Here is a 60,948-nt window from a genome sequence, read left to right on the forward strand (position 1 = left end):
CAAATCACTAACAGCTCATCAACTAAACAAAATTTTTACTACAAAAATTAGAAAAAGATCCTGCTGCCTTAACAATCACCCTGTTAAACTTCAGAAACACATCCAGGCAAATCAGCCCAGGAAGAAGACTGCAAATCTTCTTAATTAGAATTTGTTATGTAGCTACATGCATGAAAAAGCAGTCCTGCATTTCAGGAAAACATGTTAGAAGACTTCTAAATCTTGCAAGCAAAACCAGGAGTTAACTTGTCCTCAGCTCCACAGCTAGAGAAAGCAGGAAAGATTCTTCCTCTCTACTAACAAAATGGACAATAGCAATAGTATATAATACCCAAATGATTCAGGATGGTTAAGAGGGAAGTGAAGATTGACAGATTTGACCCCTGAGTTCCTTAGATGCAAGAGAAAAGGCAAATTCAGGTAATGGTACTCAAATGTATTGTCACATCAGAGGATGGTTCTTTTTACGTGAAATAAAGACAAGCCAGCAGCCTCAGTCACAAGATAATGATGAAGTACCACATTAACAAAAGCTGCTTTGCTCTCCTACAGAAGCAAACAAAAAATAGTTGTGTGAGTAAACAACTTAATTAAGGCATTTTTAAATGTAGATTTAACACTGCAACCTTTCCCAGACAGCCATGAGTCTGATCTGGCAAAGACAATAAAAACACAGCATACCCATGAGTTAATTGGGGCTTCACACCACCTTATGTGTTCTGCCTGTGCCCCCACGCTTAAGATTTTTCTTTTTGGGAGGAGGCATCAGCTCCATTACATATAACAGACACACAGTCATGTCTCATAAACCAGTTCTTTCTAACGTGGATGTGAGGTTCATGTCAGGACTTTCTGACACCTCAATCAGTGGTGCTCTTCATTTTTGCATTCTGGCTGGAGGAGGAAAGCAGAGTTTGCAATATTATCAGGACCCATTAGAAACAGGGTCTAAGTGATTTCTCTCTAATTTACTAGAGGAGGTGTCTGGGGGAGAGCTGCGGTCACCAAAGTTTCAGCAGCTGTAGGAAAATACCAGCACAAGAATGAGTAAATAAAAATACCCAGGATGAGGGCACAAACTGAAATGCAGGAAGTTTCATTTGAATATGAGGAGAAATTTCTTTATTTGGAGTGGGACAGAGCTGCCCAGAGAAGTTGTGGGGGCTTCTCTGGTGATATTCAAAACCCACTCAAATGGGTTCCTGTGTAACCTGCTGTAGAAGAACCTGCTTTAGCAGAGGACTTGGTCTTGATGGTTTTCAGAGGTCCCTTCTAACACCTGCTTTCCTCTGATTCTGTGATACTTACCACATCTACAGTAGATGTGGAAGCAGGAAAGCTTAATGCCACCAGAGGAATGGGTTTCTGGTCCAGTGTCTCAACAGGAAGAGCAGGAGAAAGGATCAACACTTAAACCAAAGGCAGCTGATATTGCATTCTCTGAGAGTGGGCACTCAGAACCAACAAGCCAGGCTTTGCTGACCTTTCATGAACCTCTCTTACAATCACAAGACAATGCTCTGCTTCCACATATTGCAGGATCCACAGTCCTTCAGGAGCAGCGGTTAAGCCCTAGGAAATACTGACAGGGAAGCAGGGGAGTGCCTTTGCTTCAGAGCCCTCCCATGTCCCAGTGCAAACCTCCCCCATTCCCTGCTGCACCTTCACCTCCTGCACGGACCCTTGCACGTGCCTGAATCCTCCAGTTCAGGAGAGAGAGGCCTCTGCAAGGTTCTGTCCAGGGAAACCAGATCACTGGATTAGCCTTTAAAGGGATGAAATCAGGAATCACTTTCACAGTAGGGCAGTGCACCAGAGCAGCTAAGCACAGCAGATCCCTGGCTGGTGCCCTGCTCAAGCTGCCTCAGCAGTCTGGGGAGAGCAGGGTGACCAAGCAATGCCCTGCACTGCTCATGGTGTCTGCCAAAAGACTTTTTCTCATGAAAACCTTCTTGTTTAGCACAAACCACATGCCATGCCTCAGGAGGGAGGCTACACAGCAAGTTAGCTGTGGAGCCTGCTCATTTTCCCTGGCATAAACCCAGATGTTTTCATAACAAATTGCATCAGAACACAAATTGCTTTGGTTTAACCTCTTTGGCTTATTACACATCCCAGGCTAAAAGAATGATGATTAAACAGTATTCCCAAGCACTGCTTTAATTAAGCAGCATCACTAGGTCATTTATGCTACACAGGAGCTCCTGATATTGTTGCAGCCTTTAGTTTTAATTCCTTTAATTCAAAGTTGTGCTGAGAAAATGCACTTTCCTCTACTTTGGTCACCACTTCAATGACTCACCAGATACTCATTTTCAATGCTAGGAAAAGGGCATGCATTTCAACTAAAGTAATGTTTATTAGAAGCAAATTACCAAACATTTAGAGAAGCTTTATGCAGAACTCATTGTGAGAGCCTTTCATGGCAATTATTGTATTCAAAAGACTGTTGAAAGTGAAGGGAGACGACCCATCTTTGTTGATCAGCATCGACTCCGATTTATTGATCAAATCAGCCACTCTTTATAATAGTGTTAATTAACTTCATGCATATTGCAAAATCCGAGCTCACGATAGATTACAGAGAAAACTCTAACCCCTCCTTTTGTTTACAATACCCGTGGTTGTTTATTGAAACCAAAATTAGTGTTCTCACTGTGATATGAAAAGTTCTCAAAACCTTCATATCTGTTCCCAGAGCAGCCAAGGACTGTCGTGAGAAGACTGTCTGAGAATCCTGCTGTTTATAAAAAAGGTGCCTGAGAACCTAGTTATTTACAAAATCAAGCCTGGAAACTGCTGCTTTACAGCTGCCTTTTACTTTCCCATCAGCTGTATACCTTCATGGCCTCTTTCTTTAGGCCATGCTTGAACCAGGCTCTCCACAAAAGACAATAGCCAAAAGGTATTTTAAATGGACAGATAAGTTACTACCTGATCTGGCAGCAGAGGTCCTTAAAGCTCAGAAAAGTCACAAAACCATTAAGCGTTTTTGCCTTTGCTCATCACTGAGGATTTTGAAAGCAAAACAGAAATTATTACACACTTCAGGTATATAGGGCATCGCTTTAATTTGCCCAAGACCAATATCAGGAACAAACCCAGGATGCTGGAGCTTGGGAAAAAGTGAACTTACCAGAACAAGAATCCAGGTAGAACCTAGAGGAAGCTGTCCATTTCTCCCTAGTACCCCTTCACAGAGCCCAAACCTCCCCATCACCTGGACCTGGGTGATTACCAAGGGTTGCCCAGGCTGTCTTCTTGCCCCAGCTCTCCAACCAGGGACACAGCGGAATCCTTCAGCTGCACAGACTCTTTGCTGCCAAGTATTTTTAGCTGCACAACCCACCCAACTCCTCCCATTTGGTGAATGATGACCTCTCAGGCACGGCACACACATCAGCCTGAAGGCAGAAAGCCACGAGACCATAACTGGCCCTTTGAGTCAGACCTGATCAAATGATGCTCCTGAGACTATTGCCCTCACTTCACAGGCACTTCAGTAGGTAATAGTTTACCTACCACTTCACAAAATGACAAGTTTTATCTGCAATTTCTAACAGTGTGACATAATAGAAAAAGAATATAATCAAGACTGAAAAATAGTAGCTTTAAAGAAAGCACTAACAATTCTCAGCCCTGGAAAAGCTGCATGGAGCTTTTTAGCCATAATTGCACCAGGAGAAAATACCACCTCTCCTGGCTTGCTTGGTGTTTGTGCCTCAGGGGGACCACATTTTCCTGCAGACATGGTGGAAGAGAGAAAAATGAAGCTGCAGGTCTGCTTAAGGAAAGGAACAGATTGGCAGCAATGAAATACATTCAGCACAAGCCATGAGACTCCTCCTGCTGTTTGCCAGGCTCCCAGAGAGTCAGCAGGTCAAGTGGGAATGCAGAGCAGCTCTCCCCTGCCCTTGGAGCTGGCACTTGTCTGCAGACACAGCACTGCACAGCCACCTTCAGGGGACAGTGAAAGAGCCACGTGTGCACTGAGCTGGAGCCTCAGCACACTGTCCTCAAGGGGCTGGGTTTGTTGGATTGTTTCCCTAACAGGTGGTAGCTGTCTGTGTGCAGAGAGAGGGGAGAAAAGTCAACAGCATCAGTTGTTGTACACCTCTTGAAAGGCCATACCACCTTTTGTCAGCTGAAGGGCAGATTGAGACCCTCCACTTGCTCTTTTAACATCTCTTTACCTGACAAACATCCTCAGTTGGGGACAAGGGAAAAGCAAACAGCTAGAGATGTTGCATCACAGATATTTCAAATTAAGTATGGCTTGAGACACTTACCAATGGGAGAGTTACATGGCACAGAGCAGTCTACCTTGACAAAGACTAAGATATTACTTCCTGTTGTGTAAGTCATTAGCATAATCTACACAAGCTGCAATGGAGAGTTCCTTTCAGTGTTTCTCAAAAGGTGGTTTACACTTCCCTGCTAATAATTTATGGTAATTAGGAAACTAATTAGAAAAAAGTTACTTTTTTGTTATTTTTGTTACAATCCATTTATTTCAGAATTTTATTTTATATTGATAATACATTACATAATTCTGTCAGGCTACTGAGTTCAGGGCACACAGATTAAATTTCAAGTATCATGTTGCTGATATTGCAGAGCCTGACTCTTGTGAGGTATGACCAGAGTGAAAGCAAAATACATCTATTACAAGCACTGCGTGAAAATGCCCTTTATGAACTGGTTTTTAAAATGTTTTTTTAAAACTGTGATTTGCCATATCTTTCTACAACAAAAGTTTAAACAGCAGTCTCACTGCCAACAAGAGATATGTGTTTACATCCCCATTGTTCCAGAATAAAACATCTCTGTCTCCTCAAAATACAAACTTAGAATCCAAACTTTTCATAAAAGATGCCAGAGATTATGTAGCAGAAAGGAAGGCCAGAGTAGAGCAGAGGTCATCCCAGTAGAAGAGATGAAAGTCCTCATTTGTGTACAGTTGTTTTGCATGCAGTGAACCAGCTAAGGGGAAATTTAGACTGTGCACTGAGAGCAGGGACACAGGATGGAGAACAAAAGATGAAAAAGTATGCCAGTGGTTTGATGGAATGATGGACAACACCACTTGTCCTCCATGCTGACTTACAACATGGCAAGAGTTCATGGAAGTTAGGAAGTTAGGATTAGGAAACAAAGACCATAAAAGGAAGATTCCAGAAATCAACAAAATTCCTTTTATCTCCAGAAAGGGCACAGAGGCATGACAGGACAAACAGACTAAAAGAAGTTACAGTGCCTACTCCCTGCAGGGCAGTCAGAGCCATGAAGTTCGGCCCAGGTTAAAGGCAATTTAGGTAAGAATGTTGGAACTTCCATAGACATAAAATCTAGGAACTTTCATGTATTCTCTTTAAGGAAATATTTCATCCCATTCCAGATTTCTTAGAAGAAAAAAAATCAGCACTGTGCATGTGAAGTCAGAGGTGATAAAATTCAGGACATTCAATATCTCAAAGTGGGAAAAAATAAAGAAGAAGAAAATAGGCTTGACATGTTAAGAGCAATATGATAAAAATCTTGACTATTTCTTTAGAAATAGTATTTGATAGAGTTTGAACTAGAATATATAAGAAAAATAGGTAAAACACAACAAGATAGAAGAGGCATAAATAGTCTTTTCTTACCAGAGGAAACTATTTTTTTCTAAAACATTTCCCTTATTCTAGGTCTCATCCATCATCTGCTTGACATAGCAACAAAATATATTTAAATTGTGAAATTCCACCAATTCTAAGAGAAATTAGAATATAATAGAGAAAGAACTAGATGCCACCTGAGAACTGAAATTTTGAAGTGTGACATTCAGACACACAACAGAAGGTACAATTTATGCCCTTCCTGTAAAAGGACTTCACCAAAGACATCCCAGATGGATTTTAGTTTTTCATCAGTACTCTCTTACCCACAGACACGTGGATAGGAGAGGACCAGCTCCTTTCAAGTGCACCAGCTGGGGAAGCCAGATAAAGTGATTCTTTGTAAATGCATTGTAATCTTTGCAAATCTCCAAAGATGGAGATAGCCTGTGATCTTCTAGCAGAAAAAAAAAAGAAAAAAAAAAGCTGTTGCCTGATCCCCACACTGACAGACTCATAATCCAAAGCTGCATTTTAGCCACCTACACCTGACAGAACAGACTTGTTTTGCACCCTTCCTTACCACATGAAAATTGCCTAGAGAATGATGACCTTTAAGCCCACAATTTATCATGCTTTCTTCCTATAAAATAGTCTGATATTGTAGCAGTTCTGTGATTTCCAAATCAATAGGTTTTAACTGTCATTGCTACAATCACCTGTCCAGTTTCTTTGCCCATTCTTGGCAGAGCTGGATACATGTAGTTTTTTAAAAATGCTTAATGAACAACACTGAAAAATTTATTTTCATCTTGACAGTTTGTCTCTGCACAGAGTCCAGACTCAGCAAACTGAAGAGCCTTGGAAAAATTATATTATGAATATGGTTAGAAAGGCACCAAAAATGACTCTTGAAAATCTTCTTTTTCCCTTTTACTTTCACACAGAGGGAAAATATTGTGCACTTCTGGGAAAATCCGTGAGATTATGAAGTTTTTATATATATATATATATATATATATATATATATATATATATATATATATATATATATATATATATATATATATAGTTTCTGTCCACTTTTATATGAAGAGGGATTGTCTTTTTTCTTTTTCCCAGTTTTGCCTCAAATTAAAATTACTTTTCCATAGTACATCTGTACTATGTACATAGTACAAGTTATCTTGGACATAACCAAGAAAGAGAAACAAAACACTGCAAAACATCAGTTATTCCTTTTTTTTTTTTTTTAATTGACTAGGCTCCTTACTATACAGTAATTTAGGTTAAAAGCATCAGTAAGGCCAAGGGGCAGGCCATGAAAAATATTCTTAAGCAAAGGATACTGGCAGTTTTTAGCACAGCTTGTGTTCACCAATGTCTCATGCATCTCAGAACCAGCTGTGCCAATGAAATATGCACACCACAAGGTAAAAGGAGTTCTGAGGTAACTCCCTAAATGCAGCACCTAACATTTGCAAGACAGTTTGTTGCTTTCTGTGGTATTAAAATGATGATCCTCTCAGCCATTAATAAATCTTAACAGCAGTTCAGACATTTTTAGTAATCACTTTGGAGTCTAAGAGGAAGCAAATACAATTAATAACATACCTGGTCATCACAAGAGCACGAGCTCTCTTCTCAGCTCTGACAACATGTGGCTCTAAGAAGACAATTCCCAACTATTCTGCAGAAGCTGTCAAAGGGAAAAGCAAAAACTTTTGTATAGAGGTGAGTCAACCAATTTCCCCCTGAGTCCTTGTCACTGCATGCACTTACTGCATAAAACCTGCATGCCATATTCCTGACAAGGTATAGACCCAGGAGCTCAGAGTGTTAGAAATGAGTGACCATCTTCATTTCCTCACACAGGTCCACAAAGGTATTTTTGAAGCTCAGATGAGATACTGAAAAGAGGTGTTAGGTAGTATGGTACACCCAGGGCCTGGGCAACCCAACTCCTGCTCAGTGCTAGTTCATTTCCAGCAGAGTATTTCACTGGCCAAGAGCAAAATCTGGCCTTAAGATCTCAACCAGCTTGTGGGAATAATAAACATTCAGTAAGCACATGACTAAAAGCATTTTCCTGCCTTAGTTCTAGGTGTCAGTACCTCATCATGCATCCCTCCTACATAGAATTGTTACAGGTTTAAATTCTTTTCACAGTTGCTGTCTTGAAAACTCAAATTGTTTTCCTCTTCAGATTTCAGACCAAGACCAAAGTTCAAAGAAAGTCATTTAACCAGAAAAGTAAAAGAAATCTCAAATTAAACTTAAAAGTCAGTTTATCTAAAGATTTCAAATATTCTGTTACTTTAATTAAACTCCAGGAAAATAAAGGAAAATTAAACTCCATTTATTATTGGAGGAAACATAAGAATGAAATCAAAAGCTAGGGAAACAGTGAATTTCTCTCAGAGAAGACTGATTACCCTAATTTGGAGGATGGTGACTATGTCTCCTCGCTTCGGGAGCAAGTTAGTCATCTGGTCCATGGCAGCTCATCTCCAGCTGTCTCTAAATCTTCACATCACCAGAGGGAACAAAGGAAGCTGCTGGCACACATTTCTCTTCCTGACACGGTGCTCTCCCCACACCGTCATCACACAGCCTTGAAGCACCCAATATGCACCATGGCATCTGCCTGCCTGCCTGCAGCAGGCCAGGTTTTGGGAGAAAGAGGCTGAGCAAGGAAAGTGTGTAATGCAAACAGATGAATAGTAAAAACAACACTCAGTAGCAAAAGCTAGCACTAGGCATGTGAGACAAAAAACAGATTCAGTAGAAAGTTTTATCAATTAATTAAAATTCAACCAAAACTTTTGGTTGATTTTCCTGATTCCAAAGGTTAAAAGCTCAACAGCTCTGTCCTCCTTTCTCTCTCAGGACCATGGATGAAGGCCTTTCACTGCCAACAAGTGGGATGGGAGATGAAGAACCCACATACAGAAATTGCTCTGCAGCTCCCTGCTATGTCAAAATTCCCCAGGACCTGTAGGACACCATGAGCAGTCTGACTCCTGCAGAAATCTCAGCTCTGGCAACTTCAGTCCAAATTACTGCTGCACAACAATAAGTCCTCCATAACATCCACCCCTGCAGGTTTCCAGGCTTCTTAAGGTACAATTGTTGGCAGGAATTCACTCAGATCCAAGCTTTGAGCCACCTGAATGTTACCATTGGCAGCTGGAAACCTCAGAGCTAGCAGGCTTCCAGGTTTCACAGGCACCAGGACATCAATAACATACAGGGATGTAAGTGAAACTTCAGAACCATTGCTTTAATTAGAGAGCTGTTGGACACAAGGTGGTAACTAAATGTCAGTGAATGCCAGGTATCACACAGCTTAAAAACACACCACATGATGAAGAAGTAAATTATGCACAGGATAATACTAGCAAAGCAGGAGAGGAGAATTTATTTTTATAATACATGAAAATAATACTCAGATGTTTTAGGTCAAGCCCTGTAAGCAATTTTGTTTCACATTACGAGCGACTTGGTTATTTCTAGCTCCTCCAGAAGAAATGAAGAGGTTTCCAGTGGTAGTATTCATCATGTTTACTTCTACAATTCAATCCAGATCTCCTTACCCAGCAGTGCTTTAGTGTTCCCTTTGGAAAAGGAAACCTTTTGGTTTTGAAGGTGGGGAGACATTGCTTTCTCATTAATGCCACGCCACAGTTCTTGGACCCAACACTACAGCTGTAACCATAGGACCAAACTTTTAGAGCAGTCTTAGGCCTTGCTTTCATTGTCAAGTGTGACATGAGAAGCTGCTTTGTAGAGCAAGACACTTGGTGCTAATTCAGCATTCACTCTGCATGCATTTCTAAAGGCCATGCTTCAAACAAAGTCTTACATGGTGCAGCAGCCTGAACGCTTGCCACGTAGCCAAGACACACAGGATGTACAGCGTGATGCACACCGTGCAAGATGTGCATCCTGAGACTCAGCTTGATTGGAGAAGAACCCCATTCATGGGCTGACACCACCACGCAAGAGATTCATTCCAAGAGCATTTAACTGACCCAAGGTAAGAATGGCAGTGTAGGTGCACCCCTGTTCTCCCAGCTGCTTCCCACACCACCTGTGTCCCCCAGCACTGTGGGAATATGCAAAGCTAAGATCTACTCATATAAACTGACTTTAGTTGGAGTGAGGGTTAATTCTTTCTAGTCTTGTGATACTGACTACAATATCAAGGCCTTTGCCTTCTATATGCAAAAGTAAGCAACAGTCATTAAGCTACACAATCCAATTTTAATTAAGCAGACAAGAAATCATCAACCTGCAGTCCTCCAACTCTCTTCTCTCTCCATTGCAACAGTGGTCAAATTTTAATTACATATGATGAAAATCCAGGCTGGATAAGGAAGAGTTTTTCCAATTAGTCTTTTCACTTGATGACAAAGTACTCAAAGCTTCCTCAGAGACTTGCACCTTAAATGACTACTGACAAGATTATGTTCACTTTTTTTTTAATTCTAATAATGAATCACAAGAATATTAACTGCTTGGTATTGCAAGTGCCTGGAGCAGGCTTCTATCTATGCAACAAAACTGCTCTCATATGCCAAGCCAAGATCAGCTTAAGTTTATTGATTACATATTTTATACTGAACACAAAACACAGAAAATATTGATAGCCAAATTATCTGGCTTAATATAAAAGAAATACAATGGATTTTGGAATGAAACCAGAACCCTAACATTTACAAGTATTTTCAATAACCAAAAACTCCATGAAATTACAATTTCAGCAGCTAGTAGTGCACATTAAAAAAAAACAAACACACCCTCAACTTGATCTCTGATCTACAGCCTTAACCACTGGTGTTATACAGCTGGACTTATAATCTTGAGGGTGTGTTTTCACTGATGGAGGAGTGATTGTTTTCTTTTCCTCTTCTCATTTCCAGATTTTTTAATGTAGTTTCCAACAAAAAACTACCCCACCCTCCCAAAAAAGCCCTACCCATACCTTTGCTTTTATATACAATTTCAACACTCTTTTGAGACTTGGTATATGTTTTAGTACTGATAATCAATATTTCTCAGGCTATTGCACTTTCTGTGAAACACTAAGTCAAAGCCTTACTAATTTGTCTGAGACATAAGGGGACAACTTACTTTTCTTGGAAAGTGACAACACTGATAAGCCATTAAAAGAAATGAACAGTTTTTCTAGGCTAATTATAATATCCATTATGGAACGGATATCCTTTAATAAATGTCTTTATTATGAGAATAAATACATAAAACAAATGCAATATATTAGCCACATTTCTTCATATACATTCAGAATAGAACAAGAAGCTAATAGGCATAATCAGCAGACCTAGTTAAACAAATTTTTAGTAAGCCAACAACACTAGAGGAAAGTTGGAATGTTTATGCACCCGTAGAAGACAAAGAGCATGTGATTTCAGAATTTCCTTTGTATTCATTTAAAGAGAAACACACTGTAGTTGTGAGCACAAACTGCATGCACTGATGGAGGTGCTTAGCTCCGTGCAGTGGCCGTCTGAGGTTGTTCTGACTGCAACTGCTTCCCAAGGTATTCCCTGAAATACAACAAAAAAATTAGATTGAGAAATGTTCTGGAGAGTGGGGACTGCATCAGTGGTGGGAATTACAAAGTTTATAAAGAAGAACGAGCTTTAAGTTTAGAATTAATCCCTCAAATAATGTCAACTGGAGGAACAATGAGCACACCAAGCATCCATCATCTGCCCTATGAAAATAAAACACAAACCAAACATAACCAAGCTGTCTAGAAAAGGAAAAAGCCTAATGGGAACATTTAGAAGCCCTGACAACTGACACAGAACACCCATAAAGCAGATAAATTTTGCTTGTTAAATACATATTATAGAAGCTATGGCAAAACATTTGAAAGTATCCCTTTCCACAACCCAGCTGCAGGAGCACATGTAACACAAAGGACATACTGGCAATACAACAGGCAAGCAAACAGACACTGACTCAAAAACTACATATTCAAGTCGAGAAAAATAAAAGATAATCAATCCAGGCCCTCTGTATACCAACATCTTCTTTGAAGTGTTCTCCTCACGTGCACTTTGAAGCGCATTAAGCCACTTACTTTCTATCTCTCCTCTCAACACTGGAACATCTCCCAGATTACTGGCACTTGCCCTGAGCAACAGTGTCTAAATTCCATGGAAAAATACTGCACAGTTCTTATGAATGTTACAGTCCTTCACTTTCTCTTGTGAAAGCAGATCAACACTTCACAAAAAAGAACCACAAAAAAAGCTGAAAGCAGTCCTTAATAATAGTACCTGGGTTGCTGCTTGTCACAGAAAACACAATGATTGTACCACTGTATCAAGTGAAAGAGAGGCTTCAGGACTCGTGAAATGTAGGCGTTCTTTTTCTACTGCTGATCATACACTTAGTACTGCGCTTTCTCACTACACAGATATTTCAACCTACACAGGTTAAGCACTAGAAGCATCTCAGAGGGATGGTGTTCAGAAAGAAGCCTCAAAAAATAACTCAAGAGTATGTGCTTTTGCTTTATTAAAAAATAAATTTCAAAGATCAGGGTTTTTGCACATTTCAAAAACTAGTTTTCAGCTTAGTATCCTGTTGAATAGTTGTCCCTTATGCATTGCAATTGAAGTACAGCACTCCAACTGCACCACCCAACACCACTTTTCTTAGTTTTAACATTAAGCATCCAGAAAAGCAAAAGTTCCTATAAAACATTAACTTCAAATACTTCTAGCAAAGAAAATAACACATAATTTGTATGCAGAACCATATGTTATGGTTTAGCACCTTCATTTACAGCTCCATCAGGTGTTGCTGTAAAATCACAGTATTTTAATGTTTGGGCTCCACTTAATAGATACAACCCCTGCTTGTAACAGACAGGTTATCACCCTCAAAGCAGAGGCTCCTGCTGGCAAAGAAGGAAATGAGCTGCTCTCTTGTGGTTTTGCAGAACTCAAAATTGTACCAGCAAAACAAAATTTAACCATCATCCAAAAACACAGACAGCAGCTATGGAAGAGCTTCCACACTCACCAAACCTCTTTCTGCTCCCTCTATGTTTTTGGTTGCCTTTTTTTTTCATTTGTTTCAATGCCTATATGCATGTACTGATTCTAGCATTTCTTCTCTGACATCCAGCCCTGAAACCAATTGACACTTGCTGCATACATGGCTCTGCTCATCATATTACAAACCCACAAAAATATTTACTCTTAAAGCACAGATGAACCATATTGAATGTAAATATTTAATAATCAGCAGACAGCTACAACTATTGCAAAGCTTACACTGCTTCAGATGCATGGCCAAGGCTTTCTAAAAACCCCACTAGAGTGCAGTGCAGTCAGCAAAAATCTCCAAGGCAGCAGAGCAGTAGCACATTTTGTAGGTACTTAGTGCCTTCACACACACATTCAACTTCTACAATAAGTAGAACAGTATCTTCCCTACAAAACTTTTTAGGTGTAAGGTTTAAGTCCAGGGTCAAGGAAAAGCTCTCATCCCATTTCCCCATACAGAATGAGTACTTGCAGTTACATCTCTACATTGTCATGCTGCAAACCCAAGTGAAAATCCCACAGTGTTCCTACCCCATCACTTCTTTAGCCACCACACAGGGCCACTGAAATGCAAAACCCTTGCATTACAAGCTGTTAGAAGGATCACTTAACCAAACAGAAAATTATCACTTCCATTTGAGGGTCACTGGTTAACCCAGGACAAGTTATTATTGCATGGTCTAGATTAGATGAACATGGATTCATAGAATGGTTTGGGTAGGAAAGGACCTTAAAGATCATCTGATTCCAAACCCTCTGCCATGGGCAGGGACACCTTCCACCACACCAGGCTGCTGAGAGCCCCCTCCAACCTGGCCTTGAATACTCCACAGGATGGGGCATCCACAGCTTCTCTGGGGAACCTCTTCCAGTGTCTCACCACCCTCACAGGAAATAATTCTTTCTGATATCTAATCTAATTCAGCCCTGTTTTATTTTGCAGCCACCATCCCTTGGCCTTGTGAGAAGCCCCTCTCCAGCCTTCCTGCACGCCTCCTTTAGGTACTGTACAGGTGCTCTAACATCTCCCCAGAGATGTCTCTTGTCCAGGCTTAACAACCCCAACTCAGATCTTCTCCTCCAAGCACAGGTATTCCATGCCTCTAAATCATCCTCACAGGTCTCCTCTGGACTTGCTCCAAAATGGTCCAAAAGTAGGACCCTGTTCTCCCTCTGCTATAACACATATTAAAATAATAAGAAGATTCAAATATATTTTATAAATACTGGTATTTCATCCTATTAGGAGGTTCAGAAGAACTATAAGCTCCAAATTTCACTCCTAAGTTGGACGTAAGTGTCCATCCCCATGCTATTACAAATTAAGGGTCTAAGACTTTATCCTGCACTGATACTTAGTTAAATCTTAAGAGGAAAAACTGGGATTTTAAAATTACTATTTACCTCACAAAATTAAAGTCACCTGTAAGAATGCAAGCATTCAACACATTGCACTATAAGAGCAGGTATGATCAAAGGATGGATCTTGTCATAAGATAACAAATCAGTTAATAAAATAATCAAAATAGCATCTGAGATTTGTGATGCAGCCTACAATGGAAAGTAATGAGGTAGGTATTAGGTTTACATTTTTTAATTGCAAGCTAAAAGTCAAGAATTGGACCACTACAAGATATTTTAAACCATTTTTCCTCACATTGTAACAGAAAAGCCTTTATAAAAAAGTCAGTTTTAGCCATCTTCTTATTTCCTTCAAAATAAAACTGTCCTTATTAAAAGCAGATGATGCTAGTGCAAACAAGTTTGCATTTGCACATAATAGCATTCAAACATGAAACAACTGATTCACTATAAATTTAAAAGAACAAAAAATATTACCTCTGCACTGCAGAAAAGCTCCAAACATGCAACTGTAGTATTCAAGACTACAGTACACTTTTGAGACTAGCTATACAATCTTCCATTTCTCAATTAAAGCTCAGACCAACAAGACTTGAAACACCACACACTTTCACTTCCCTGGCCACCCAAAAGTCTGACAGTGAAGCATAAGTAATTTCCATTTGCAAATTTATCTTTTCATTCTTACTAGAACAACCAAGTGAGATTCCTTCCACAGTAGAAATTCCCCCTTTTTGAGGCCTCTGTTTAGAAGCACATTTTCTGCTGTTCCCAAAGTGCTTCTTCCAAGAAAAAGAAGCTTACAGGTGAATACAAGAATTCAGTTAATCTCAAGTTCTTATTCTTCCTTTTGTTTAATTTAATCAGTTTTTGTTTCTCATGAGAGCCACTGACACCTTGAAGCAGAGATATACTTAAATGTCATAATTGAAACAAATACTTAAAGTTTATTTATGAAAAGGCACACAGAACTGATGCAACATGTAAATTCAGTGAACATGGAATAAGAAGATTGCAAACTGGAACAAGACACCACCTACAAATTTTATACTAAATATACCATATACTAAAAGATCATTTTCAAGAACAATCTATGATAGAAGGGTATGATAAGACACAGACTAAAAGATCATTGTCAAACAACAAACAATCTGTGATAGAAGAGCATGACAAGACACACACAACAGATCCCTAGGGGCCATGTGTTAAAATAAACAAGCCTTGAAGTTTAAATAGTACTACTTTCAGTGTTATACTCCAAATTCAAGTGCAGTCAGATTTACCTGTCCTTTAAAGGACACTGAAAATTAATGGGCAAAGGAAGAAAAGGAGACAAAGCACATAATAAAGGAAGGATTACATTTTCATATTTTCTCTTTTCTTACATTTAACTCTTGCATCCTGGTTATTAAAGAAGTTATCAAAAATATTTGATAGTCTCAAATATCTGCAATCTCTAGCTTGGTTTAGCAAACTGAGGTTCCCAAGAGACAGAATGCCTTTCTTTGACAAAAAGCAAAATAAAAATATTGATTTTATTTTTCTCTACCTAAACATAAACCTAGAGTCCCATACTTTTGAAAATAAAATTGAAAAGTTAGTTCTAAAGAAATCCTTCAAAAAGTCTGCCACTTGACTCAATAAACTCAAAAGGCAGTGCCAACATATACTGTTTACAGAAAAATCATAAAAATATGACTAATAGTTAAACAAACAAGTTCACAGGACAGGCAGCAGATAAAATAGTTTGAACAAATTGATCAGTCTTGCCAGCCCTATGTTGCATTTCTGCTAGAGGTCTAATAACCTGGAGAGAAGTTATTAGACTAGAAAGAAATGGACCAGTTTTACTAATTTATTGTAATAATTTTTTTTACAAGTAAGTATTTGAATTACAAGTAGGTATTTGAATTACACAATTGATGTACTCCCAACTCTAAGCAGGCTAAAGTAACCCATGAAAACATTGTCTTGTAAGTGTTACACTGCACAGATTAACTATCCCTGGAACCTCTGAGCAGTACACATGAAGTGGCAACACCACCACAAGGTTGCAACCATCTGTCCAGTCTCCACCTAATGCAGTGTGAGACAGAGCTGGAACATCCACCCTGTAACCCACTCCAGCTGTGTAGGCCTGTATCTCACAAGGCAGTCAGGCTATTCTGGTGAGACAGCACTTTTTGTTCATTTAACTCCCAAGTGAATTGCAGTGAATTGCTTTCTACAAACCAGCTCCCTTGAACATGGTTACTGCAGTGTCACATTAACACTGGTGGGGGCTGGGGAAAGGCAAGTGGAGCTCCACAGGGGCCACCACAGGTGCATCTGCCTCCCCACAGAGTCACAGTCACAGAAGGCAGGAAATAAAATAAAGAAGCCAGGCCCAAATCAAACCTGAAGTGATCTTAATATTTGGTTCCTGATATGTAATATTAACCTGTCTTACTGCTGGATCCAAATTTATAATGCTGCACATTTTTATATATCTTTTCTATATATAGTATAGAAGAAAAAAAATACGTATATGCACATTACATGCTCCTCAGTATCATCTTCTTCACAAAAGTTAACAGGAAGAGAACAACTGTAAAAGTAGTAAAGTAACAAACTGAGACATCTTCCTAGAGAGCTGGGCTGGGAAGACTGCCAAAGTTGGAGTGCTACCACTGGAGAACTGCTGTTGTGTTGTCTTTTGTCATTTGTTTACTGAACACAATTTTCTTCTTTGACTCAGTGGATTTATGCATTATGAAATAGTCCAATTTAAAAATGGTATTAAAGAATATAAAATGTGTTTATTATACCGATGCCTGCTATGAGTGGTTTTGAAGCTAAGTCATCACAAACCAACAAAAAACCAACAAAACAAACCTACACAGCAGAATCAAAGTCACTTTGACCAAACAGCTTGGTCCTCCAACAAACTGAAGATTTTTATAAATTATCTTTTTCAGTGGAACCATGGTGATTTTCACCCTGTATCTTCTTGACCTATTATTGTGGCTGTGGATCTCAAGAGAGAAAAGATACTGCAAACATCTCTGCAATTCTCAATACTTAGTTTAACAGATTCCACTTCATACAAACAAATAGAACAAAAGCCAGCTGTTGAGATAAACAAAATCTAGGACATTGTTTCTGTTTAATTATTCACAGTAAAGAGATGCTCAACATTCTGATGTGCACATAAAACTAAACAGCTTGAATGGTTGTACAGAAGGATTATGAACATTACATGAAAGGGGCTTTGTGTTTCCAAATGGAGCCCTTTCTTCAGCTGAATGCAGTAATATTAATAGACAATCTACAGATTATCATGATTACTGAAAATATTACTCATAGCATGGTTCAAAGCCCTCCTTACAACATCAAATGCAGCATTAATGTGAGTCTTCAAACTGAGACACTACAAGAACCTTCTTTCCTCTCAGCAGTTTCCCTCGTTTTGTCCAATCTTAGGAAGAGTTATTCTAGACTTCCAGTTCACAACTTCACATACAAGCTATGAAGAGACAGCAGATCAATGAGCTCTTATAACAAAGCTATGACTTAAGCATTTGATTTTAAAAGAAAATAAACTGTGAAATCCAATTCAATGTGTGTCTTTCCATTAGGGAGAAAAAGCACCAGCCATTTTTCACTTATAAGATATGCTATGAACTAACACACAGAGCCATTCCGTGAATTTAAAAGACCCACTTGACTTAAACTTGCAACATGGTTTGAAAAGTTTTATATTTAAACATAAGGTTTAGTTACCACAAAGAATTTTTTTGCTTACAGTACTTGAGAGGTTTTTATGTAAGAATGACCAACATCAATAGTGTTTCACTGAATTTTCCTATCAGGAAATCAAATTTTTAAAGAACACTAATCAGAAGTATTAAATTACCAAAAAGTTACTACTTTGGTGACATGTTTTTCAGCATAATGCATGAAAATGAGCAATTTCTTTGAAAAAAGAAAACGCAAACTCAGAAGAACATCTGATATCTTCCATGCTAACATGAGCTCTAGAAATATTAAAAAGTGTTTCTGCAAAGAGTAGGGATCTTATGACAGAAAACATGAGCACAGTGTGAATCCCAGAGAGCATATGCCCAATAAAAAAACCACAGCCTCTACACCTACATGGGATGAAGTTTTACAAGAATACACATTTATGTGCAAATAAAAAGATGGAACACTCCACTAGATATCAAGTGTGCCTGCAATTAACTGGATTTTTGCTTGTCTCATTCTAGCTAGGAACTGTTCTCTTAAAAAAGATTCTTTTTTATCAGAGACACTATCTTGTCAAACTTTTCATTTAGTTAACTTCTGTTAACTACTGAAAAGGAATTGTAGCGATAATGAAGGCTAAGAACCAGGAGAAATAAATATAATGGAAGTCATTATCCTGTAAGTACTGTTTCCCAGATTTAAGCCTACTACTCTATTAAGCATTCCACACTTCAGTGTTGGGATAGAGGAAAAAATAAGGAGTGACCGTGGGTGTAAACTTCGTGGCTGCCAGGTAGAAACCACTACACCCTGCAATTGTCACTCCCAAATGCAGGCATTGTACAGAAGCTATCTGTAGAGTAACAGCTTCTAAATACAGCATATTGCAAATCCTAGGCAGTTTCAGATTTTTTACCGTCTCCCTGCAGAATCCCTCATTTTAAAAGATGGGAGAGCAAGTAATTTCCCTGGGCTGTGCATTTAGAAAACCATGTATGAACCTGCTGCATATTCAAAGCTTGCCCAATTTGTTGCTTCATTCAGTATGCCCTTTATGAATTCTGCTTCCACACCATACTTGATCATGCTCAAGTGACACATCCTAACTCCCACTGTTTAGCACCTGCCAACATACTCATACTCCTCATGTCAGTATCAAGGAGGAGGTCAGGAGCCCCACGCCCAGGCTGATGAATGACCGAGAGGAGCCTGTGTTGGAGCAGGGTCCTGACAAGGATCTGCAGATCCGTGGAGAGAGAAGCCCATACTGGAGCAGGTTTGCTGGCAGGACTTGTGACCCTGTGGAGGGACACATGCTGGAGCAGCCTGTTCTTGAAGGACTGCACCCCGCAGAAGAGTGACCCACGCTGCAGTAGTTTGGGGAGGGCTCTTGCCATGGGATGGACTCATGTTGGAGAACTTCATGGAGAACTATCTCCCATGGCAGGGCCCCATTATGGAGCAGGGAAAGTATTCCTCTCTCTAACCAGTGGGACAAAACAATGTGTGACAATCTGGCCATTGCCCCCATTCTGTCTACCTGTAGCCCTAGGAGAGGAGGCAGAGCTTGGAAGGAGGGAGGGGTGGAGAGAAGGTGCTTTTAAGGTGATATTTACTTCTCACTATCTTGCTCTGGTTTTTTGTTAGTAATAAATTCAATTCATTATCCCTAATTTGAGCCTGTTTTGCCTGTGACAGTATTTGGTGAGTGGTATCTCCCCAAATTCCTTATCTCAGCTCAGGAATCCTTTGTTGTATTTTCTCTCCCCTGTCCAGCCATGGAGGAGAGCAATAACAGCAGCTTTGGTGGGTGCATGCACCCAGGGTCAACCAACTACACAGGTTCCTAATATCAGCTTGGGGTGCCATGACTAACACAATTCAAGTCAGATTGAAACTCAGGATTAATTCCCATGTACAGGCAGTAAGTGATGATAAAGATAATTTTGCTCCTCGCTTCATCAAGTGCATGATCATTTAACATGCAAATGTAACTGGAATATTTCACTTGAACTTATCTCATCTGAAAAGCTGACAGCAGTTACTGTTTTTGCCAATGTAGCTTCACCATTTAAGAGAATGCCTGACAGTCTGATTTCCCCCCATTAATCCCTGACTTAAAAACCCCTAAGGGAAAGCCAGTTGAGCAGCCTGTAATGAACTACTCAAATTACTTAGGAGTTAATTGTCTCTAAGTTAAGCTAACAGTCAAATGATACAGCTGTGTTTTAGGCAGAATGCTACTTCAGCTGCCCCATGGCATTCCCTCAATTCAAGTACCACAAGTTTTCCTTTGTTAGCTCCAGGCACAGCACTTGCATCAAGCCTTATTGTGGCAGAGCAAAGCTTTATTTTCTAACCTTTCTCTCACTTAACCTTCAGGAAAACCTGACTACCTCTGTCACACGTGTCACAGACAGATACGCCAAATTGTTCTGTACCAGTTAAACTCAAGGAAAAAAACAGAATTGCTTTGAGTGAAATAACTGTGATTCCAGAATAAGTGGAAGCAAGAGGAAAAATGTTTATTGTTTCCCCAGGTCTGAAGAACAAGGGAAACAAAACCTTGAAGTTGCTGAATAACAAATCTTATGACAATGCAAAGCTTAGTAAGTAGGCACTTGAATCACAGTGTGTGGCAGTCAGGGGACTCAGCTTGTGTGGTGAGACGAGACAGCAATGAAACAGAAGAGCTCCCAACACTCATCAAAAGCCAGATCTACACAAAAAAATATCTAGCTTCCCACATACAAACAGTGTGTCATTTCCTTCACTTAAGCTGTAAGTCCATGCCAGGGGGAACACTACTTGAGCAAATAAGAGCCAAGGACAGTATGTCCCAGAGGCTTGTTCCACTATGAATTAAACAAGAAAACATTCCCTACAAAGATGACAATGTGAATCTGCAAGTGGCACTAACTTAGACAGATTCTTTTTACTGACATCTCTGAAGATCTGAAACTAGGTACTTTTGCAATCTTCCCCTCAGTCTCAAGTCTAAAGGTTCACAAACTGTGAAAAGTAGGCACATGTTCATGCTATTAAAAACCCAAAACAAATCTAGAAGACCAGATGTGATGTTTTTACAAGCAGTAGTCTCTCACTGAAAGTGAGAAAAAGCCAGGCTTGGCATTCAGGAAAATTTTTCCTACCACTGAGGTTTGTGCTGGAGAAAGACTAAAGGTCTTCCTACCAGATTTTCAAGACATCAGAACACATGAAATAAAGCCCATCCCTACTGCAGAAGGCAGTGTCAGTAACTAAACTTTCCATGCTGTAATTTCTATTTAGGAGCAACTGGTTTGTAATACTCGGAATGTTTCAAATGTATCAGAACAGCACAGTGAGAAAAGAAATGTATTAAACTGGGAAGCAGTGTAGAGCATAATATACAATAATGACCAAAAATTAGATTGAACATGACCATATGTTTAGACTCCATCTCCACACTCAAAATTTTCATGTGATTTATCGAAGTACTCATTACAGGTGGAGAGTATTAGCTGGAATTTTCATAGTAGGGTATTTAAACACATGTTTCTCTTTTATAGAATGTTCCCACAGCATCCAAGAGAGGGAGTAGGATAAAATAAATATAACATGTCTGAGAGTTAAAACCTTAAAACTTATATTCTTCAGAAGAAGGGGAGAAAATTAGCTTTGTTTGACTTATGATACACTGCAGAGAGAGACAATGGGAGCTTTTTGTCAACTTAGCCAGCCTGTCACAGCAAGGAGGTGACTTAACCTGTCAGAAGGTGCTTAACAGTCCATGCTCCCCTACCACTTTAACACTGCTAGTGTCATCCCTACTCAGCCTTTCAAAAAGTTCAAATTCTATAATAGGTGAGAAAATTGACAGATGTTATAGATACATCCAAGCACTAAGCTTTTCAGAAATAAAAGGTTGTTTAAATCCAAAATTAAATTAGTTTTTTGTATTTCAACACTTATGTTCCAATATACTCAGATGTATTGCTGTATTTTATCTAGCTTTAGGCAATGCCAGACTGAAAATATGAGCTCTGGTGCACTCATAATTAATAACCAGATTAAAAGCTCCTCATTAGTATTTTTAACTCTCCATGCTTTATGCTTAGCATACCTAATTAGTTTGGCAACTTACATAAAGTTGCTTCATGAACACTGTTTTTCAGAGCTTCAGCCCCTCAATGCTTTCCTACAAAGGTTCTGTGTGCTGTTGGAAAGGCAGCCTCACACACCAGCAAGCTCTGTGGCAGAACTTGAGAGCTATTAGAGAACACTCAATCAGCCAATAAACTTCTGCTACTCCACACACAGCTCCAATAATTCTAGAATCATTACAAAATATCCTGAAAAGAACCACGAGAACCATTGAGTCCAGTTCCTGGCCCTGCACAGGGCCAGCCCAAGAGTGAACGCATGTGTGTGAGAGCATTGTCCAAACACACTAAACTCTGGTGCTGTGACCACTTCCCTTGGGAGCCTGTTCCAATGCCCAATCACCCTCTGAATGAAGAACCTTTTCCTAATACCCAACCTAGGCTAAGATACATTGTTCAAGTGAATTACTTGTGTGACAGTCAACCATGTAAGGAAGCTGTTCAAATCAACTATCTCCAAAACACACAGAAAACCTAAGTTTTTACCATAAGCATCATAGTAATCTGCTGTTTAAAAACTGCTGTATTAACACATAAAAATGTTATTTCTCCCCTAAAAGAAATCTACTGTTTTGCATCCTGTCTCCACAACAAAGATTTCTCATGGTTATTAGTATGTAAACAATCTTCACATACCAGTTGTGAACCATCAGCTTCTGCACAGCCAGCAGTGCATTGTAACGAACTTGCTGGTCTTCGTGATGCATGTGGTTCATGACCAGCTGCTTACCACCAAGCTGTTCAATCACTCTGAAAAACAGGAGAGGAGCAAGTTTTTTCACATTACTTTCAATTCTGGGTAGCTATCCTATCCCACCACTTCTCATTCAAGGCATTAAGAGGTTAAGTCTAAATTATATAATATTTACTTCATTATAATTATTTATTTGCCAAGATACACATCCCACCTGATGTGTTACAAATACATATTATCTTCTTTAATAAGATAATATTCTATATTTTTTTTTTTAAAAAAAGATTTTTTAAGAATTCACAACAGAGAGTGTTTATACTGGACTCCTGTTTGCAACTTTGAAATAAATAATCTAGAAAAGACCCCTTTTCAGAAAGGGTTATTTATTTTACACAGCTCTGGAAAAGGGTTTGCAGGGTACAGAATTATGAATTATTAGGTAGGAGAGGTAGTGCCCTCCACCCCATAAATGAATGGCAATCAGGTCACTCAATTTTTTGCAAGAATAAAACCTCAATCTCTTCTGAATTGTCTAATACAGAAGAATATTTGTAATCACACCAAGACCTATTAAATCACCCACCTCATACATATAGTGCTTTTTGAGATTCAAGCTGTACTAGAGCCACAGCTACTGCTGCACAAGATGCAGAACTGGCTGTTAAGGTTCCATTCCCAGAAAAAAGGATATGCTTCAGCTGCATCTTTCACTACACACTTCACCACCACAGTCAGCCTTTTAACAGTTATACCAAATCCCCTATGAAATACTGATGAAACCTTGTATTGCATGCCATGAATATATTATTTCTTAATAAAACTGGTAGAAGGCAACACACTTAAAACCTGAAAAAAGTATCACTATCCAGATGACTTCACATGCAGCATTTCAGTCTGTCATAACAGTAAGCATGGAGAGAATTTGCAAGGAATAGATAAGCTGATTTACTCACTAACTTGCATATGGTTTTTTACAGCAGTTCTCTCACTTAGCAGTTAAACATGCTGTCCTGTGAGGACACCATCATTTGCTTTAGAGGCCTAACCTGATATTGCTCTGCCATTTAAAGCTTGCATTAGCTATCTGCATGTAGTACTGCTCTTTTCATGGCCAGATTAATGCATTGCTGCTGCACAAAAAAATGCATTTTTGCAAACAACAGAGCAGGTATGAAGACATAGCATGGAGATGAAAGAGAATTTTCAATTTCATTTTCTACCTCAGTCAAACCTATTCTTAAGACCACAGGGAATATTATTTCCCAAAAATATTCAAACATTTGTTCCATAAAGCAGGAATGGATTCAGACAAGTGCAATTGTTTCAAGCTGGAAAATCCTTGCCAAGAATTCAATAAGTTATTAGTAATGTAACAGATTCAAAAAAACCTTTCTGCCTGCCTTATGCAGCCTCACCTTTATAATAAGTTAAATATAAAACCACTGCACACAAAGGCAAGAGTATGAAACATAAATAATAATTTTTTCTTTATTAAAGGACTGACTTAGGCCACTGGATGTTCAGAAGTCAAAGGATGTGAAAAAGGCATTAAACTCAAAAGCTTCCTTGTGATAGAGGTATGCAAAAACCAAAATGAAAGGTTAAAAGCCTATAATCACAAATGGTAATAGGCTTTTTCAGATGACAATACATCACTGAAATTATGGCTGAGAACATGAGGAGTTGAAGAACAGTATTATCATTCTTGCATAATGCTGCCTACAGGTACAGATCACTTCCCAGCCATGGGTTTAACCCAAAGGTCTAAACAGTGAAGAAGGTTCACAGTGAATCATGTTCCTTCAAGTTCCAAACATGCCCAAAACACTACATTTAGTTTCCCCTCTCCTCAAGTGCTGCTTATTTTACAGAAGTAATAGAGACCAGTGGAAGAGTTATATGTGCACATCTTCTGCAGTGACTGCTCCCCATAACATCACTGCACTAAGCCAAAACAGTGTCATTTCAAAAAAGTCTCTGGATGCTGAAGATTCAGGTTTTAACATGACCCATTTAGAGGGAGAAAGAAGACATGGCAGATAAAGACGAATGCAATTTAGACTGTTACAGCAGAAAACAAATATAAAATCCACACTACTTATCTGAAAGCCCAGGTGAAAAAGGGAATGCAAGTTTTTTTTCTGAATCCTGAGCTAAGGAAGAGAATGGCTCCAGGTGTCCATCTCTTATACATGTAAAACACAAAGCCCATGTTCATAACATTCAAGAAATTCTAAGTGTTGATTGTACATAACAATAACCTGTAGGCCACATGGAAGCTGTGCTGGCAATCTGCATATTTTTAGTGTCAGGAAGCAACAGTGCTAAACTTTACTTCTGCTGTTACACTCTCAGAAAATGCATCTTTGTGAGCCTCATGAGAAGCCCACAGTGCTACTGTCTCAACAATTTCATCCAAAAAGTTTAATTTTAAAAGCAACTTAAAATTATTTAAGCATTGGAGAACAGCCATGAAAAAACACAGTATCTTGTTAACAAACATTTCTTTTGCCAGACAAAGGAAAAGATTAGCCAGAACTGCAGGTCTAGGTCTCCACTGTACCCAGCAGGTGAAGTCAAGGAGTTTTAGTATCCAGTTTATCTCTGCAATCCTCAAAGGCTAAAGGATGATCCAGTTAGGAGTTTACAATAAACACTTAACAGAAACAAAAGTATTTAGGACACCTGAATTCTTCTACTCTTCTAAACAAAGGAGCTGTATCCATTCTTAGAGTGAGTCATGCAATGAGAGAGTGAAATACCAATCACATGCGGGAGCACTACACAACTATGTACCAAAAAAACATAAGGAATGGATTATTATGCTGGAATAGACACATAATACATAGGTATTTTAAGCTTTTAGTTAGTTCCAAAATTGCTGAAGTCATATTTGGTAGGAATACACTGGATTACAAATGAAATTCTTTAAAAGTTTGTTCAACGGGACAGAAAGTTAAATAAGCCAAGTCTGTAGACAGAAAGCAGCTAAAGTATTAGAATTTGAGATAAGAATGTGGGTTAGAACAGTATCTAGGACACTTTTTATTTGCTGATGACCACTTCTTTTGAAGACTGGCACATTGCTGAATAGGCTTAACAGCCTGGGAGCTAAGTGGAGCTGCAGTCCTAACAGCTATACATTTTCCCAACCACAGACAGAAGGGTACAGGTCCTGTTTATCCACTCTGATTTCATAGCTTTGGTCCAGCAACCACATGGCCATACTAGTCCACACATTCAAGTAAATGCACGCTAACTGTTCATCCATAAATATGAATAATAAAATAATTTCATACAAAGAGCAGGTCAAAGCAAGAACAGCTGACCAAAGGGATATTCTATACCATGTGGCAACATGCTCAGCACATAAAACTGGGAGGAGGAGGAAGATGGGAACTATTCAAAGTGATGGTGTTTGTGTTTCCAAGTACCCATTATTCATGATGAAGAAACACCTGCTTCCCTGGGAGGGCTGAACATCTGCCTGCTCATGGGAAGCAGTGTATTAATTCCCTATTTTGCTTTACCTATTAAATTGTCTTTATCTCAACCCACTATTTTTTTCACTCTTAATTTGTTTCTCTTACCCCATCCTACTGTAGAGAATGGTTATATGGACCCTGAATTGACATCAATTTAATCCTGTGCAGAAACCAGGAACAGACTGCTTCTTTGCTACAAAAATTAAGTCACATGTGCCTCTGTGTAAGTGATGAGCCAAAGGCTTCTTTCTGCTTCACTGGTGTCTATCTTAGAAGTGCAATTACTCAGTAAACATCTTCCCTCACAGGTTTTTAAAACAGGAAAACATAGCAATGTCCATGTGCATTTCAACAGGAATTTGAGTTTATAATGAACATGAAAGCTTTCACAAAAATGAATTATTTGTCTAGCTAAAACATGCTTAAATGGAAGAGTGAAAACTGAATCTGTGGATCACTGAAATTACACCACCAATTATTTGTGGAAAAATATTTCTCTGTAGTCTTAAGTCACAAAACAGTCTTTAGCTGGAATAGTCCATGTCTACCCCACGTCCAGTAATTACAGTCCAATTAGTCATAGAGAGGAAAAATTATATGTTGAATAATCTCTTGATAGTTCCTCCAATTTCTTCTGGTGCCTGGCTTCTGGTTTAGTCTAAACATTGTATTCAATACTTTAATCATTGCTTCCCTTTACAGTTTAGAGACACTGAAATCTATTAAGTCAAAGATCCAGTTTGCAGTTTCTCGTCTGATCTAGTATGTGCTTCCTCATCTTTCCAATAAATAAAACTTAAGCATAACCTGCATCCATTTGTACCATATTTTAATGGTACAATATATTTAATAAGCAGAAAATGCCACAGGCAGAGTACACACTCCAGCTGCCTTCTAGGATAACAGCATTCTGGCATTTTCCTACCGTTTCCCACGGGGATAGTGGCGTACATATTCTCCCACATCATGAGCAGCTACAGCCAGCACCTGCGGATCATCAGAGACCTCCAGAAGTTTTGTCAGGATCCTAGGAAAGAATGTGAAACAATGAAGTCCCACGTTTTAGGTTGGTTTTTATTTTTTTGTTTTGGTTTTCTTATTTGTTGATGGGTTTTTAATCAGTGATAACTTAAAAAAGCCCATAAGCATAAAAATGCTTTACAAGTCACCCAAACAGTAAAGCTAGAACTTTTTCCAAACAAAGCAGTTGTACTTAACAAAACTGGGAACCTGTCCTAATTAACAAAATTATTTTAAGTATTCACTATAGTCAGTTTAGTGAACTACATACACAAATACCTATAACCAAGGATTACAAAATCTCTCCTTTTTTTTTTACTTTGGCTCTAAGACCAACAGTTTTGAATTCTAAATAAGCTTCATTAGAAAGCAGTTCTTTCCTAACTCAAAGACTGAGATGAGAGCTATGCTCCTTGCAAATTACTCCAGTGCCACGTTATTTTCATAGTATGCATAGAAACACAGAGGTGTAAGAAGCATAAAACAGCTTCTGGACTCTTAACACTGTCTAAGTTTTTTAATTAAGAAGTTAAACCACCTTTAGTGAAAAACAGCTACAAGTAACACTGCTCTCTAGCCAGTAATGAGAAGGGAGGAAAATAACACAGATTATGAAGGTGAGATACAGCTGAAAAGGTTAAACATAGAGATCACTGGAAAATTAGAGTATTCTATGCTTAGTGAGATGACAAATGTGTTCTAATCAGACAAAGTTAGAAACAAGCTGAAATCGGTAGGTTGAAAATTCAACTCGAATTTAAAAAAGGAACATGCTGGTAAAATCAAATTACCACAGCCACTGCCTGCCTCCCTAGAGGCCAGAAAGTGACAGGAAAACCACTTCTCAAATGAAAAGAACTCCTACTTTTGACAAGCAGTAACTTGAACCATAAGACTAAGCAGAAGACACCAAAGAGCCATATAATGATGTTGAACAAAATATAAGCCCAACATCAAGGCAGGCAATAATGCAGAAGGTAATAAAACAATTATGTTTAACAGTAGCATGAAAGTATGAGATTTAGAAAAATAATAAGCAGGCAGATAAGGAAAAATGAAGTTCTGACGTGCAAGAATCTCCCCATTATGTTGTGGCGGAGGGTGTTTTTTGAGGATTGGTTCGTTTGGCTTGGTGTTGAGTTTTTGGGGGATTTTTTGAGAGTTGGAGGTGTGTTAGGAACTACTGAAGATTAATGTCTTTGCAGCAGCAGAAGTGCAAGGAAGTCCCAGAATCAGGAGAAATAAATACAGCAAAACATTGTAATCACTACAGGAAATACTAAGCCTCAACATCAACTTCATGCCAGAGTTGTCAGCATCCAAAATTTTTAAGTCTATAATCCTACATATTTAACAATATGCACTCAGGGAAGAATTTATCAGAATTTTTCTAAGGTATCAGGCCAGCTGAAATGCACATAACGCTCAGGATCACCTTGCTCTTGCCATGATTTCTAACACCTCACATGCTCCATTTGACCTCCTGATATCTGTTAGATCTGGCACTTATTAGCAAGCCCTGAACTGGAAGACCACCATGTGCTATCAGTTAATGACAACAGCCAGGCATCATTTCAGGACATAGTTTCATATGCCAGACAGCCAGTCCTCGACTGCAAATAAATATGGGTTCAGGTTCACTTCATGTAACAATCTATGTACTGCAAACACAGTCCCAACACAAAATTGACACATTGAAACATAATGCACTGAGTCAAATTTCTCATGGAACAGTACCACAACTTTCAATTCCCAAATATCCAAGACAAAAGTTCATTACTCAGATCAACATCACACACAACACAAATCTAAGATTAAGATACAGTAAAAACATTTTTTAATCAAATCAAACCTACATGCAAGTTAAACTAAAGATATTCCCTCTATCATAAATACACTTTCACCAGTAAAAGCAAATAAACAGTTCTGGTTTTGAACACAGCAAACTATACATTGTAAAATAAGCAGGATGTTATGACTTGCTTTCATTCTTGACTTTGTGTTAAAATGTAAAACCTTTATTAGAGTCTGGTTCATTTAAACACAGAAAATATTAAAGGATCACATTATTCAAGACTTGAAAACTTACTTGAGCAGTTCATAATTCTTCTCATTTAGTCTTACAGCATTCTCCCGCCAAAACTTCTCAGATTTGTGCACAGGACTCCACTCCAGTCTTCCTGATTTGAGCTCAGAGCTGTATTCATCAAAGGAGCTGCAACACAAAACCTAAATGAGATATTGGCCAAGCTTCTACAAACTCTTTGAACCATATGCCCAAGCCTGTCCCTAACAAAGCTGGAGCTCTAATTGCTATGACACATTTGGAAGTCAGTGCTCTGCAGAACATGAGAATTGCTCCCTGTCTCACCATTTGGTAAGCAAGAAAATGCATGAGAGGCAAAAAGAAAAATTTGTTTTCAAACACAACCTTCTATCTGCCCCAAAATACCATTCCCAAGAAATAAATTTGAAAAAAAATATTTAAAACCCAGCCAGGCAAATGCAACATTTGGAATTTAATTCTCCGTTTTGCTGGGTTTTTATGTTTTAACTTCCCCAATAAAGGATTTCAGTCTACCTTCCATCCACTTAAACCTTTGACACTACCTACAATATGCACTTGTATCTACTACCTACAATGTGCACTTCAATTTAGGCACAAGACCAAGAACTAGGTAAACACTAGCAAAAACTTGAGTTAATCTGGACAGTAGAAATTATTCTAATCAGGCAGACTTCAGTTTTGACTGGAAATCCTTTAAGATCACTTTCAAGTTCTTTAACAATTTCTCAGTTACAAAGATCACATTTATAAGTGAAGACTTATTTTCTATTTATTTTCTATTCAACCTCTAAATACTGACATACAATAGGAAACTAACAACCACCACATCTCTGTATGCTCTTACTAAATAGCATTTACATATCATAATTCTGTAGATATTTTAGCCTTAAAAAGAAAAAGGTTCTACCAACATTCACATAACTGTATTTTTTAAAGTGCACACTGCAAAGCATACCTAAGGTCCTGCACGCTCTCACCAAGCTTGTCCAGTAGAAATTTGATATCTTCACTGATGTCCTCATCATCATATTTCTGCTGATCCAAATTCTCTAGCTGCTTTAAAACCTTGCACTGAATCATGGCAAGAGCATATTCCTGGCGAGTTTCTCTCTCAGTAGACTTCTCTAACAAATTCTACAGAAGTAAAGATGTATTCATTTTGTTTAAGAACAGACTACTTTGAAACAAAGCAGTGTTTTAAAGAAATACTCTTACTGGAACTTTTTTCATTACTAAATGACAAAATTGACCACTTCCTGAAAGAATCTCTTTCTTCAATAATAGAAAGTACAAATTCACCTGTTTTGAATATTTTCCACATGAAACTGAGGTGACTACAAATACTATTCAAAGAAAAAGGGCAGGCTTATATCTCAAATGCCAGAACTTCCACCATAAACAGCCACTTTTATCTTGGATTACCATTTTAGCTTTCTGTGCAGCAATAGCATAAGGCAGAGAGCCTTTAAAAAAATAACCTGAAGTCTTCTTTCCAAATCAAAGTTACCATCTGGATTAGATCAGCTCTTTTCAAGTTTGGGAATATTCCAACTAGACATTTTTATTTAAAGAGAAGATTGTTGGTAAGATTGAAAGTATAAGAACAGAATGCAGTAGTCAAGTTCCAATATCATTTAGTCTTTACATTTCTACTCTTTTTTATCAGCTTTCAATTATATCTTTCAATTGGAGCTGGCCACCTGCACTTTTTGATAAAGCTAAAAACATGAATTTCATATAAAAGACAAAGTCCTTAATAAACAGAACAGGTGTTCATATAAATAGGATTTAACATCTGCCAGAAATAAGCAGTGAAACTATATAGAAGGAATTTGACTGCATCAATCTTGTGACAGAGCTATTACACTTAAGGTTCTTTTATATCAGATATCCTATTAGTTACTGAAGCAAATCAATTTTAAAACTTGAAAACTAAATCTAAGTCATATTACTGCTTTTAATGGCCATATATAATTAGCTTTAATGTGCAAAAAAAAAAGGCACCCCAGTTTCTACTTCAGTAAGTGAAATAAAAGGTAATTCACAGAAAGTAATGCTAATTAGAGTTAAAACTGCTAATGAGAGCAAATGAAAAAATAATGAACCTTAAATAAGACAATTCAACAGGTTCAAGGAGCAGGTGGAAAAAGGTTCCAAAGAACTCCTAGTTAAGATAATTGCAAGCAGATGTGGAAACTATTCCAAATATTATTACCTATCTCATACCATAGTGAGATGCTCAAGCTTCTCACAGTGAATTTGAAAGGATATGTTAACAAAGTAAAAACACAAATATATTACTATATAGAATGGATCAGTAAACCATTCAGTAATAAAATCCAAAATCTTAAGGAATAAGACTGGGTCTAGGAAGGAAACAGATGTAAAAGGGGATAAAAGTATGAAAAATGAGGGGATAAAATAAAAGGCAGAGAAAAAAGTACATTCAAAGAGAGAGGAGTGCCCAATACTTGTTGCTTTATATAAAAAAATGTTACATTTGCAGTTATATCCTTCAGGCACTTAACTTGATAAAAAAGTGAAATATGTCAACTAAGGAGAAATAATAGAGAGGACATCCAAGCTGCCAAGACTCATGGAGCACTTTCCATAATGCATAGACAGATTAGGGAATCATCAAGCCTAGTCTTTTACTCAATTCCCCCCCCAGAAACTGTGGCATCTCATACAGGACAAGGACTACTTTTCCTCTGCTACCTATATTAATTTTGTTTCAGAACTCACAGCTCTGATGTCTAATTTCTAATCTATTATGTTCCTGGCTGCCAGTTAACAACTCATCTTCACGCCAACGCAAGTCCTTAATGCTGGAGAAAGGAAACAGCTAAGTTACACCCCCCCAAGCCTGTAACAGAAACAACTTATTCTTTCTTAGCCTTAATTTAAACAAAACTTTAGCTTCATTTTTGTCTCCTCTTGCAAAACACAGTAGATCTAAGAACTAGCAATTTTTTCTCCTATTTTATGACCTCAGAATAGGAAGAAACTGGATATTAACTGCTGAGCTTCTCAGCTTCTTTTTCTCTTTTAAATTTTTTTCCGATTTGTCTTGCTATATGTCCCTACTTAATCCTAACATTACGATCTTTAAGAACACTACAAGATCTAGAGATTAAGAAGAGTAAGAATATATAGTAAGAATAGCTCCTACTGAAGATTTCATACCACTGTTCTCCTTCAACAAGACAAACAGCAAATTCTTATGCTCTGCTTTATCCAGAAATATTTCAGTGGCAGATGTTTCCAGATAGAGAGACAGAGTAAGCACCTTCACACAGCTTATCATTGCTAATCAGCAAATCAGTAATCAAAATTTCCCTCTCCCCATTCTAATGTGCTTGCAACACTTACTATTGGAACATCCAGGAAAACAAACAGCTTCCAGGACCTGCATTTCCTACTCAGGAATACCAAGTGCTGCTTGAAAACAGCATTACAAAGTTGTTACAGCTTTCCTGTATTACTCACAAGACTGGCAAGCATGCACATAAAACTAGTAGCATCCATGAACCTAAAATGGTACTCTCATAGTAAAAACATCAAGCCTAGGAACTCAATTCTTCCTAATTATCTCATATAGGACCAGGAATTTTCAGGTAATGAAGACACAGTAATTCAACTAATCACTCTTACATGGGTATTCTCATCTGCCTTTACAGAGCCACCAAGAAAAGGTTTTTGGACTAGTAAATAAAAATAAGTTCTCAGTTGGACAAACATATGCATTCAAAATAATACTTTGTTAATTAAAACTTCATAAGGTAAAATTTATCAGCTATTAGTAACTCCAGGGTTTTACAGTAGTACCAGTAGGAAAAAACCTTGAATTAAGTAAGAGAAATCACTAGTGCCTGTGTTAACATTGGTTGTTTTAGTCAATCTTATTTAGAGAAGACCTTGAATAGCAGATACCTATTACTAGTAATAGCCTGTATATTACCTGTAGCAAACACTCAAAGTAACAAAAAGTAAAAGAGAAAAAAAAAACAAAAAAAACAGAGAGTTAAACTTTCAATCAGCTTACTGATATGGTCCAGCAGAAATAACTGTTCATCAGCAAAATTCGAGACCTAGGACTCTGTGAGGGAAGCACAGCAGGTACTCACCCGAAATGCGGCGAGGATGATCCTGGTTACTTTCTCTTTGACAGATTCCTGAAGAATATCCGACAGCACAGGGACAATATTGTACCGACGAAGATATTCACACATTTGAGGGCTAAATGCCAGCAGCCATACACAGAAAATCATCTGATACTGCAGCTGAAAACCGCATTTGTTGCTCAAGACACCCATGATGCTAAAAAATTGACATAGTACACATTTAATTTTTAAATAATGACTACATAGGTTGCATTGCTCCAATCTGACATGTTCAAAGAAATGGTAACACAAACTTATTGGAAAGAGCTGCTGAGGATGAGCATACAACACACTTCACAGTAACCTGCATCACTATTTATCATTGTATAAGCAGCTTGTTCAGAAAGCCATCTTTTAAAGAGATGCTTTTTATACATTAGCCTTAAAGCCATAAAGCAGCTTTTTACATTTGAACTGATGTGGTACTGTATCCATCTTCTGGTTAACCAAGACAGTTTTTCTACCGGTATGTTTAAAGCATTATTTGTCATTCTGGAAGAAACAGAGAAATCTCAGCCATTCCTTCACTTAAGAAGAAATAAATAGAACAAAATCTACACAAATTGAACCTCATTCCTTAATTGTACTTGTCCACAGGAGTGTCTGCAATGAGCTAAAGTATTCATTATTTAACAGCAAGTTCTCAGAAAATGGCTCATAGATACAAATATACAAAGTACTGCTAGAAAAATAATAGCACCCCAAGATCTTCAAGAAGACATCATGCAGATGGTTTGCTAAGCTGAAGTTTTGAAAATTTAATAAGCAATTTACAGGTCAATTTTGAAATAGATAACTCAATTTAAAATTTTAAAAAATAATCTACATTCAAAATCATTCTCATCAAGTTTAAGACCAGTTCAAACATGGTGAAACACAGGCTTATTGTAATGCTTTAATACTTGATTAAAAAGCTTCCTTGGTTTCAGCAGTGTCACCTTGACACACAGGAACATCACCTGAAATTTTACTTCAGTAGGAATTTTGACTTTTCTCCATTTCAGTGTAAAGGGCTATTTTTCATTAAAGTGGAAATTATGTACCAACCATCCCCAGTAGAGGCATAGATGGCAGAAAAATTATTTATAGGCAAGCATTTTTTAAATAAGATTAGTGCTGAAATCCTAGCCTAATGCAAAGCTATTTATTAGGAGAATTGGATAAAAGAGTGACCTACTTGAAGCCATATGTGGAAAAAAATTAGTCTTAGCTCTAGAAAATGTTTCTCCTTTCACTAATATTTCCAGACAGAAAAATTCCAAACTCAAAGATTCAGATGATTAGCAGAAACTCATTTTGTTAGTCCCTGTTCTACTAAAAAATAAACAGAAGATCTCCAGCTGAAGACAAATGGTTATATTCCTGTTCAGATACATACTTAAGCAGTTCTTCTTGAACAGGCAAGTTGCATCAATGCCTCAACAGTGCAAGTTTCATTTGTCTATTTGATTCTGTTAATGTTTGAAAAAAAATCTCTTTTGTAGCTGCTGTCTATTACAAGAGAGTTCTATTCCAATAAAGGTCACTGGGGAATGCACTACTAAACGCATGTATATCCATATAAATGGAAATAGGTGCTCACCAATTCACTCCATCTGCTTCTACCCATGCAAAGCGGTATTCATTGACCCTGAGCATCAGCTGCAGACATCCAGCAACACACTGTACATACTGGGAACTCTGGGTGAAAAGAACAACACTTCTTACCAGAAGAGTCAGGTAGTAAGAGCTGAAGTACAGTTTCCCTAATTATGCTTTACTGGCATAAAAGAAGAGAGTTCTGAATATTAAAGAAGTGTTATGCAAGCAATACCACTTTACATTATCAGAATATTTGAACATGCCTTCCTTCAGTATCTATGAATGAAAGCTGTCTTCTGTTTGAATAAAGTTACCAGAGCATGTTTTTCTTTCTTCTTACTCAATTGTCAGCATTACCTTCACTGATTCTAATCATACATTAATCACATATGCTGCTGATAAAATCTTGTTTGCTTTTTTCCTCCGTATAAGCCTTTTCCTTGAAATTCTCATAGTAGCTCACCCACATAATACAAACTCAAACCTTTCAAAGATTTAATGAAGTAAAGAAGTTAGGCAATCCCATATGAAAAGAAAGGAGGCAATAAACAGAATTGAAAATAAAGAGTAACTCATTCTGTGTCTCTCATGAGAGATTTAAGTCCTTTATGTAAAAGCTAAGTCTGTGCATCTAAGCTCAAATCATCTAGAAGATCAATTTCCCTGTGAAAGTATTCATTTTCACACTCCATGCAAATAAAACAGCTACAAACACACAGACCGATCTCCCACTCCAAATAATGCATTAATTTATCTGGATCACCAACCCATTCAACTTGGAGTTTTCTTTTTAAAGAGTCTGTCATAAAAGCATTGTCTTCCAACACCATTATAATTGAAATTTCATAATAAGATTCCAGTTCTCATTTCCTGTATAAAATGCTACAACGGCATCTCTAATTTACTCTGAAATTAGCCAGGACCTGCTTGAAAATCCTGCATAAGCTAGATCTGAATCCAAACACTAATGAAGTTAAGACAATACTTACCCACTTTAATTATCTAAAATATATTTGCACTCTGCTGCTCTGGGTCCCTGCCATGGCACGGTACATCCATGCAGTGCCACAGTGCAATGAATACTGATTTCTGAGCACATCAGAAGAGCTCATGGCTTCACAGTAAGTGCTGCTGTGTGCTGCAGAACTATATATTCTTTTATGGCTGTGTGACAAAAGGCTGTCAGTCTAACGACACCTAACACTATGGAACAGAGATCTGTGCATGAAATACTGAAATACTTCAACTTATATGCTCAGGCCACTGTTTTATGCTCTACCCAAAGTCATGAACAACAGTCTAGCATATTTTCTACTTTAAACCCCAGGTGGGCCTAAAGTAGAAAAAAACCTCCTTTAAACCTCCTCCTGTAGAGGAGGTTTCTCCTCTACAGGAAGCTAACACTCTAAAGCCATGACTACACTTTGAAGAGCAACAAATCCCAAGTTAAATCTTCTGAGAAACTGTGACCACTTTCAGGTTGCAAAACGAACAAAAGACCAAACTGAAGTGCACTCCACGTTCAAGAGCTATGATCAACTGCCTCATCATGCCACAACACCACAGAAAATCCAGTCAGGGTGATCATTTGCATTTGTTATACTGCCTCAGTTCATTTCCAAGCCCAGCAGCTTTTACAGCTACAGGAAATTCAGTATTTAAAAAAATGTTGATGCTAAAAGGACAATCTGCTTTCCTCTGAATTCAAGCTACTCAGATATGAAAAGCTTACAGCTTTGAAAGTACTCCTGCAATTTCATGCCACAGTGGTTTATGGGCAGTATCAGCTTTAATATCTGATGTGCCCTTTTCTGAGTTCTGCACAGCACAACAGCCAAAAGCTTCTCAGTTTCAGGTTTGTTCAACAAGTCCAACAGCTCAGTGGTAAACAGACAGTACTGAATCACAGAATCATTTGGGCTGGAAAAGACCGCTAAGATTACCAAGTCAGGGACTTAAAACTGTTTGAATATTAAATTAATTTTATATAATTTTTTCAAATTTTAACAAAGAGAATCCTAGACACATCAACAGCTTTAACAAGACAAACTAACTTGTAAAATATACACTTCCACTGCCAATATTCTATGTGAAATGAAGTGCTTAAAAATACTTTTGTTTCTTGGCGCCATCACCTGGCACTCTGCTGTACAGTTCTGATTCCAAGTACTTCTTATCACTGGCACCAGAAGAGATCTGCACATTAATCCAAGGAGTGAACATCACCTGCCCAAAATAGCAGATTGACAGATTTCAAAGATATACTCACATCACTTGTGGAGACTGCTCCTGAATCCCCTGTACCACGTAGTTTCTAGGAAAAAAAAAAAAAAACGTTTAAAATCAGAATTGTTCTTCGCCCTTAAGGAACAGCTGTTACCAAGTTTCCTTCAGTTCTCCAATCTTTCTAGTCATAAATAAAAATAAAAAAATTAGAATATCTATTCAATATTTTTCCTGCTTAATATATTACCCTAATATATTGTACTGATTTCCCACACACACTTCATGTCTGGGAGAACAAGCTTGGAACTGATCTGGTACATCAACATTTTTAATGATTTAAGTGTGGATTTATTCAAGACATTTATTTATCTTAGAATTTGAAAACTGTATTCTTGCACCTTTCTGAAGGAAACTCCAACTTAAAGATTCTCATTCCAGAGGGGGAAAAAAATTCTTCTTTAATAAGCCCAGTTTAGAAAACTATGAAAAATATACCATTAATAAACCCACTGAATGTTTTTCAGCTCTCCGGAATCCACTTCTACTACAGCACTAAGAGGAATGAATGACAAATCACTGTTTTGAAGGAAAAATGTCCAGAAATTAATGCAAAGGAGAATGATTCATCTTTGAAGGACAAGCCAGAAGTTCATGGTTCAAACAGAGCCAATACTATAAAAACACTGTCCAAGTAACTTGGAATTTATGCAGTTAGAAGACACAGGACTAAAAGTAAAGGCTTTGTACTACAGTAAACTGGAAAAAGGTTTTGATATTCAATTTCTGCTGCCATGTTACTTTTCTTCCCAGCAAAAAACTCTGATAACCAAAATAGTAGAGGCAAGACAACTAACTCTCATCTCATATTTTCTCAGTGTCCAGAAGTTTTTTCTTAGTGGTAACCAACAGAAAAGGCAAAAATATTTATTATTAATTTACATTTCAAGGACTGGAGTAAAACACTTAAAATACTAAGCTAGAAAGTAAGTGCTTGAATAAAGAATATTTAGCTTTAAAATGACAAAGTAAAATATCATTAAAAAAAAAAAAACAAAACCAAAAATATACCTCTTGTTTGCACATTTATACATTCATATTCTTTAGAAAGTTTCCAAAGTTACTATGAAGTTTAAACAAAAGCAGCTTTTTACCTGTGAACTAAGCTGAGTTTTAATCCAGTTGAAATAGTAATTCAAGTCACTGCCTTCCATAAGCTCCCTCCCCCAAGCAGCCAGTTTGGCAATAATTCTTGCTGCCTGAAAAAGAATGCAATAAACCGATTTTTCAAACACAGCAATTTCAGTGAGAAGTTCTCTAAACTTTGGAAACCAGTTTTAGATAAAAGTTAGTCCCTTATAGAAATCTACCTGTTTTCTATGTAGGGGACAGTTTGTGCCCGTTATCAGTTACCTGTAGCTGTTGAAGTTCACAAGGCACCAGTGAAGAACTCAGAAGGAGATGGAGGGAAGCTGTCGATGGGCTACTGCTGTAGGACACTACTAGAGTCAGAAATCAATCAAAAGCAAGACACTTGGTGGCCTAACACATGCAGGCTTGATTTAAGCAATGTGGCATATGCCAGTAGAAATGGTAGCATGGTATTGAAGTGTTTTTGTACTTAAACTGAAGGAAGTCATCTTCAAGAACGGAGAAGTTTCAAGCCCAGAAAAAGAAGAGCGCAAAAGTAAAACGGAGAGTACAATTTAAGAATGAAGTTGGGGAGTAAAAATGTGGTCAGGTTAAGAATTTTCATTATGCCTATGGCTTTAAGAATACTTAAACAAGAGTATATTTCTACATCGGACTTTCCAAATCATATTTGAAGTCAATCTACACAGCAGCCTGCAGTTACTTTGCAAAAGCATTTGAGCCAGCTAACATATAAAGAGACAGTGCAACCAAGAAATTACTGAAGCAGGGCTTCATTTGCATGCACATGGTTCCATGATGCAGTGAGGACACTATTCCAGCCACCTGTCACCTTACTGCATTCACATGTGCAGCAGCACCACCACCACTGATTGTAGAGGGATTACAAGTATGAGTCTGGAACAATAATTGCTACATTAAAATGTGTCAGATTCCCTTCTTAATGCAAGTAAGTCACCCTAAAAAATCCCTCCAGCTTTAAAACACAAGATATTAGCTCTCTAGTCAACAATTCTTCTGAGTTAAAACTGCTATCTGGCTCCTGAATGAGACCATTTATGCTTAGCAGAATTTGAGCCTACACGGAGGATGAGTATTTTTATCTGTCTCATCAGATGTAATGATGCAGCATCAAAAAATCTTCCAGAGTGCATAGTAAGGAGAAGAATAAACAAACAAAAATCACACAATCCTAAAATTTGTGTTTAAAAACATTCATGTGCTTTAAAAAAACGTGCACTGTACTAAAAGGTAAAATAGGCAGGAAACTTAAATAGTGTCCACTTTAAGTGGATTCTCTTCACATAAGATTCTCTGTGTCAAGTTATTTGTATATTTTTGCAGTACCTAAAGAAAACAATATCTGAATAACACAAATCTGAGTAGAGAAATGCTGACCATCAAAATTTCTACACCATATGTTTAAAAAACACCATTCCAGGGAGACTAAATAGTTTGCACTGCAAGGGTTTAAAAATTATGCTTTACCTGCCTATTTGGGCAGTCAGCATTGTCTGAATGCTCAAACTGCAGTTTTGCAGGATGGGTCTTCAGTAGCACTACCACCAAAAAACTCACAAAACAAACTGCATTGGCCAATAAAGAACCCCAGCCACCTCCTCCCTCAGCTACATCAAGAAAACTGATTCACATCCATGCAGTCAACCTGATTAAATAAATAAATCAAGCCTGACATTTTTCTTGAGAACAAGCCAGCTCACTGTTCAAGTTGCTGTACAGCCCCAAACACAGTTGCACTGGCCACACACCAGGGCAAACAGCATGGCTTGCACCAGTTCTGCCCCCACAGCCTAAATGGAGACCAGGTGGTGGGTTTCTAGTTTGAGTCTCTGATTTGACTCTACCACATCATTCCAGCACAAACATATGCAGTGTAGAAAAAGTCATAGCTGTGCAGTTTTCTCTTCCTCAAGCCATAATATATATTAAGTTTCACTGTTGGAAACTATGGTGTCCACTAGGAATTTAGAGTAACACAAATGTAGTTTTGGCCCACAAGAAAAAAAATGTGCTGAGATGAAATATCCAGTTCTCACCACTGACAACAGAAGAATATTAAGATTCCAGAAAAGCTACTCCATATACAGGAGCAGCAAACAGTAGTAGTAGTCAAAGCACAGCAGAAACAATACGCTGCACATGGCTGTGGGTTTGGTTGGGATGGACCTAATTCTCTTCATAGCAGTCCATATGATGCTGTGGTCTAGACTGGTGTCCAAAACAGTGCTGGGAATGTGTCAGTGTTTTAGCTGCTGCTGAGCAGCACTGGAACAACATCAAGCACTTCTGTTTCTCACTCTACACTTCCAGTGAGTCAGCTGATAAACTGAGCATATGACAAAATAAGGTTCATCGAGGTAAAGATACTTCCTTAGCACAAGATGAGAATTTAAATTCTAATATTTTACAGCATTGAATGGCAGTTGTGATAAAAGATTTTCAGGTATGTTTTACTGTACTTATTGTTCTGAAGTCCCTGCTTTTCTGAATTTTTAAAACCTGCCCAGAAATAAACCAATGCCAATCTCCCAGAAATAAACCAATGCCAGTTAACAATGTAACTTAGCTTTTTAAATTGTGGTTAGGTGACACTTATATTAAGAATGACTCATCCAGACTGCAAGAAGAAAACTTTCCAGTCCAGGCAGAAGTTTAGTTTCAAATTCCAAAACCTCCTGAAGAAAAAGAGAGCCAGCATTTTTCTCTACCACTTTCAGAGACAGGTTCATTTAAAACTTACCATATGCACAGTGAAGAGATCTTGTCGATTCAACATTGGCAGAAAATAGGACCATGCAGTGTTTTTACCACGTTTTGCATAATCAAAGAAGATGCAAACACGCTGATGATTTTCCTGTAAAAATTGAGAGAGGAACAGATGACAGATTTGTAAAAGCAGTTGACATAAAGCAGCTATTTGCTCCTTGGTATGTTGGCACAGATTATCAGAGTGTATCCTGGCTTGTAAGGGCCCACAGAAACTCTTCAGTTAGACTGAAAAATTTCTTGTGGATACAGCTCATTTCAGCACTAAGACTGGAGATTTGGGGTGGGAAAACAAACCTTGAAGCCTCAAGTATCAGTACTGCAATACCTGCTTGAGCAAACCACATATTCTTCTGAACATGCAAGTGGAGTAAGGCAAATGAGAAATAAGATAAATGCTGTCATTTTTTAAGAATGACACTACTCTTCATCTAATCAATTATGCTTGTTCAAAATCCTCACAAAGTTTTCAATGTACTGCTACTTCCACACAAGAGCCTGTTGCTCAACATCTACAAGTGGAACCCTAGGGGCGTAAGTGAACCTTTCCATTCCTCTCAATGGGAAATCAGCTCTCTCCTAGATCAGGCTGCAGCTGATTCAGCAGTTATCTCAGCCAACTTGCATATCTATAAGAGGGCACTGCCACCAGAAGTCTGTTCTCCAGGGCTCCAACCCTGAGCCATAGAGACCACAACTACCTGAGCTTGGGCACTAGGGACAGCCTCTTCAAGTATTTTCCCTAATAATCACTATGTAAAGCAGCTATTACAGTTCTCTTTACAGCAGGCCAGAGAACAGGCCATACAATCATGAAGGAGAAAATCTCTGCTGTTTCCTAATAGCCTAGAATATGGACAGACAGTCCCAAAAAAATCTCACATTTGAATTCTTGCTTTTCCTCAAGCATTTCCACATGCATTCCAGCCAGGCTTCCTGGTGGATTGGAAGCTTTCCTTCTGAAGAGATGTCTCCCCATTGAGGTCAAACTACTACCACTAAGTACACAACTACTATCAAGAAAGGCAAATGAGAAACTCACAAAAAGACAGTATCTCAGTCTCCACTGTGCAGACATTTTAATTTTCAAACTCCCTTAGCTAGAAAGGCTTTTCTCCATCAATTCTGCACCCTGTTATTAACTCTAGGGATGAAGAATCAGCTAGGCAAGGTTCTTTGCTGAAATATGATCCATTAAGCACAAGACAACCCAAATGTATCCATGATTCAAACAGTGACATCTTACAAAGCCTTAGAGCTTCAACCAATTCCTTGAAAGTAACAGTCCTTACCTGAAAATACAAGTTTTCTCACTTTTACTTTTCTGATTCTCTTCCCCATCCCCCTGCTGCAGGAGTGAGTGAGTGGCTGTGTGGTGCTCAGCTGCCAGCAGGGGTTGAGCCACAGCAGTATTGCACCACACAGGCTGCAAATTGCTGCCCTGATCACTGACTGGGGAAGCTCAGATGTCACCAGTTATCTGCCAGTTACAACCCTGACAGTGATCCATTTTCTACATGATCTACATTTTCTACATAAAAAAGCACCCAGAAATGTTCTCAAAATTTGATGTAAAAATTATGAAATAAATAAAAGTAACATCTCAGGAACACAGCCTTTGGTGGAGAGTTTTTACTCTGTGAGCACTTGCTTGATGAGAAATGGCAGTTTGATCAAATAAATCACTGTTAGCATCTGAATGTGCTCAACAGTCTAGCTAAGAAAGATCAAAACTTACCAGACCAAAGAGTTCAGTTTACAACATAACTAAGACAGACAAGTCTGGAAGCAGAAATGTTGAAATAATTTCAATATGCTGACAGACAGAAGACTTGTCTGGTTTGCTATTAAGGTGCAGGATCAAGACAGAAGGGAAGGAGTGGAAAACTCCCCACGGCCCTGAAATATGCAGTGTTGCACCTTCCAAGGAAGCTACTGACTACACTAATGAAAAGAAAATTCTGAAGCTCTCGCATCAACAGTTGAATAATTTAGCAGCTGTCATTTCTGAAGAAGCATAATGAAGTTCAGGAGATACTGCTACCTGCACCAACTAGAGTGAAGGTTCTTAGAAATTTCCTAAGTAACAGACTGTGCAGTGTGACAAGGTCACTAATCCAAAGAAATTGCTTCAAGAATTTATCAGATGAAGAGAGGAAGAAATGTTTCCTCAAGGATGGCAATATGCTAACACTTTCCACCTTCTGAAGTAAGCAGAAGGGTGATAATCTTATATGGTAAACACAACACTAATTTCATGTTTGCCAGTGTTCAAAATAAATCTTTCTTACAAAGGTCATCAAATCAGTAAGTAGAACTGCTGGAACAATCCTAGACACCCAAGTAAGCTTTTGGTGAGCTCAAAACAGAGTTGACATAATTTCTACTACTTCACAAGCAAAGAAGAGAAAAATAAGAGAAGCACCGCAGTCAGTTATTATCAGACAAAAGCTGAATTCTGCTACCTGCGATAGTTTTTGAAAGTTCCAGCTGTCAAAAGCAACTTCAAATATTATTTGTTCATCTCATGAAACTGCAGCAAACATACTTTCTCAAGGCAAAATTTACTTGGAGTCAAGGCCACGTCCTTGAACAATTTCTTGCTTAAAATCTTTGAATGTACCGAATTAGGATGAGTCAAACAAAGATTGGAGACTTCATATCCATCACAAGAAAAATGTGGCAAGACTATTTACATGAGCATGTACTGACAGGACAAGGGGGAATGCTTCAAACTAAGTAGGTTTAGGTATTAGGGAAAGATTGTGAGGCACTGGAACAGGTTGCACAGAGAAGCTGGGGATGCTCCATCCCTGGAGGTCTTCAAGAACAAGGTGGCTGGGGTTTTGAGCAACCTGGTCTAGCTGAAGGTATCAGTACCCACAGCAAGGGGCCTAGAACCAGATGTCTTCAAGGTATCCTTCTAACCCAAACAATTCTATGATTCTATGATACTGTGGATTCTTGTGTCTGGGCAGTCTGCAGAGACCCTGCCCTAAATTCACCATTATTGGCCAACATGCTGCTTTCTGACAAGAATCTTACACCTTGAAAATGTGCCATGAGACACCACTGGCTGTATGTTCCAACCCCTGAATTTGACCAAAACAAAACAGAAGTCCTGTTTCAGCCTTGCAGAATGGAGTTATCACAAGTTAGGAAACTCTGAGATAATGCCATGTGGATGCCTTCACACAAGCCTTCTATGCCAGCATCCCTGAACCCCTGAATAATGCAATCACACACAGCATTGCAAGTCAGTACACCCTTCAGGATACTAAAGCAGAATTTCTACAGTGAAAAAGGCATTAAATTCCAAACAAAAGCAAATATGTAGTGTGCACCAATATCTTTGTTCTGCTGCATCACTATAAAGCCTGAATAATTTAAAGCCATTACATTTAACACTAAGAATTCCATACATGCCACTTCTGGGACAGGGTAAGGCCCAAAATACAGCCATGTCATAAAGTCCAGAAAACACATGCATCTAACCACCTATGACAGAAACAATAGAGCAAAAGAGAGGCTACTCAAAACTGCTTTCTGTGACTACCTACAACTATTCCATCTGTTCAAAAGTGGGCCAGTGAAAGCATTACCTGTGGGGTATTAACTCCACAGCAGAGGAGATATCATCAGCTATCATCTACTCTAGCTGCAGGCCATCTGCTAATACCAAAGCACATTAGCAAAACAAGGCCTACGAATACTCACAAGTACTGAAAAAGGGCAAGTGAAATGATGACTTCTCTGGCCACTGATGCACAGAAAGCAAGACCAATTCCTCACAAAAGTAGCCATAATAAACAGAGTTCTCACACACTGAGCCAAAGTTTGTCATCCAATGGGTAAAACAAAACAAGGTATCCCCAACCCAGTGTCCTAATCAAAGAATGATGCTGAGGACACAGTATCTCTGAGAAGCAGAGGTCTTCTCTTCTTCTCAACGTTTGTGTCACACTTGACAAAACGTAAAACTTAATGAGAAAAAGTGACCAAGCTACAGACAAGTAAATTGCTGCCACCACCACTAGCTATTATCCTATTAGCCCAGATGTCAGGGCACTCACTTAGGGCTCTATTGTGCAGACAGGCACATGAAAGAACACCATGGTCCCCATATTATACAAACTGTGGAGAGGTTCACGCTTTCAACTTGCCTGTTGTAATACTGAATAGTCACAGCAGGAACTAGAACTCATGTGGTTCACCTCCTAGGGCAATACTCTAAACCAACAGCACTAAACACACTTCACTGAAACCTGGGATCAAATAGATCATAAAACAGGAGAAGAGAAACTGTCAAACACAGATAGTATATGTGAATACTAGGAAAAAACCCTCACATAACTCATCTTGTTACATCACTCCAAATGCCTTCTCTTAGCCAACTTCAGAGCAAGGAAACATAAAAGCAGGATTATCTGACTGGGTAAAGCCTCTTCTTGAGTTATCTCAATCAGCTCAACAGTCTGAGACCAAGTTTAATAGCCTGCTCGTATAAGGCACTGTTGTCCACAGCTACAAAGAGCTGTATGTTACACTGAATTAAAAGTTCCTCATTTATAATTAAACCATCCAGAATTTCAGAACATGTCCCAAACCACCTAGCTTATGTTGGAAACCTTATGCTGCAGAAACTACACCTTCTTGCTGAGGGTAGCCAAATTAACTCCTTCAAAGGAAAAGCTTTAACAAGTTCATATCCTCCCTATGCCACAGGAAAGGGCTGAGGTCACAAGTCACAGAACTTCAGCATTGTTTAGGTTGGGAAAACCCTTAAGATCACCAAACCTACCATTAATGTAACACAGACAAGTCTAACACAACATAAGCTGATATATCAAATGTAAAAAGTATTTAGAAAAAAAATCTGCAAATTAAGATCACATAAAATGAAACTACTATGCAACACTAGCCTTAACAACTAAGTTTTGAACTAAACATAGTTGAGAACAAACAGACAAGCATAAAAGTTTGTTTTATTTCCAGAATTTGAACATAGTACAAGCTAAGTTAGCCTTATAACTTTAGGTCTAGCATTTAATCTCTGAAGACAGGATCTGAAAATTTAGCAGAATATTTTTAACACAGTATGACAAACACCTGAAAATACATGAATTACACTAAGGAAACATTCAAGCATGCATTTAAAGACTTAAAAATAATACAGATTATTGACCTACTTGCAGCATATCATCAACCATAGTCAGAATGTACTGAACAGTCTGTTCCTTGGAGATATGAGTCATCAAGTTTATAAATGTTTTAGCACACTAGAAAAATAAGAGACATTAAAATTAATATTAGCAATTGTCTTTGTTCCTTTTGATAATATAAAACAGGATCTTATTAATTCACAGTTAAGTCTTACATAAGCATTGAGCATCCCAACATCTTATTCAATTTCAGTAAGAGATGAATACATTTGACATTATCTCACAAAGAAAATTCCCTGTCACATTGGTTGCTCCCTTTACAAATTGTTTTATGGCTTTCAAATTAAATAAGTACTTGCTAGTGAAAGTCACCAACATACTTGGTTGCAAGTCAGATTAGAAAAGCCTCCCCCAGCACCCTTCTTTTAATCGTAGTGATATCAAGTAAATTGACAGAACAGCAACTAAGAGCACAAAAAAAGTTTCAGCAGTTTGAATGGAGGGAGGAAGACAGGTAACTCCTCTATTCACTTACTATATAGTAAGAAAGTAATTATGTAGAAAAATCTTTGTTCCTCTTTGAAGAATGTTACAATTTCAGCAACAGGCTGAAATAGTTCCAACATTACTTTTTACACTTCCTCCTCCCCCTTCACCAAATTCAGCTAAACCACAAAGAAAATTGAATGTTGAACTGCTACATTGTAATTATGTAGTAACATATAAAGTACACCACACTATGCAAACTACGATCCATTAGATAACAGTAACACACCACAATTTCAAGAGAAGAGAAATACAAAACCAAAACAAACAGCCTAAAATTAAAGTTGAAAAAATGGCCATAAATGTTTGTGTTTTGAAAGCATCTACACTCCACCTTCCTCTCCGCCTCTCCCAATCCTCTTGATGCCTGACATTCTGTGCTAGAACCTCAGGCTGAGATTCTATGGATTCAAATGTTATTAAAATGTCTTTGGGCATCCTGCCTGGTCTCCATAAGGGCAAAGGACTGATTCAGTCCTAATCAGCTCTGTCCAATGCAAAGGTCTCATATCTTACCATGCCTACAATGACACAAGACACCCATGTCCAAGTGAATCCACCTTAGCAGCCAATGGACTTCATGCTCTAACTAATTATAATTGCTTAGCTAACTAAGCAGCAATCTTACTGGTAGCAGCTGTCATCAATAAACTATAAAGAAAAAAATCTCAAAAACAAGAAGTGACTCAAGTACAAGTGTGCATGATTAAGTAAACTGGGATGAGGGAAGACTTGAGCTAGTTAGTCCCACAACAGAGTCAAAGGCAGATGATTTTAACAATTATTTAGTAGGTTTTAAAAATAATGAAATAACATCCAACCCATATCTAAGGAAAAATAATCACGATAGTAAGCTTTATATTTATTCTAGAACATCTTAACTGTATGCATACAGTTAACAACAATAAAGTAAGAGTAGATTTGAATATCCAAAAGAGACTTCATTAAAAGAAAGTTACTTGATTGCCTTCTGTTTGCAACAACTCCTGTTTTTCTTCTGGATTTCTTTTCTGTTCAAAGCGCTGAATAAATTCACAGTCTTCACCCGAAATCATCTGACCTCTGAAAAACAAAGCATTAAACTGTAAGTAACACGAACAGTAAGCTGGAAATAACTGTGCTGGGTTCACATGGCAAGGCTGTGTTAGTAGGGGACTGCTTGGGTGGCTCCTGTGAGAAGACACCAGAAGTGGCCCCTGTGTCAGACAGAGCCAGTTCCAGCCAGCTCCAGGACAGTCTCACCACTGAGCCAGCCTGAGCCACTCAGTAATGACAGTAGCACCTCTGTGATAACACATTTAAGGAGTAAAAACTGCTGTGCAACAGCAGCTGAGACAGGACTGAGGACATGTGAAAGAAACAACTCTGTGACGGCCAGATCAGTGCACAAAGGAGGGAGAGGAGGTGATGCACAGATTCCCCTGCAGCCAGACTGTGGTGAAGACCATGGTGAGGCAGCTGTGCCCCTGCAGCCCATGGAGGTCCTAGGGGAGCACAGATCCCCCTGCAGCCCATGGAGGTCCTAGGTGGAGCAGAGATCCACCTGCAGCCCATGGAGGACACCCTTGCTGGAGCAGGCAGATAGATGTGTCTTACAGGAAACTGCAGTTCATGCAGGTTTTCTTGCAAGACCTGTGACCTTGTTTTCTTGCAGGGCCTGGAGCAGTACATGCCTGGAAGACTGGAATCTGCAGAAAGGATCCATGCTGGATGAGTTTCTGAATGACCATCAACCATGAGTAGGACACCTCACGATGGAACAGGGGAAGAGTGTAAGAAGGAAGGAGCAGCAGAGACTGAGTCTTATAAAATGGCCACAGCCTCCATATCTCACTCCCCTACACCACTCAAAGCAAGGAGGCAGAGAAGCTGAAGTCAAGTTGAGCCTGAGAAGAAGGGAGAGGGTAGGAGATGGTTCTTTGATTTTTTTCCTATTTTTCATTAACCTACTCCATGTAATCAGCAATAAACGAATTTAATTTCACCACGTAGAGCCTGTTTTGCCCATGATAGTAAGTGGTCAGTGATCTCCCTGTCCTCACACCTCAACCCGAGCTTTTTGTGATGTTTTTTCCCCTGTTCATTTGATGGAGTGTGTCCTGTCCTGATGGACACCTGGTGACCTGTCAATGTCAACCCACCATACAAACCTTGTTTCCTTCATCTTGAGCTACCTCAGAATCATAAAGTGGTTTGGTTTGCAAGCAACCTCAAAGAGCCCAGTCTAACCTGGCCTTGAACACTTCCAAGGATAAAGCAGCCACAACTCTCTGGGCAGCCTGTTCCACTGCCTTACCAACCTTGCAGTTAAGAATTTCTTCATAACATCTGATCTAAACCTTCGCTGTTTCAGTTTAAAACCATTGCCCATTGTTTTGTCACTATATACCTGTACAAAAAGTCTCTCTCCCTCCTTTTCATAAGCCCTGCTGAGGTACTGGAAGGTCTCCCCAAAGTCTTCTCTTCTCCAGGCTAAACTACTCCAACTCTCTCAGCCTGTTTTTGCAGGAGATGTGCTCCAGCCCTCTGACCATCTTGGTGGCCCTGCTCCAACAGGTCCATGTCTTTGTTGTGCTGAGTACCCCAGAACTGGATGCAGCATTTCAGGCAGGGTCTTGCGAGGGCAGAGCAGAGGAGATACAGCATTGGTAAAGTGATATGGTTGATACTGTAGCCCACAACAATGTAACAGGCTCCTTCCTGCAAAGGGTCTCATGTAAAAAAATTTAAAACTTATGGTGGAATAATCTCTCAAAAGTCTTCCCTATGCATCACCTCTGAACAGCATTCTCCAAATAATTTTTAAACTTCCAGGGGCTGAACGCAATGTCAGTTATAAGAACTGAATTACACACAGCTAGCATGTTATGCCAAAATGATAATACATAACATGAGTAACAGTCTAATCCAACCAAGAAATAAGTGCTGAAAAACAAAATTAATAGTTACTTTAAGTTTGCTGTAAGCACTGAAGTAAGGAGAACAGAGATCATGGTTCCTAATTTATTTTTAGCTTTCACTAATCCTATGTTGAGTTTAAAAACTGATATGCATGCAAGTTCATCTAAACACATAGCAAGGGGGTTTGATATAGTGAACTGTTGTGGACACCTCTAAGATAACAGATGTCTACTTAATCTTCTCTTCAACTTAATGTTCAAGTGGTTACTGCCATATCAGTGCTATTTCAGAAAGCTGTAGACTCAGCTGGGGTTTTTTATAATACAAAGCTTCACATCACAAGAAATAAAAAAAATTGTCAAGATAGCACAGTCAGGTACTCGTCAGGTAAGAAAAGTAATTTTAAATCAAGTAGTCCTAAAATTATCCAAGATTTTAATAGGTGACTATCTTTACTAGGTAATACCAAGAGGGTTTCAGGAAAGAAGAAAATCACACGCAGTCACAGGGGATGAAAGCATTAGACACTCCTGCTTCAGTTATTTCCAGGACTCATCTCCTTTTAATATTTCCACTGAATGAAATGCCTCTTCCACTTTGCAAAGCTACATAGCATGGACTCTTCACCCATCTTTTCCATATTCAAGTTTTCAGATGTTCCATGACTAGAGATTACATTAAAATCATTGTAAGCTTTGCAGGAAGTGTTCAGTTTTTTTACCCAACTGGCTCACCTGGATTCTTGAAACAGAAAACTAAGACCTACAATGAAGTTTTTTTCTTTGCTCTTACTTAAATGATTATGTCTTGAGTATGACCTCATCACAGAGCCACCTTTTATCTATTTACTATTTAAGCAAAGAACAAAAGTAGTCCAGTGCCATGTGTGCTACTCCTATATTCCAGCTGCTTTGTTACAGATATCCTCATATGCACTGAGGAAAGACAACCAAGATTTACTAGAGGGAAGATTCGTAAAGCCAGTGGTAGGATAGCCCTTGCCCAGCTTCTGCAAAAACTTGAATAATTATAGATGAATCATATGGGATTGGCCAATGATGATCATGCTGCTACCATGCCTTTTAGACAGACCTATGCTCTTTCTTGCCTATTAAGGTTGGATTTAAATAGTTATGGAAAGAGCTGGACAATTCATCTGCCACAAACATTGAATTTAAAGACCCACTAACTAGAAGCCTCTTTTGTTCCAAATAATGCTGACCAAGCCAGGAATTCATGGATCATACTGATACAAAAGTAACCAGATAAGCTGCTTGTTTATAAGAATATTGCCATTTACAAAACACTTCAAACATGACCTAAGACAAACCCTTAATTTTCAGCTTTAATGCTGGAGAAAGCCTCAGCCCATGAAGAGAGATATTTCTTTACAGTCAGGCTATTAGAAGAGGTCTGCCAACTGCAAAGGGAAAAAGCTTTCAAGCTTTTGCTTTTATCCTACATTAGGGCACAGGAAAAAAAAAAGAAAAAAGATATGGGGATTGATATTGCTGTTAAAGGAAAAAAAGACAGTAAAGTTTATTCTTTATCACTTTGTTAGTGCCATTCAAAAATACATCTTCCAACCCATACAAAACATTACAAGGGATCTGACAGCTTTTTAAACAAGCTGTTAATATTTTATCAACAAATTCATACATCTGATTAATAGTTTTAGTAATTTCAAATGCATCTATTTCCATTCATCTTATTTTAAAATTGAAATTACTGATTATACAGTAAACCTTAAAGGGGGGGTTTTAAGAAAAACCAAGCAAAAATCATGAGAAAGTGCAGAACAGCCTCAGACTCAGACAGCTGATACTGAGTCCCATGATGCTATTACACATTTTCCTCACACCCTCTTCAAAGCAACAGAAATTTCCCAGCACCTTTTAGCAAACAAGCAACCAAAGCCTCCCTCCATCCCTCTTCCTAGCAGCCATTTAACTTGTTATTTTCCAGGATGTGTTACAGTCTTTTGCCAAGATAGAAGTCATTTTGAGCTTCAGCTGTGTCCTGGTTTCAGCTGGGATAGTTAATATTCTTCCCAGTAGCTGGTACAGTTCTGTCTTGCAGATCTAGTATGAACCCTTTATTATTGTTTTCTTATTTTTTTCCTCTTCTTTTTCTGTTCCATTAAAGTCTCTTTATCTCAACATGTCAATTCTCCCTTCTTTTTTTCCTCCTGAGAATATCAGGTTTAGGACAGGAGCCCTGTAAGCACCTTTCAAGGCTCTGTTCCTGGGATACCAAGAGCTGCCTTTGAGAGCACTTGCTAGAGGAGACAAAACTGAAACTCAAGGATTCAGAAAGCATGAATTTGCAAGACCACCATTTTTAAATCCACCTGATCACTCAATATGACTCAGAATCTTGTGATTACTTCTTTCAGTTGTGCATTTCCTCCATCAACTCTTGTTCCTTTTTCTTGGTTTTTTTTTGGGTTTTTTTTTTTTTTGGATGATTTAGCAAGACACTCTGAAGGTTAGGGTATTTTTGTTTGGTTTTTTATATTAAAAAAATTGACTATCTATGCAGCAAATATGAAGCTCATATGAACCTACCATATCAAGGCATAATTTCTTTTATCCAGGTATCTACAGTACTTTGCATGCACTAGAGACACTAAATGTATCCAACTGCTCAACAGTTTTAGCACTACAAAATTAAAACAGTAAAACAGACTGAATGTACTCTACAAGACTCAACCAGATTTGAGGAGGAAAAAAAAAAAAAAACAAACCACAAAACCAAACAGAAGAAAATCCCCCACATACTACAAATTAGTAAACTTCTATATTTCCTCTAAGACAACTTCTATATTTCCTCTGACTTTTAAAATGTGACATATTCAACCTGCTTTAGAAGGTTCTTCCACCCCCAGGAAAATAGAACAGATATTCTAGCATCAGAATTCACAAACATGCATGTGAAGCATTTGAAAACACACAGGAAACCATGTACAAATTAGCCATCAAGTATCTCATCTGATTAAATATAAAGTACTGTCAAATGCAGTGTATCTAGAAAACCTACAGTGCAGTAAGGTGCAAGCTGAACTCTGAAACAAGTTCAATTTTCCACAGAACTCTTTTACTACCCTAAGAAAGCAAACCCAAACCTGCTTCAAGCAAGCCAACACACCCTCCCCTGGCATTCTGACCCTCTGAGGCAAATACTGAAAGCAACCACACCGAGCAAAAAAGCAAATGGCTTCTTAGCTCCAGGAGGGCACCCACACCTCTGAACTGCAACCAGCCTCAAGATCCAAAGGCAGCAAAGTCCACACAGAACTAAAGTTTCCACAGGCAGACCCACACATCACCTTCCACTGCTACAAGCTTTGTTACCTTCCTCTCCCTCAGACACAGACCCCAGCTGGAATCCAACATAAAGACAGGATACATTTTAGCACCAGGTTTTTTTTTCCACAGCCTCATTTTGTAAGGAGCAGTGAACACACAAGGAAGCTGGCAATATAGACAACTGTCATATCTAACAGTATACAGAAAAAACATCAAAAGTCAGCAGTTGTGTGTTAGTGTAGTTTGATATTTAGTTTACAGTTACAACCTTCAGGGATGGAATAAACACTGTGTCGGTTAATCTTTAGCTTGAACTGACTCTACAAGAAAAGTCAGGCTACTGAAGTCTGACCAGCTACAAGTGAGCCATTTTACTTTTGCACTGAAGAACAGAGAAAGGAAAAAAAGAACTTCAGATGCCCTTCTGTGTGACCCTGAGCCCAATGCTGTTGCAAGTGATGCAATCTTCAAAGCACTTTACACACACACAGCTGCCACAGGCAGAGGAGAAAAAACACTTCATCAGAATTTCTTGTGAAATTCTTTGACTTCAACTAAGTACTATCTACAGCTTCTTCAACTACATAAATACTGCCTCTAGTTTAAGAAGCATAAATCATGTTTAAGAAGCAAAAATCATGTCACACCTGAGTTGATGTGTTAACTTAGGGAAAAGAAAAATATTTCCTTTCATTTAAAAACATCTGATGAGTTGAAATAATTCCTTCATACATATTTATATGCAAGTTTACCACAGTAAGTGCACAGACAATCAGAACAAGGAGCTCAAAAGGAAGAGAACTGTCCTTTCAAGCACCCCATTTTCCTTCTCCACAAACCAGACCAAAAAAACCCACTCTGACCTGCCTCTAACAGGTGCATCAGAGAAAGTACTTTCTACTCATTTAATAATGTGCTTCATTCCAGAAATGAATCAAATAACTGCACTGACTGACTTTCCAAGAAACCCCTTAAAGCTCAGCCTAAAAGACACCACCACATCCAAACCTGTCCATTGTAAAAAAGGACATGTCCAAATCAAGGTATGAGTTTATTTCCTTTGGAAGCACCACAAGTTCTGCTGATGCTTTTCAATAACTCACTGTAAGGAAACTCCTCAGGCAAAGAAGAAGTTATCCTCAAGAAGCTCCACAATCCCTCTGGCATCATTTAAGTCAATCCTTGAAGCCAACTTATTCAGACAGCCAGGCTTTGTTCCTCAGTAGATACAAGACAAAAAAATTACATTTATTTCAGAGCAATAATAAACAAGACACACTGTTATTGACATACAAAGGACACCAAGCCTCAAAAAGTCTCACTCATCCTCTCACAGGATCATAATACCCAGATGTACTACAAGAGCCTCCAAAACCTAGCTAACTCCAAGAGAGGAAATAACTAGTTTATTCTTTCTTCATAGATTCCAGAACAAAGCCAAGTCAAATTCTACATGTAAAATCCAAAAAGGAACCCTGCCCTCTGGTCAAAAGAAGTTATATAAAAATTTGCTGCCAGATTCATAAACTAAACTCCCTGTTTCACACACTGCACCAGAGAAAGACAATTCCAAGAATAAATTAAAATTACTAACAGCAGGCCACATAGCCAAACAAATAATACCACACAAATTCAACTCCTTGTCAAATAGAGTCATCCCCTATACAAAAGTAACAGATTTTTCTCACCAGCCCTATAGAAACACTAGAGAAGCAGAGAAAGAATCTCATATTCCTTTCCATGAACAGTGAACAACTAACTGTACTCCCACTTTTATCCCAAGTAACTGCAAACCATGACTGCCCTAGGACAGCACAGGAACAGCTGTCCAGGTGTCCTTGGGACACACTTCCTGTCAGACAGACAAAAGGGCACACAGTATCAGCAAAAGCCACTTAGATTGTTTGACAAGTGCTTGGGAGCTGCCACTGCCAGGTTACCGCCCCAACCTTTCTCTTTTGCCTGCAATGCCACTGAGCACCACACTCAACCAGGAACTGATCCATCTTAAGAATAGCCTAGCAAAAAAAAAGTTCTCAGAAGATCAGTTCCTTTATGCAGATTTATCATGCAGATATAGAGTCACAGAGAAAAGAGTAATACAATTCAATGAATGGAATAAGCAAGTCTGAAATACACAGCACAGGGCAAAGCAGGTAGTTATTAGTAAGATTCCACTGGGTTAGCATTTCTCAGCTTACATGAGTACAGTTTTGCAAGGTTATTGCAAATATGACATATTTATATGTACCACAGCAATCTGAAAAAAAAACCCCTATTTTTTAAAGTGGTATAATGTTGATAATCAGAAAGCATCATCAGTATGGAATGTGACTCTACAATCATGAAGATTTCTTCCTATTTAGTTACAAAGCAATTAATTAAAAAGTAATTTGCACTTTGTCAATATTTCTCATACCCACCTGTCACAAGGAACAGGCTGCAAGAATGTTTCATTTCACTTCAGAGTACACAGGACTAGTGAAAGTCTGTTTCTTCTCCCCATTTCCTCCTTCACCCATAAAACTTTTCCTCAGCTTGTCTCTACATCCTCTCAGGACAATACTGCTCTTGCTTCTCCTGGTGCCATCACATCCATGCAAAAGGAAACTCTGAGCTTGCCTGGAACAGCAGCACAGCTCTCCCCAGACTGAAGCATTTGTTTCAGCCTACTCCCCAATTTGCTTGCTTAACTTGTCCTCCAGAATTAATGCTCCTTTACTTAAGGTACAGCTTCTTTTCCTGGACACCACTCCAGTTTTGCTAGTACAATTTGTATTCCCACAAAAAGCACTGCAGCAACAGACATACCACACTTACACTTAAGACAATTATTACTAGAAACACTTCTTCATTCAGCAGTCACACAATAAGGCTGAAATTGAGACTGGTGTGTGAATTATCAGGCAAAGAAACAGTTTTACCAAACATTTGTGCAAACCTGTACCATTTGCTATTACAGCATTCAGCTGATACGAGTTCCCCTTCTGGTAATAAGTCATAAGAAAATTTTCCACAGCCACTTCCATTTAATGCAGATTTTTTCCAACTACTTCCATGCAGACAGAACATTCTTCACTGCTACATAAGGCTCCACTGGAGCCTAAAATCTCAAAAAGTCTAACACTGAAAGGGGGAAAAGAATGTGGAAATGCTTTACTTACTGGAGATATGACTGCCAGTTTACTTTGTTTGCCCGAACCTCAGCAGCTTTGGCAGCAATGATGTTTGTTGGGACAGCAGCATCCACAGCACCTCTGATATCCATCTTGACTGATAATTAAAGTGTACCTAGAAATGCAAACCAGATTTGAGACCTCTCATTAAACAGCAGAGTATCTGTCTGTTAATATTTTTCAATATTTTAAAGAAATGAAAAGAAAAATCAGTTTCCAGGTGTCCCCATTCCTTAACACTGTACTAGTTAGTTTCTGAAAAAATCCAAGTTCTATAAAGCAATTAAAACATGGCTTATTGGAAACAAAAACAAGCCAAACCTACACACTCAATCATAAGTTCACTTAAAATAAAAGACACAGACCATTACTAAATAACTCCCAGTCTTGTGAATCCTTGAACAATGAAATTAAGTTACTTAAATTAAGGTGCCTCTTCTGCATCAGCCAAGTAGCCCTAAAGATAAGAGAACCTGTCTTCTTTCCAAATCTTTCCATGGTTAAAATTCAGTGCATATCCTCCCCACACCTTAGGACTGATTTACTTCACATATTTGTCTAAGAGCATTTAGACATTGGAAACATGCAAACTACAACTTCAGAGAGGAAAAAAACCCACAAGTATATAAATTAAATCCATGCTACACAGACTTAACAAGAAAATCAAGATCACAAGTGTACAGAAAGCAAACTAAAAATAAATACGAACAGAAGCTCTTTATCAGGATATAGCACATTACCACAGACAGTGACCTTCACCACTTCTTCCCCCTTCCTTTATGGTTTAAATCTCCACCTGACGTTGATGCCAAAACAAGAAGTGTGTTGGCAGAGATTCCAGATCCAGCTAGAACTGGAATTCCTTACAGCCTGACCTGTACCCAGCCTCTCCACACAGCCTGTTTCTGGACTGTTCTCGCCCCCTTACAGACCAAGCAAGAGCAAACTGGCACCCTCAGGCCTATCCCTCACAAACGCACCCTGCCTTTGTGACTGAATGAAAATACAGTTTTATCAAAAGAAACCAGAAAAATAAGGAACTATCCTGGGCAGAAAAGCACAAATGCCCTCCCTTTAAAACCACTTCGGTGAGCAGACCCGCACACAGGCGGCACCGCTGTGTCCTTCAGTGCCCACGGAAGGTTCCCAGGCCCCGTGACCCACCCAGAGCCACTCGAACACCGCCCGAGGGCAGGCTCGCTACCAGCGGTTTCGGAGCTGCAGTTGAGCCGCAGCAGCAGCGCCTGGGACAGAGCAGGCACGGTCCTGCCGCTCCCGGCTCACCGAGGGGCCCGGCAGAGCCCGGAGCCTGGCGGCAGCGGCGGAACCCCCGCCAGAGCCCGTGAGGCGGCACGGCCCGACCCCGGCACCCACCGCGCCAGGGCCCGGGGCAGCTCCCACTCACCGCAGGGGTGTGCCGGCGGCGGAGGCCGAGCGGGGCCGGCGGGGAGGAAGCGGGGAGGGGATGGAGAGGAGGAGGGAAGGAGAGCAGAGCAGAGCAGAGCAGAGCAGAGCAGAGCAGAGCAGAGCAGAGGGGGCCGCGGCCGCCCTGGGCAGCCCGGGCAGAGCGCGCACCCGCCGGCCTCGCCGCTGTCATGTGACGCCGCTCACGTGAGAGCGACGGCGGCCTGCGAGGGACATCCCATGCCGCCCCGCCCCGCCCGCGGCTGCGCGCTGTCAGTGCTGTGCCTGTCTACGCGTATTTAGAGCACATAAAAATACACATGTATGTTTGTATGTACCTGCACATGCCATAGAGCCATAGGATGAGCTGGGTTGGAAGGGACCTTCCAGATCATCTGATTCCACTGCCCCTGCCCCTGCCATGGATGCAGCCCAGGACAGGGTTGGCTTTCTGGGCTGTGCGAGCACATTGCCGGGTCGTGTTAAACTTCATGCAAACCAACACCCCCAAGTCCTTCTCCTCAGACAATCTGCTCTCAATCCTTTCTCTGCCCGGCCTGTGTTTGTGTCTGGGATTGCCCCTGAAGCGATACGCAGAATAAATAAACTCCACAACCAGATATAGTTACGAAGTGGGTATGCATGTCAGCGCCCGGCACAAGCGAGATAGCTCTCGTGAAAACGTGTGCCGCGAGCCTCAGTCTGACCCACATCTTTATTCACAAAGGTATTCCATACGCAATACATTTAGACATTAGAAACACAAAAACTACAACTACAACTTTGCCATGCATATTCAACCCCCGGCCCCGCCTGTCCTCGCCTCGCACGGTAATCACCTCGGCGCCCTTGTGGGCACACGTTGTTTGCTGTGGTGGCCGCACGGGGCTCTCTGGTGGGCTCTGAGGCTGAAGGCTCTGCTCTTCCTCATGACTGAACTGCTGAACTTTTCTCCTTTGCGCATGCGCTTTGGTCTCTTGGTGCTTATCTGAGTACATCTGTCGGCCTTGATTAGCTTGGAGAAGGAGGAGTCCCTTTATCTGGGCTCTTTGCATCCCTTGGTCTTCCCTGGTATTGTCCTTCATGCAAGAAGCTTCAGAAATTTGCATTTTCCTATGCCCTTTGTACCATGGCAGAGGTTTCTTAAGTAAAAAGGTTAAAATTCAACACATAGTTCTACAAGCTAAACTTTAAATGCTTAATTTATATTGCTAATTCAAATGAACTCTCTATTGAGAGAGATTTCTAATGAAATCTCTATTTCACCCTGACCCACGTGAGTACAGGTGTACGGTTTTACACAGGGGATCTAATCCCTGACTGGGATGGAGCGTGTGCCCACAGATGCCCACCTGCGCTGTTTGCAGAAATGGCTCCACTTTTCCGGAGTGTGGAGTGTGAAAAAACCGCCAATCCCTGGTTTTTAGAATTTTAAATGTTTAATAGTAATAAAATGGTAATAAAAATAACATTATAATTAGAGTAATAAAAAGTTGAACAATTGGGATTAGGACAATACGAGACAATAAAAACAAAGAGTTGCGGACAGTCCGGGTACCTCTTTCTGGGCAAAATAGTCCCAAAAAAGGACCCACGTTAACAGAGGATTAACCCTTAAAACAATAGCCTGTTGCATATTCATACATCTCATACATGATGCATAAATTCCATTCAAACACAGGATTCTGTCTGGTCAGTGTCAGCTTCTTCCTCTGAGTCCTGACAGCATCTTCAGGGCTAGGCGGGGCGGGAAGGAGTTCTCTTCTTCTGATAATGGAGCAATAAATTCTTTTTCTCTGAAAGATTTAGTTGTCCTGTGGCTGCTATCTAGACTGAGTACTTCATTCCTTTCTTTAAAAAAAAAAAATCCCACATACATAGTTTCTATTTTAACATTACGTTATAACCTAAAACTATATTTAACACACTACTTTAAAAAATTAATACAGCATAACTTTCTAACATAACACATATAATATTCATTTTAATACTTGCAAAAAACCAATCATAAAAAAGGCGTTTTTCACACAGAGACAGCGCGAATGGCTGGGAATGAAACTTGAGACTAAGGACCCAAGTGTTTCAGAAGCTATGGGCTTAAATTTTTATGTTTCTGAGGAAAAAAATAATCTCAGTGCATTCATTTGCTGAGTGAGGTTTTCCAGCCATGCCATGCTGAAGTGCATAGACATACCACTGCTGGTCAGAAATTATCCTAGACAGTCATTCTGCTAACAGATAAGGAGAAAACAAAAATAATCATGGGGGTTTTGTGTGAGCAGATCATGACAGCCAATGTAGAGCTGGCTTAGAGTTGGTGTACAGCTCATCTAATTTTTCTAGGGTCTCTGTATTTTCCATTTAGAGGAGACACTATTCTTTAAATCATGCCTGGCATAATAGGTGCCAATATGTGGGGTGGGGATTTAACTCCAGGACAGTTGTTGTCACTGTGCTACTGATTTATACTTCTTGCACAGAATTTTTCTTTTAAAATGGGTCTTCCTTCATACCCCCCCAAAAAAACCTGTAGGTTTCTTCATAACACAAGCATAAATCTCAGGTACAGTCCAAGTAACAGCATTTGCATGTCTTTCTGCTTCATCAGAAGAAAGCTCCCTAAGCCCTGTGCACACTCTGTGTCATCAAGTCTGTAATAAATACATCCATTAATGTGATTCTATGGATTACCAAACATGTGGGACCTGGAGATTTAATCTAACAAATTTACTGACAGTGATAAGAAATGCTGGCACAGCTCCTGATCTCTAGCACAGATATGTCCACACAATTTTGAAAAATCTGTTACTTTGAAAGTTCACTTGAATCTGATTTTTGCTTCATAGCTGAGAGTTAGAATTTGGCCTTATTTAAACCAGTTCCTCTTTTAAAAGAGTGTTAGTAACTTCAGTCCTGTGGCATTCAGTATTTCCTGCTTCTGCTCTGCCTGTTTATGGCATGTCTCACTTGCCACTCCTTTCATGCCTAGCATCAGGCCTGTGGAATAAACATACTCACCTTTTCCACAGTCATTTCAAATCACGGTACCGATGATGGTACATATGGCTCTACCCATTTTAGAAAGAAACAGAAGCCAAAGGTCCTGCAAGATAAACAGAACAAGGCTTGAAGCTTTTAAAATGCAACTTGCTTAATGAGGGCATGCGCTGGTTTTGGCTGGGATTGAATTTGTTTTCTTTACAGTGACCAGCATGAGGCTATGATTTGATTTGTGCTGAAAACAGGGATGTTTTCACTGCTGCTGAGCAGGGCTTGCACAGCACCAAGGTTTCTTCTGCTCCTCCCTCCACCCCACCAGTGAAAAGGCTGGGGGTGCACAAGGAGTCTGGACAAGACACA

At 39.0% G+C, this 60,948-nt stretch overlaps 1 protein-coding gene across 1 annotated transcript; it reads right to left on the reverse strand.

The window, feature by feature from the left end:
• Window positions 1-10,182: 10,182 nt before the first annotated feature.
• On the reverse strand, window positions 10,183-57,774 carry ATP6V1H (ATPase H+ transporting V1 subunit H). The gene is made up of 14 exons (XM_058037583.1): window positions 57,590-57,774; window positions 56,173-56,299; window positions 47,759-47,861; window positions 46,281-46,370; window positions 41,066-41,179; window positions 38,307-38,411; window positions 37,199-37,243; window positions 34,931-35,028; window positions 33,313-33,505; window positions 30,141-30,319; window positions 29,207-29,332; window positions 27,023-27,124; window positions 22,555-22,668; window positions 10,183-11,167 (listed from the first exon to the last, which is right to left on the reverse strand). The coding sequence occupies exons 2-14, from the start codon at window positions 56,274-56,276 to the stop codon at window positions 11,107-11,109; spliced, it is 1,434 nt and encodes a 477-aa protein (XP_057893566.1). The 5' UTR covers window positions 56,277-56,299; window positions 57,590-57,774; the 3' UTR covers window positions 10,183-11,106.
• Between the last annotated feature and the right edge of the window lie 3,174 nt (window positions 57,775-60,948).

This window comes from Melospiza georgiana, chromosome 1 (assembly GCF_028018845.1).
Source record: "Melospiza georgiana isolate bMelGeo1 chromosome 1, bMelGeo1.pri, whole genome shotgun sequence".
NCBI lineage: Eukaryota > Metazoa > Chordata > Aves > Passeriformes > Passerellidae > Melospiza > Melospiza georgiana.

Coding starts and splice junctions, on each gene's coding strand:
- ATP6V1H (XM_058037583.1), bottom strand. CDS start 56,276: ATGGATATCAGAGGTGCTGTGGATGCTGCTGTCCCAACAAACATCATT. Junction 37,244..38,306: donor AAACTCAGCTTAGTTCACAG/GTAAAAAGCTGC, acceptor TTTTTTTCCTAG/AAACTACGTGGTACAGGGGA. Junction 29,333..30,140: donor GAGAGCGTGCAGGACCTTAG/GTATGCTTTGCA, acceptor TTTGTGTTGCAG/CTCCTTTGATGAATACAGCT.